Source organism: Polypterus senegalus, chromosome 16 (genome assembly GCF_016835505.1).
Source record: "Polypterus senegalus isolate Bchr_013 chromosome 16, ASM1683550v1, whole genome shotgun sequence".
In the NCBI taxonomy this organism is placed as follows: domain Eukaryota; kingdom Metazoa; phylum Chordata; class Cladistia; order Polypteriformes; family Polypteridae; genus Polypterus; species Polypterus senegalus.
The window spans coordinates 16,241,826-16,313,914 of NC_053169.1; the positions used below are offsets into that span (position 1 = coordinate 16,241,826).

The 72,089-nt window shown below is 38.4% G+C and overlaps 2 protein-coding genes across 5 annotated transcripts in view; one reads left to right on the forward strand and one right to left on the reverse strand.

Moving 5' to 3' along the window:
* The window catches only part of edaradd (EDAR-associated death domain), a 96,911-nt gene extending 93,721 nt beyond the window's left edge, over positions 1-3,190 (forward strand). For all 3 annotated transcript variants that reach the window (XM_039738522.1, XM_039738521.1, XM_039738523.1), the window contains 2 exons: positions 2,327-2,372; positions 2,779-3,190. In XM_039738522.1, coding sequence (XP_039594456.1) covers positions 2,327-2,372; positions 2,779-3,134 — 402 coding nt within the window. In that variant the 3' untranslated portion in view covers positions 3,135-3,190. The remainder of the gene's footprint in view (positions 1-2,326; positions 2,373-2,778) is intronic.
* Positions 3,191-8,526: 5,336 nt separating this feature from the next.
* Positions 8,527-39,517, reverse strand: si:ch211-125o16.4 (neuroblast differentiation-associated protein AHNAK). Of its 2 annotated transcripts, none has more exons than XM_039738004.1 (5): positions 39,411-39,517; positions 25,867-25,928; positions 22,972-23,104; positions 20,110-20,288; positions 8,527-16,094 (listed from the first exon to the last, which is right to left on the reverse strand). In XM_039738004.1, the coding sequence occupies exons 2-5, from the start codon at positions 25,867-25,869 to the stop codon at positions 9,015-9,017; spliced, it is 7,395 nt and encodes a 2,464-aa protein (XP_039593938.1). In that variant the 5' UTR covers positions 25,870-25,928; positions 39,411-39,517; the 3' UTR covers positions 8,527-9,014. The 2 variants fall into 2 exon arrangements, with proteins under 2 accessions (XP_039593938.1, XP_039593939.1); XM_039738005.1 differs by lacking the exon at positions 39,411-39,517 and adding an exon at positions 28,541-28,683.
* Positions 39,518-72,089: the final 32,572 nt, after the last annotated feature.

Below are 72,089 nucleotides of genomic sequence, written 5' to 3' on the forward strand. Positions count from 1 at the left end.
TTCCTGGCAGCTCCATCCTTCTCCCATTATATTCAGCATCTTTCTTCTGCACATGTCCAAACCAGCCCAATCTCGCCTCTGTGACTTTGTCTCCCAAACATCCAGCTTGAGCTGATTCTCTAATGTACTCATTTCTAATCCTATCCATCCTTGTCATACCAAATGTAAATCTTAGCATCTTTAACTCTGCTACCTCCAGTTCTGTCTTCTCCTTTCTGGTTAGTGCCACCGTCTCCAACCCATATAACATAGCTGGTCCCACTACCGTCCTGTAGACCTTCTCTTTCACTCTTGCTGATTTCCGTCTGTCACAAATCACTCTTGACTCTGTTTTTCACCTCTCTTCCACAATCCCCATTACTCTGTACTGTTGACCCCAAGTATTTAAACTCATCCACCTTCGCCAACTCTACCCCTTGCATCCTCAACATTCCACTGACCTCCTTCTCATTTACACACATGTATTCTGTCTTGTTCCTACTGACCTTCATTCCTCTCCTCTCTAAAGTATATCTCCAGGGTCTCCTCAACCAGCTCCCTATTATCGCTACAGATCACAATGTCATCAGCAAGCATCATAGTCCACGGGGACTTCTGTTTAATCTTCTCTGTCAACCTGTCCATCACCATTGCAAATAAGAAAGGGCTTAGAGTCGATCCCTGATGTAATCCCAAGTCCACCCTGAATGCATGCGTCACTCCTACCGCAGACCTCACCACAGTCACACTTCCCTCGTACATATTCTGCTCATCTCTTACATACTTCTCTTACCGACGTCCTCATACACTACCACAACTCCTCTCGAGGCACCTTTTCAATATGCTTTCTCCAGGTCCACAAAGACGCAATGCAGCTCCTTTTGGCCTTCTCTATACTTCTCCATTAACACCCTCAGAGCAAACATTGCATCTGTGGTGTTCTCTTTTTTGAGTACTCCAGGGAAAATTAATAATTTGGAAATGTGAAAAAAAACCACACTAAGCACACAATTTAAGTCAGAACAACTCACTTAGATTTTTGTTGTGAGCTTTCAAATCATGATTTTATAGTGTGATTTTTATTAATGTGATTCAATTTGCTAATTAGGTCAAAAAAGTTATTGGACTTTTGACTCGTATGTGGTACATTTACTTTAGTAACTAAAACGTGGGCTGCACGGTGGTGCAGTGGTAGCACTGCTGCCTCGCAGTAAGGAGACCCGGGTTCACTTCCGAAGTCCTCCCTGTGTGGAGTTTGCATGTTCTCCCAGTGTCTGCATGGGTTTCCTCCGGGTGCTCCGGCTTCCTCCCACAGTCCAAAGACATGCAGGTTAGGTGCATTGGCAATCCTAAATTGTCCCTAGTGTGTGCTTGGTGTGTGTGTGAGCCCTGTGGTGGGCTGGCACCCTGCCTTGGTTTGTTCCTGCCTTGCACCCTGTGTTGGCTGGGATTGACTCCAGCAGACCCCCGTGACCCTGTGTTAGGATGTAGCAGGTTGGATAATGACTAACTGACTGTGTTTAAAATTGAATTCAGTTTACAAGAAATCTTATGTTGATTTATGATGGCTAATCATCCCATATGCAAAATCAGTTCTAGGTATCAGTTGTATTATGAATACAGTGCAATATGGAACTTTACTAATCATCTACTTTTATTTACTGGCCAATTAAGAAGTCACAGCTCTCTTTAAAAAATTAAGGACTGCAATATTCAAAGCTATGATTTTAACTTGAATGAAATAGTTTCCATTATTAAGGAAAGGCTTTGTTTATTTTGTTTCACATCAAGTTCATTTTAATGCTACTGTGTAATGGTGTAAATTTAAATTGTGTAATTTTAAACGATATAGTACAACAAAATTCTGCCTCTGAGAGTCCAGTAGTAGTAATTGTTTGAGCATTATAAACCAAATCAAGCCTTACAGAAAGATTCTACACACTTAGTGGATATGACAGTGATGATGGAAAAAATTAGACTTCTCTATTAACCACCCACACTACTGGATAATCTAAGTTTTAAAAATGAAATGAATAAAGGGCTGTAAAAGAACTCAGTAAAAATTAACTGTAGTAGTTTTTTCAACATTTATTGTATAAATTTGTATTTTAACTGTTTTACACATTAACTAAATTATATACTGTATTTTTAACTGAATAATTGATTCTGATTATGTATTAATACAAACAGTATAGCTTTAGATTTTCATTACGTATGTGTTTTTAATTTAGTCATTTCGTGAAAAATAAGTAAAAAAATGATAAATTACACTGGAAATATTAAATGTTCAATATTTACTTTGTTATATTCAAGAAACCTTTGCTTATTATGTTTTTTATCATTGCAGCCTGAAGATAACAGTGATATCTATAAATCCCCTTTATCAACAGACGGTAAATATTTTGTTATCATTTAAAAGCTGCCAGAACTTTAAGTTGTACAACAGCACCTGGTATTTTTCATAATGCTTTTAGTGTGATCCAAACTTATTGAGCAACATTTTTTACATGAAGTTACACAAACATACAAAACAATCCTTACTTAAATACATCTGTTTTTTTCCCTGTGCTTGACAAAACTGCATATGTTAAACTTCTTCAGCAAAAAGTATTCCAATGCATGCCAAAGATATTGATTCCATAAAATTAAGACGGACCTGAGAAAGGTTCCATAATCTATTTAACCCATTATTTATGTAATGTGACATCAGAAAAATGTAAAGCTTTTATAACCAATTAAATGTAAATCATTATTCGATTTTTATCTCATAGTTTTAATAAAAGCCTTTTCAATGTTTAGAGAGAACCTGTGAGAACTGCACCTGTTCTATGTCTTCTGTTCCTCCGCCAATGATCAGTGACCTAATGAATGATGAAGATCTTCTGTATAAGCTGCGGCTAAAACTGGATACATACCATCCAACTGTCAAAAACTGGAGGAACTTTGCCAGCAAATGGGGAATGACCTATGATGAACTTTGCTTTTTGGAAAACCGTCCACAAAGTCCAACCGTGGAGTTCTTGTTACGGAACAGTGAAAAGACAGTTGATCAGTTGATTGATCTATGCAAATTGTACAGGAGGATTGATGTGCTAAATGTGCTGCAGCACTGGGTAAACAAGGACTGGCCAAAAAGGTGCCTTCCAACCCATTAACTCAGAATGCAGTGAACATTTTAGTAGTTCTTGTTGACTGTTCATTTTCAATTAGGGGTATTTTTTTCCTTATTAAACCTGCCAAAGTTCCAGCTGAAAGAATACCTTTGACTGGTAAGCTGTATTGTGATATTTGTTATTCATATTTTGTTTAATGAATTATGCAGAAACCTAACTAAAGTGAAAGTTGTTTTGCATTCTGTTGATCTATTCCTTTCAGGATGTCAACAAAAATAGTGCAAGTGTGTTTTTCACAGAAACAAATTCTAGATTATATGATTTTTTAATATTCCTAATTTCCTTTTTTGTGAATCTTTCAAGTTGCATTATATTAAAAACATCAGCTGTTTCTCATATTGTTATATAATGATATATTTTGGAGAGCTGAGTTAACTTTGTGAGGTTTCATGGTTTGTGTAACACAATCAAGGCACTTACATAATTCTAAACTGATGATTTATAAGGAAAATATTTACTTTTGCATGGCTTAGTAACTGTGCACAGAATTCAGATATTGTGAGTATCAGAAATGTGGCTGCTATTTATACACTGGTACATAAAATCAATTTCCAATAGCCAAGGTGTTAAACATGATCTGGCCCAGCAGCCAAAAGCTTAACTGGTTGGCTGCTAAGAAACTTAGAGGGTTAGAAGGAAATATAGGAAAGAGAGATGTGTGTGAAAGGACTTCTCAGTTTAAGTAGAGGTTGGACAAACTAGTAGGTTTCCTGCCAAATCTTTAAATGTTTAAGGCAGGATTTACTAATTTTATTCTAATTAAAATGTAGGTATTTTCTTCAAAAGACAGTTGCCCATGCTAAAAAAGTAAATGTACTAATTTAAACATAAATAATTAAAATGATTTATACAGTGCAAGGTTTTACTTTCTTGTTAAAATAATTATATGGTTAATTTAATAAAGTATAATCAATTATTTTGTGCATTTACAGAATCGACTTAAAACAAATTCTAGGATTACAGGGATCCAACAGTTAATATTTGGGTTCAAGAATTATGAAACCTAATGCAATTTTCATTTTATAGACTGATTGAGGACTTTGCTAATTGTGATTGTCCCCAAGGCATTGATGTTTTTATTATTTGGTTGTTTGTATTATTGTGCATTAAGCATCAAGGTTGCATAAACTTTTATATGTACATTCAATGATATGAATAACTGTTCTCAAACTTTTTCTTACAAATGTATATTTATTCCTTGATTGTACTTCACACTCTCCTTATGTAAGAGAGGTACAGTATATGCTATGATTATCTACTATGTGTAGTATAATATAGTGCCTTAATTACATTTTCAGGGTTATGTTAAAGAAGTAAATTTTGTCATAATATGAAGAAAAGCATTCTTGCAGTTTCATTTAGTAAAGGGTGGTCAACTGAATTCTGCAAACATAAAAGAGGTGAGACTTTTTGTTGTATGCTTGTGATAGCAGCTTTTAGAGCTCTTTTATGTCAGAGGCTGCCTGAACAGTTTCAATCAATAAATTTGTCTATTAAACCTTTAACAATTGCACCTTTATATAATACATATATTTATAAAATGTATTCACTTGTTACAAACGTTTTCTCAGTCAGACACTGAAAATAGAATTGAGGGTTCCTGTCACTCTTCCATTTGATTTGTTTGAACTTTACCCTATGCAAATTTTAATGGACAAAGCACAGCTTTGTTGAGTCGGTTAATGTATACTATTATAACTGATTTTCTTATCTTTTAACGTGTGTGAGAATTTTACAACTGTAAAATGTAGACGTCTGATGGTAAAAGCCAAATTAAAAAAAATAATCAGTCACACTAATAAATTGTAAATCAAATAAAGAATTTTCAGCTTTATTACAAAAACTAAAGTGTCATTTTAAAGTAAGCTTTGTGTGTCTTTTTGCAATTGATGCTATGCTTATTTATGAATTTTTGTGCATTGGTATTCGCTTTGTGCATGTGTCTAGGTATGTCTTTCCATTAAAAATACCTGTCATTAATTTAGAAATTCATGTGGCAGAGGAAGGAAACGATACCAGAATCCTGAATTAGTAAACAGTCATGAATCAAATGATTCTGCAGACTTTAGTAATGGGACAGAATGGCATTTTTTATTGATAGATAGTTGAGATCAGAAACTGAAATTCCTTTGGTAATAATTAGAAATTCTTGAACAGATCTTTCTTTATTTTGATTTACAGCTCAGATGAGAAAGCATTGACAAACCCTTTCCCTTAAATAAGATGGTGACTGCTACATCACAAATTTGTGCAAAAGCAGCGGCCTCATCACAACAGGCAAGTGTGACAGTAACACCGAAGATTTACTTAGGTGTACAACAAAAATAATATAAAACATAAAGGAAAGTTTATTTCAAGGAATCCAAACATATAAAGAAACAGCCATTCATAGTGACAACTTCATCAGTGTTTTATGTATATAGCTATGTACGTGTTGTTTGATGTATGTTTTGCTTGTATTTGCATTCATTTGTGATAGATGATTTTGTGTTATTGGCACTAGTCTGTGGGAGACATGCAAGTAAGAAATACAGTACATTGTAAAAATGTCACCCTAATTCGGAGTGTTCATAAGAAATGTAATGATTTACTTCATGAGGTAGAAGTACATAATAAATAAGAATAGTTTTGTCAAATATTAAAATTTTTAATTCAATTAAAATATTTAAAGTCTAAGTATTCTTCATTGCAAAAGCAATTTGTACTTTTTCACCCTCTCTTAGAAGTCCATAGAGGGCTAGGTCCCAAGTAAAGGACAAAATAATCAAAAATAGCATCATATTAGTAATTACTGACCTTGTAATAATCTAAAACACTAAACCACATGTATATGTTTTAAATGTTTAAATGTATGCCTTCTGGGAGTGGTTTCTGGAAGCCTAGGGCCACCAGTAAAGAATCAAATATCAAAACCACCAACATATTCATCAGCAACCTTAACATTGCATAAAATGAAACTCCATATACCTATATTACAGATTCCCTCTTTTATTATTTTTTTTAAATTATTGTGCATTAACCATCAAGGTTGCATAAACTTTATATGTACATTCATTGACATGAATAACTGTTCTCTAACTTTTTCTTACGAATGTATATTTATTCCTTGATTGTACTGTACTTCACTCCCTTTTTATGTAACTGTGTAATAATTCACTATTAAGTGGGACCTCATAAAGCAGACACTGAGTATAAATGGAATGATGAGGGAGAGATAATTTTGTAATTAAGAAGGTTGACTTTCATTAGTTAAACTTAAAACTTTAATTTTTAGGAAGTGTTTATCATGGTACATAAGAGGAAGCAACTGCAAACAAAGTTATTAAGAAGCCTCCATAGTTATATAGCAGCTGAGGCAGAATGTTAGTAACTGACATCATAGATTGTACATCAGACTAACTCAAGGTACTTGCAAAGAGTTCATTTTAATATTTATTAACATTGACACCATATTTTTGCTTACAGTGCTTTTTTATTTGGTATTTTTGGAATTTGGTACACTGTATTAGTCCCAGAAGGGAAATTGTCTTTTTGTATGATCTTTGGGTGGTTTAGAGCAAGGGCCAGCCATTGAACAGTGTTCCTAGAGCAATTTTCAGGTTAAGGGCATTGCTTAATGGCCCAGAGGAGTAGAATCCCTTCTGGCAGTAATGGGATTTGAACTGGAAACCTTCCAATTACTCCAATAATAATAGCTTTGAGTAGCAGGCTGTTATTATTAATATTAAGGATGGCGGAGCAGTACAGCTAAATGACAACTTTTACAAGACATGGAGACTAACATTGCCTGTAATGCACACAGTCAGTGATGTTGTATTATTTTATTCTTATTTCGTGTTGGCTTTATATTTTCTTATTTTGTATTTCTTTTGTAAGATGTATTTCAATCAACAAACAGAAAAGGAACAGCACCTTCACACTGTGGCTCACATTAGAACTTTGTAAACTTGTTGTGGAAGATGTTTTGTAATATTCTAAGAAACTGTTCTAAGAACAGACGAAGGTCACAGAGGGGAATTGTGCAGCAGCCCATCTCAGCAAAGGACACAAGGCAGGAACAAACACTAGACAGGACGTCAGTCCGTTGCAGGGCAAACACACACACACATACACCAAATGCACACTAGGCCCAATTTGGCATTGCCCATACATCTAACCTGCATGTGTTTCAATAGCTGTAGGAAATCAGAGCACCGGGAGGAAACCCACGCAGACATGGGGAGAACATACAAACTATTTGCAGGGAGAACCTGGGACATGCAACCTGGCCTCTTTACTACGATGCAGCAGTTCTACTTCTGTGCCACCATGCCACTCTGCAGTGAAAGATACCTGTGCAAAATTTTACCTGGTTTGTCAAAAAATAATTAGTAAATTAGCCAGCAGTATTAGACACTGCCATTAAAATCTTTTATATTTTCCAATACTCTTTAATATAAATCCAGGAAGATAACAAAAGAAAAAGATATTTCAGCCATACATGCATCTGGTTCTGATTAAAGTAGTTAAGTTGAGTAAATTTTGCAATGGAGGAGTTTCTTTTAAACTGTGCCTATGTGAAGTTGATACAGCTTTTATTTTTATTTACCAATATGCAGCATTTGTAATTTGCCCAGAAAATATTCATTTAATATATATATACATATATATATACTGTGTATATGTATGTATATATATATATTTATTTTTTTTTTAAATTTACTATCAAGTTTTAATTTATGCTGACACCTCACAATATTAAATTTTCATGTGCATTACTATTTCCACAACACAAACACGACTGCCCTCACCGTAATGTGCAACCTATATGATTTCCTGCTGCTATTACTTATGCTGACTTTGCTAGATGAATGCTTTAAAAACTGTGTATGGTGACTTCAACCTTTCAGAAGATGGCAGGTTATGGACACACACAACCTGCAATCAGTTACTGTATAAACAAAGGATCCGCAATGCACATTGGTTTTCCTACATAATCTTTACCACTTAAACACAAAGTCACATTGGCACGTTGTGGTTTTACAACTACCTTCAGTTAATTTTATACACTTACGTTTTGTTGCCACCACTCAACATTTTCTTAATATTATCATCCTGCTCATGAGTGTTACTAACTGCAGTGGAGAAAATGGATGCCAGCAAATATTGTATATACTTCAATACCAGCTGAATTGTACAGAGATATGTCAGTATAATGGTAGAGAAATGCCTTTTAATTGTGTGTTCCTCTTTCACAAGTTGTTTTCTTGTTCATAAGCTATTCTTACATACTACTTAAAAGATAAAAAAGTATATATAGTATTATATTCTGAAGAATTTTATTATGTAACCTTATAAAGGATACATTATATCTGTAGAGTGCAAAAAAGACAAATCAGAACAGCACACCCTTTATTCTGTTAAATATTTCACAGAAGAATATATACAATGTATTTGCCTTAAAATTGAAGAGAGAATTTTCTTCTTATTGCTCAGTATCCCACACTATCCTTTGCTATGTACATATTAGCATGACAGGTTCCAAATAAATTTTATATTAATAATCTACATTTTAATAAAATAATAAACTTAAACACATGTTAGAATATCTTAATTGCAGAGTACAGTATAGTCCAAAATAACTAAATTGTTTATGTTCATGGTTCCACAACAAACAAAATTTAACACCAGAACCTTGACTTTTCAGATTCATGAAAAAATCACATACTACAATATTGATTTTAAAATAAAATAGAATATTAACCTAAAAAATCAAAATAAATACATAATCTTTATTTTTATACAAAAGGCTTCTGGTGTTTATATCATAGTTGCTTAACCTTCATAAGCCAGATAAAGAAAACCATACAGTGATTAGAGAAGTTATTTTCCAAACTCAACTTCGGGTAATCTGAACTTGAAAGACTGTGGTGGAGTTGATGGGGTTTCTGGCTTATCTGTTGTAATATCTGCTGACCCTTTCTTACCACCTATGTTGAAAATATCAGAAAAGTTAAAGGCTGATTTTGGTTTGTCACCTCCATCATTTTTCTTGTCAGCTTCTGCAGCAGGTTTATTTACTTTAAATGTGCCTCTTGTGGGTTTGGTTGCACTGTCTTGGCTAGCATTAAGATGGATGCCTGGAGTGCTTGCATCCTTAATTGCACCTTCTATGCTTGGACCTGAAAACTGTGACGGTCCTTTAATTTCTGGAAGATCTACATCCACATTAGCCTTTGGAGGTGTAACCTTTCCTTTTGAGTAGAAATCATTTTTTAACTTTTGGAGTTTAGCTTCAATATCAATTTTTGGAGAGGACTTATTTAGATTTTTCTCTGTGTCCTCCAAAGAAGGTGCATCATAACTGGAATCAGCAGCTTTTGATCCATTTATTTTCACACTGGGCATGTTAATATTAACTTTTGGAGCTTCAATACTACTTTCTAGTTTGGGGGTGTTTATATGTATGCCTGGCATATTTAATTTTGGGTCCTGAACATCTGCAATGGGTGCTTTTAGGTCACCTTGTGCCTTTGGTGCAGATATGGCAATTGCACCTTTATGTTTTGATGTACCAACATCTATTTCTGGTATTGAAACTGATGGCATGGTAATTTTTGGAGCTTCAGTGTTGCCTCTAGATAAATCAGCTTTTGGCTGCTTAAGCTCTCCATGAATGGTTGGCTGCAAAGCTTCAAATTCACCTTTAACACTTGGAGCTTTTACATTTATATTAGAATCTACTGTAGGTTTTCTGAAGCCGTCTAAAGTTGGGAATTTAATCTTTGGTTCCTTTAGTTTTGCATCAGGAACATCAAGCTCAATTTCTGGACTGCTGACATCGGGAGTATTCAGATCAACATTAGGAGCATTTCCTTTTACTTGTGGACCTGATGCCTTTAGACTTGGGGATTTGGAGACACCAAAAGATGGAAATGTCAATTTAGGAAATTTAAACTTTCCATCTGCACCTTTTACATCTGGCTGACTGATATCAACATCAGGACCCTTTATATCTGCAGAAAATCCTTTTATTTTTCCATGCATATTTGGAACTGAAACATCCACTTCTCCCTTAGGTTGTGATCCTTTTACATTTAAACTTGTTTCGGGAGTTTTCAGATTTGCATCACTGTCAAAACTTGGTCCTTTGACCTTTGTTCCTGATAGTCCAAAATCTGGCATTTTCAGTGATGGCATTTTAAGTTTTCCTCCAGGTTCGCCTACTTCAACATTTGGTCCTTTCAGGTCCAGATTTGGACCTTTAATATCAGCTTTTGGTAAATTGATATCTACATCAGGTTTATGGATTTTAGGACCAGAGATATTAACATCGGGAACTTTTACATTGCCTTCAATATCTGGACCTTTCACTTTTGGACCTGATATTCCAAAATCTGGCATATTCAGCGATGGCATTTTCAATTTTCCACTAGGTTCCCCTACTTCAACATTTGGTCCTTTCAAATCCAGATTTGGAGCTTTGATTTCTGTTTTTGGCAAGCTGATATCTACATCAGGTTTACTGATTTTGGGACCTGAGATACTTGCATCTGGTGCCTGCATTTTAGCATCAATGTTCACATCAGGACCTTTGATTTTTGGACGAGATAGTCCAAAATCCGGCATCTTCAGTGATGGCATTTTAAATTTTCCAGTAGGTTCACCTACTTCAACATTTGGTCCTTTCAGATCCATATTTGGACCTTTGATATCAGCTTTTGGTAAATTGATATCTACATCAGGTTTATTGATGTTAGGACCAGAGATTTTTACATCAGGAACTTTTACATTGCCATCAATATCTGGACCTTTTACTTTTGGACCTGATATTCCAAAATCTGGCATTTTCAGCGATGGCATTTTAAATTTTCCACTAGGTTCCCCTATGTCAACATTTGGTCCTTTCAGATCCAGATTTGGAGGTTTGATTTCAGCTTTTGGTAAGCCAATATCTACATCAGGTTTACTGATTTTGGGACCTGAGATACTTACATCTGGAGTCTGCATTTTAGCATCAATATTCACATCAGGACCTTTGACCTTTGGACCAGATATTCCAAAATCTGGCATCTTCAGTGATGGCATTTTAAGTTTTCCTCCAGCTTCCCCTACTTCAACATTTGGTGCTTTCAGATCCAGATTTGGGCCTTTAATATCTGTGTTTGGTAAACTGATATCTACATCAGGTTTACTGATGTTAGGACCAGAAATATTTACATCAGGAACTTTTACATTGCCATCAATATCAGGACCTTTCAGTTTTGGACCAGATATTCCAAAATCAGGCATCTTCATGTGAGGCATTTTAAGTTTTCCACTTGGTTCTCCAACTTCAACATTTGGTCCTTTCAGATCCAGATTTGGACCTTTGAATTCAGCTTTTGGTAAATTGATATCTACATCAGGTTTATGGATTTTAGGACCAGAGATATTAACATCAGGAACTTTTACTTTGCCTTCAATATCTGGACCTTTCACTTTTGGACCTGATATTCCAAAATCTGGCATATTCAGCGATGGCATTTTCAATTTTCCACTAGGTTCCCCTACTTCAACATTTGGTCCTTTCAAATCCAGATTTGGAGCTTTGATTTCTGTTTTTGGTAAGCTGATATCTACATCAGGTTTACTGATTTTGGGACCTGAGATACTTGCATCTGGTGCCTGCATTTTAGCATCAATGTTCACATCAGGACCTTTGATTTTTGGACGAGATAGTCCAAAATCCGGCATCTTCAGTGATGGCATTTTAAATTTTCCAGTAGGTTCACCTACTTCAACATTTGGTCCTTTCAGATCCAGATTTGGACCTTTGATATCAGCTTTTGGTAAATTGATATCTACATCAGGTTTATCGATGTTAGGACCAGAGATTTTTACATCAGGAACTTTTACATTGCCATCAATATCTGGACCTTTTACTTTTGGACCTGATATTCCAAAATCTGGCATTTTCAGCGATGGCATTTTAAGTTTTCCACTAGGTTCCCCTACCTCAACATTTGGTCCTTTCAGATCCAGATTTGGAGCTTTGATTTCAGCTTTTGGTAAGTTGATATCTACATCAGGTTTACTGATTTTGGGACCTGAGATACTTACATCTGGAATCTGCATCTTAGCATCAATGTTCACATCAGGATCTTTGACCTTTGGACCCGATATTCCAAAATCTGGCATCTTCAGTGATGGTATTTTAAATTTTCCTCCAGCTTCCCCTACTTCAACATTTGGTGCTTTCAGATCCAGATTTGGGCCTTTAATATCAGCTTTTGGTAAACTGATATCCACATCAGGTTTATTGATGTTAGGACCAGAGATATTTACATCAGGAACTTTTACATTGCCATCAATATCAGGACCTTTCAGTTTTGGACCGGATATTCCAAAATCGGGCATCTTCATCTGAGGCATTTTAAATTTTCCACTTGGTTCTCCAACTTCAACATTTGGGCCTTTCAGATCCAGATTTGGACCTTTGAGTTCAGCATTTGGCAATTTGATATCTACATCAGGTTTATTGATCTTGGGACCAGAGATATTTACATTAGGAGCCTGCATTTTTCTAATGTCAACATTAGGTCCTTTGAGGTTTATGTCAGAATCTGGCAAATGTGTGTCACCCAGCTTTAACTCAGGGCTGTTAGTTTTTATGCCAGGTAGATTAAAAGTAGGAATTTTGAATTTGCTAGACTTCATCTTTGGGTCTGGTACGTCAAGCTCAATGTCAGGAGTCTTCATATCAAGTGATCCTTTTGGAGGTTTCATTTCTATGTCTGCAGCATTAAGATTACTTTTCAGTTGTGAATCTGGAAGATCAATTTTTCCACGTGGAAGTTTTGCATCAATGTTCACCTCAGGGCCATGTAATATTGGTTCTGAAATTCCAAACTTTGGCAAGTTCAGTTTTGGTATTTCCAAACTTTTATTAATTTCTGGACCAGTAAGGTCTACATTTGGTTCTTTGATATCTCCTTGAATGCCTTTTATGCTAATGTCCTTATTTGGTGCTTTCATATCTAGTTCTGGTAATTTAAATCCAAATTTTGGTACTTTGATTCCACCTTCAATTTTGGGACCAGAAATATCAACATCAGGGCCTTTTACTTTTGGTGCACCTATGTTAACTTCAGGTGTTTTGATATTTGGAGTAGAGATATTTGCATCAGGTGTTTCTAAGTGTAAATCTGGTGATTTTGCTTTTCCCCAAGAGGGAAATTTAAATTTCGGACCTTTAATAGTACCTTTGGGGGAACTTACGTTGACTGAAGGTGCATTAAGATCACCTTTGGTTTTTGGAGTGGAGACATTAACATTTGGTGCCTTTATGTTAGCATCTAAGTCAGGACTCTTCCCTCTTGGCAAGGACATACCCCATGATGGAAGAGAAAATTTTGAAGTTTTAGGAGGTTTTATATCAGCTTTAGGTAAATTCATATCTATGTCTGGAGTTTTTATGTCTCCTTCAATGTTGGGAGAGGACACATTTACATCAGGTGTCTTTACCTTTCCATCTATATGTACCTCTGGGCTTTTAACTTTTGTTCCTCCCCAGGAAGGCAGAGAAAACTTTGGCCCTTTGATGTCAGCCTTGGGTGACTTCACATTAATGTCTGGAGCATGGATTCCTCCTTTTACATCTGGACCAGATATGTCTACATCAGGTGTGTTTATTTTCCCATCCACATTTAAATTAGGACCTTTAACCTTTCCTCCTCCAAAGGAAGGCAGAGAAAACTTTGGACCTTTGATATCTGCCTTGGGCATCTTCATATCAATATCTGGAGCATGAATTCCCCCCTTGATATCTGGAGTTGATATGTTTACATCTGGTGTGTTTACTTTCCCATCTACATTTAGCTCAGGACCTTTAACCTTTCCTCCTCCAAAAGAAGGCAGACTAAATTTTGGCCCTTTAATGTCTGCCTTAGGCATCTTCACATCCATATCTGCAGCATGAAATCCACCCTTGATATCTGGAGTTGATATGTCTACATCAGGTGTGTTTACTTTCCCATCTATGTTTAATTCAGGGCCTTTAACCTTTCCTTCTCCAAAAGAAGGCAGACTGAATTTTGGTCCTTTGATGTCTGCCTTGGGCATCTTCACATCAATATCTGGAGCATGAATTCCCCCCTTGATATCTGGAGCTGATATGTCTACATCGGGTGTGTTTATTTTTCCATCGACATTTAATTCAGGTCCTTTAACTTTTCCTCCTCCAAAAGAAGGTAGACTGAATTTTGGCCCTTTGATGTCTGCTTTGGGCATCTTCACGTCCATATCTGGAGCATGAATTCCCCCCTTGATATCTGGAGTAGATATGTTTACATCAGGTGTGTTTACTTTGCCATCTATATTTAATTCAGGGCCTTTAACTTTTCCTCCTCCAAAAGAAGGTAGATTAAATTTTGGACCTTTAATGTCTGCCTTGGGCATGTTCACATCAATATCTGGAGCATGGAATCCTCCCTTGATATCTGGAGCTGATATGTTTACATCAGGTGTGTTCATTTTTCCATCAACATCTAATTCAGGTCCTTTAACTTTTCCTCCTCCAAAAGAAGGCAGACTAAATTTTGGCCCTTTGATGTCTGCTTTGGGCATCTTCAAATCAATATCTGGAGCATGACTTCCCCCCTTGATATCTGGAGTTGATATGTTTACATCAGGTGTGTTTACTTTCCCATCTATATTTAATTCAGGCCCTTTAACCTTTCCTCCTCCAAATGATGGCAAACTAAATTTTGGTCCTTTGATGTCTGCCTTGGGCATCTTCACATCCATATCTGGAGCATGAACTCCCCCCTTGATATCTGGAGCTGATATGTGTACATCAGGTGTGTTCATTTTTCCATCAACATCTAATTCAGGTCCTTTAACTTTTCCTCCTCCAAAAGAAGGTAGATTAAATTTTGGCCCTTTAATGTCTGCCTTGGGCATGTTCACATCCATATCTGGAGCATGAATTCCTCCCTTGATATCTGGAGTTGATATGTTTACATCAGGTGTGTTTACTTTCCCATCTATATTTAATTCAGGCCCTTTAACCTTTCCTCCTCCAAATGATGGCAAACTAAATTTTGGTCCTTTGATGTCTGCCTTGGGCATCTTCACATCCATATCTGGAGCATGAACTCCCCCCTTGATATCTGGAGCTGATATGTGTACATCAGGTGTGTTCATTTTTCCATCAACATCTAATTCAGGTCCTTTAACTTTTCCTCCTCCAAAAGAAGGTAGATTCAATTTTGGACCTTTGATGTCTGCTTTGGGCATCTTCAAATCAATATCTGGAGCATGAATTCCCCCCTTGATATCTGGAGTTGATATGTCTACATCAGGTGTGCTTACTTTCCCATCCAAATTTAGTTCAGGACCTTTAATCTTTCCTCCACCAAAAGAAGGCATACTAAACTTTGGCCCTTTGATGTCTGCCTTGGGCATGTTCATATCAATGACTGGAGTATGAATTCCTCCCTTTAAATCTGGACCAGATATGTCTACATCAGGTGAGTTTAGTTTCCCATCCATATTTAGTTCTGGACCTTTAACCTTTCCTCCTCCAAAAGAAGGCATGGAAATTTGTGGTCCTTTGATGTCAGCTTTGGGCATCTTCAAATCAATATCTGGAGCATTGATTCCTCCCTTGATATTTGGACCACCAAAATGTATATCTGGCGTTTTTAAACTTCCATCGAAAGAGGAGTCAGGTCCTTTCAGTTTTACATTTCCAGCATTATGAATATCAAAAGACGTTGGACCCTCCAGGCTTCCTTCTGGTAAGTTGACATTGACTTTGGGGCCCTTTAGATTCATTTTAGGTTCATTAAAATCAGCATTGAAGTTATCTTTCAGTCCAGATGATGGTTCCGAAAAAATGTTTTCACAAGAAGATGACAGCTTTAGATGTTTCTTAATTTTGTTATTAAATAATTTGTCATATGTTGAATTCCTTAGCATCTGGAAAAAATAAAAGTGTATTTTAATCATAAGAGTTTCAAATAATTTAAATTAATTTTAAAAACTGGGACCCCATTCATAATTATATTCACAGTTGCAAATCCTCAAAAGTCTTGAGATTGTCATTGTTCAACATAATGTATGCTATTTAAAGTCAAAGTGAACATTCTTCTTGAGATACTGTTTATAATGCACTAGTGAGGCTTCATCTTACAAAAGAGACAAGGCAGTGCTAAAGAAAGTCCTAAAGAGAGAAATTAGGCTGATTCGGGGACTGAGAAGAATACATTTTGAAGAAAGATTTAAATGAGTTAATCCTTTTCAGTTTAAGCAAAGTGTTTAAAATTATGGAGGGAATTGATACAATGGATCCCTGCTGTTATTTTAAAATAAATTCTTCATCAAGGCCATAGGGACACAGAAGGAAACTTTTAAGATCGTATTTTGCATAAATGTTACAAAAACATAGAATAAAGTGGCGTGGTAGAGAGTAGGACTTTGGGAACCTTCAAATCTTGACTCAGTATTATTTTGGAGAATCTAGGAGAATAGGAATGGTCAGATAGTTAGAACATTCAAATGAGAACAGGTTATTTAGCCTAACTGTAGTGACTTCAATTTGTCATGATCATTTTTTCCAGTTCCAGTTTTAACATTTGTTATGCTTCTGTCCATATAATTTATTTTATTTTTTGTTACGATTATGTCATTGTACCATTTTCACTTAATTACAATCATCCCCATTTTGTTGCAAAGCAGCTTTGGTGCAACAATTTTGTTTATCAGCAGTGGTGCTGTTGCAGGTCATAGGAGTAACTTCATTGCTTGATATCACAGGAGCGCAGTTATTTTAAGATGATGCCATTATGATGTGTCCTACTTTTGAGATTCTACAATAGCAAACAACATCAAAGCATACATAAAAAATCTCATGTTTCTTGCATTGCATAATTCACATGTGACGTCATCCAATTGTATGCTCACAACATTCCAAACACATTTATTTTTACTGAAATATTGTTAGTGTTAAAGAAATCACTTCGGGGAAAATGCTAAACTACAATGTGTTCAGTCACAAAAAATCAGTTGAATTGTAGATCTGCCTCCCATTGTTTTATTTATATTCATATCCACATATAGTGTACCTTACAATTATTTAACTGCAGGCTGTGGACTGACCTTCTGTTTGTTAAAGCATCTTGTATATGTACAACTATGAGGAGTACTCTGCCCTTGACAATGTTTTTACTCACTTTGCTTTAATTTTTAATGTTTAGTTGTACACACCAATGAACTTGGCACTGTCAGTATTACTTTATACACAATGCTAGCCAATCAATAAGCAGTTACTGAGTGCATTCACAAGAACCTTTTCCAGAAGTGATCTCTTTAACAATATTTTGTTACACATATGGATAATGTGACATGTGTAACGTGAGATTTTTTTCATGGACGTTTTGATATTGTTTGCTGTTGTCTAGTTCTGATGAGCATTGACTTATATTGTGGCAGAAGCTTTTATATCACTGTTCTGAATGAAAACGTGAGATTAAAGTTTTTCCTTGGCCCTCACTACAAACTACGAACTGAAAATAATGTACAAAAAGATTATTTTTGTATACAGTATTACTTTAATGTAAAAAGATAAAACTGTGCCTGACACAACTGGTGGTTATTTTCAGTGTACTTTTGTTTTCTGGATTAGCATCTTTGTTTTTTAAAGCTTTTTGACTAATGTTTTTTAGCTCATTGACGATCTGTATTTCTGACTTTTTTTCCTGCCCCGACTTAGATTTTTGCCTTTTTCTGCATCTTGACTAGGTTTCAAGCTCAGTGATGATACAGAATTTCCTGACTTAAGAGAAAATGAGCAAATAATCAGAAGACGATAGGCCAGAATGGAGCAGTCTAAATATAGTTTATGAACAAGCAAGAGTAGGAAATTCCACGAAAAGCAAGAAAAGACAAATTTAAAAACTAAGAACTCTAACCCATAATCTTGATTGAAGGATATGTAGCAAAAAGGTCCTAATACTGCTTGTTACATTTGTCCCTAGCTACTGCTAATAAAAAATGATTTTATAAATGAGATCCAAAGCAAGGATGCTAGAAGCTGTATGCTGCCATCTGAAATAAGTAGAGCATGATGACACACTATGTCACACACTGTGCATGAACAGCAACAAGCCTAACAACAGTAAATAAGATGGCATCGGCTATGCAACGATCAACACAAAATGTTGGCAATCAAACAAAAAAACCCCCGAAATTCTCAGATATTTATTTAAAAAAATTCAATATAAAAGTGGAGCAAAACATTGCAAATTAGATAAATAACACAGCTCGCTGACAGCTTAATGCACCCAATTCTTGCTTCCAACAAATCTTGCAGTTTTGGATTTTCTCTTTTTCAAACTCTTAGGTTTTCAGATTCAGTGTTTGCATTGCTCTGCGCAGTCCTAATACTATCCAGTAAATCCAAAAGCAGCTAATAAGCAAAAAGGGACATTTTACACAAAACCACAGTCATTTTAGTCAGGACCTAAATATCAAATTTACGATCTTGTATGGCTGTAAACATCAACAATTGACACAATCCTGACAATTGATCCTATGGGAGGCATGGACTGAGGTCATACCCCAAGGCTACTCCCTTGGGGAGCTGCATTTTCTTAGCAGTCCTGTAAATGGTGAGGTTTGACATAGAAGCGCACTACAAAGGCAACAGCTTTTGAACATGAGATAAACAAAAGCATTCTTAGCATAGCAGTCACCTTGGTACTTTTAGATTATTCTATCAGTGCTCTGTCCTTCAGTTTTGAGTAATATATATAAAATTAACTCTTTCAACATTTTTAGCCCATCTTTTTCCTTCATCTATCACTGCAGACACCCTCATTTGAAGATATCCCCATATAAATATTGTGTAGTTAGCAAGACATGATGCAAGACTATATAAATTTTCACATTGTGGAAGTGGTCACACTGAATGAGCAATGCAGCTGAAAAATTGCATCTGCAATTAATGTTGGAGAATGAAACAAGATTCTGTACTTCATTGTGGTAAAATAAAAGTTACTAAATACTGTTTGTCAGAAAGTTTGGGGGAGACTGTTAAACAAAATGCAAAAAGAGTCTTATGTTTGATGAGACCAGATTGTACTTTTATGCTTTCATAACTAAGTGCTATCTTTATTCCTACAGTTTATCCTGAGAACAACATCCTTACAGTGAGGCATTGTGGATTAAATATTGTGTTGTGGAGATGATTTTCTACACTAGGGTCTCAAGGTAGTGGACAAAATAGATGCAGTTAAACACTAAAATATCATGGATGGAAGAATATCAACTCAATTGAGATTGTATGTTAGGAGGTGAAAATTGCAGTGCACCATTGTAAGTGCGCTGGAACAATTTTTCAATAAATACAGCATGATCATGAAGAGGAAAAAAGCTATTGTATTCACAAATTCTAAAAGTTAGAGACTCATCTTAAAAATAATATGGTTGGAATTTCTGCAAAAAGAGCTACAAGCTGTTGACTCAAGAGGGGTAAATACTTTTAAATTAGTTGTTTTCTATTTTTTTTAGAATTAAGTAGCTGAGTTACACTGCCTTGTCTGAAAATTAAATATTTAGCTGCTGCATTTGTAAAACATACAGTTTCATACATCAGATTTCTATTGATAAGTAGATATACGGTATAATAATTTTTATGTTAAGGAAGCTTGTCCTCTCAACATTTTTCATCAAAAGTGACTTTGATTTATATATCCACCTTCCTTATCAGCACAGTAATCACTAACGGCTAAATCCTTGGAGCTGAGGCTCCTTATAACTACTGTTTTTCACACTGAATGGGTACATTCACAAAATACATATTGTATGCTGTAAGCATAGGCCTTCTTGCATGTGAGTGTGTTGAGAACAATTGAAAACCAAAATTGCAAGATTTTGCACAGTAAGCGTGAGCAGTTAATAAAGTCACACAATTCAGGCATTTATTTATACTTACTGCTTCTGGTCTTCTAATGCTGATATTAGGGCTTTCCCAAGCAACATCTGGAGTGACTTTGGGCCGTTTGGTAATCACCTTCATTTGCGCATTGTATTGGTCAGTAAGCTTCATGAGCTTTAGGACATCGTCCTTCTTAAGCGTGTCAAAATAGATGGTGGCACCAACTAGTTCATCCCCTTTAAACAAAGACAAAAGTGAACGACAGACAAGTAAATAAACGCGTTCAATAAAAAAGCAACAGGCATACATGTAGAATTTTATTCCGTGTAGTCTCTTTCTTAATAGGAATGGTTCCAAAGTAATTTAGATAAAATGTAATCATCCGCTATAATCCTCCATTTTCTTTAATGGTTCTTCTGGACAAGGTAAGCAGGGTATCAAACACTTTATTTTCTCTGGGAACAGTTTCCATTTTCCCATGGTGGATTCCCAGGAATTATTAAATCATGGTCATTTATTTTATTCCATCCATGGCTTTCCTTGAAGTCTATTCCTGAAGAGCTATCTTCATTTCACATCCTGGTGGCATGCTCAGCAAATACTCATAGCACCTCCTGCAGATTGTCTCAGCAACTGGTAGAAAAGATTGTTTTACCCAAATGTAATTGTGTGCAGGTGTAGTACAGGGTATGAAAATAGGGTTTGTTATAAGTGAGTCGGGGAATGAATTTGAACCTGCTGTCTAGTGATTTTACTAAGTGCTTGTTAATCGTTGAGTTAGACTGCCTAGTGATTCACAACACATTTTAAGATTTTCAAAAAGTAATGAAAGCCTTAAAGACTCTACTACAGCAAAAGTCATTAATTGTGTAGTCTATCAATTATTACAGAGAAAAGTCAAGCAAAATGACTGCTTTTATTGGGTAACTAAAAAGATTACAATATGCACACTTTTGAGGCAACTCAGGCCACTTCTTCAGTTAAAGATGTAATCAATCAATTATTACAGAGAAACAATTAGTGATATTTGCCCTGCGGTGGGCTGGCACCCTGCCCGGGGTTTGTTCCTGCCTTGCACCCTGTGCTGACTGGGATTGGCTCCAGTAGACCACCGTGACCCTGTGTTATGATGTAGTGGGTTGGACAATGACCGACTGACTGACAATTATTGATATTTTAATAAGCATTAAATTTACATTTTGAATATCTTTCTTTTCATCTTAAAATAACATGTTTCTTATTATTTAAATTATTTCATGTACTTTTTGCAGGTATAAAACAGATTATTTTGGAAAGCCAGGTCACTTTGTGGTTGTAGCCTATTTTAACAGCATCAAGTGTAAAGCAGGAACTCACCCTAGGAAGGCTGGCAGATCATTTGAGGGCCCTCTCATACACACACTCATGCTCGCACTCAATCGGGGCAAGATTAGAATTTAATTTAGTGATACAGAAATGTACCTCCACACAGACATCCACCAGGCACAGGATATGAACCCAAGGAGGTATACGCAGTACTCGCCATGGGTATTAACAGGAACACCTGTACACCTGCTTATCCATTCAGTTACCTAATCAGCCAATCAGGTGGCAGCAACAAAATGCATATAATCATGCAGGTACTGGTCAGGAGCTTCAGTTAATGTTAATATCAAACACCAGAATGGGGAAAAAATGCAATCACAGTGATTGAGACCATGGTATGATTGTTGGTTCCAAATGGGTTTCTTTGAGTATTTTTTGTAACTGCTGATTTATGGGATTTTCATGCATAACAGTCTCTAGTGTTTACTCAGAAGAAAAACTTTCATGGATTGGCAGTTCTGCAGATGGAAACACCTTGTTGATGAGAGAGGTCAGAGGAGAGTGACCAGATGGAAAAACCACGTAACTCAGCTGGCTGCTCTGTACAACTGTGGGAAGCAGAAAAGTATCTGAGAATGTACAACACATCAAACTTTGAGGCGGAATGAGTACAATAGCTGAAGACCACGTGAGGTTCAATTCCTGTCAGCCAAAATTAGAAAGGTGAATCTGTAGTGGGCATACGCACACTAAAACTGGACAGTTGATGACTGGAAAGATGTATCCTTCAGTAGCCTTACCATTCAGCAGGTTCGAATCCAGTAGGTCACATTTAGGATGTGGTAGAATGGGGGATTTATAGCATGAAGGTGCACCTGACAAATCTTCAGAAACTGTATGATTAAATCATGTCAACATGCACCAGCATCTCAATGGAATGTTTCCAACATCTTGAGGAATCCATGCCATGAAGAATTGAGGCTGATTTGAAGGCAAAAGGAGGCCTCCCCCATATCAGTGTAGTGTTCCTAATAATTTGTTCATTGAGTGTATGTATGTATATATAAATTTATATACACATTACTTATGATGTTAATGAAAATTACCATTCAGATATCCCCCTTCAGATAACTGTAAATCAAAAATCTATTGTAATGAGGTTAGCAGAGAAATTGGATAGTTCTACATAAGACCTCCAAAAAGGGTGAAGAATTTCTGGCAATAAGTAAACTTGTCTGTGTGCAGTATGAGAAGAGAGAGTGCGCCAGGTATATTGCACTTTGTCATACGTTGTGCCTGAGAATGGAAAACTGATGTCCTAGGAGGAAACATGCAATTTTCCACCAGAATACTAGTGGCTACATAATTAAGCTAACAAGTATGAGGTATTTCACCATCTAGTAAGAAAGGGAGATGAGGAGGAAGAGAAGTCTTGATGAAACTCTGATAGGCAAAAAGATCTAGCAAACGGGTGGAAGTGGAGGGCTCTTTAGGTGGGAAGGCTACAGTAGAAGCTGTTTGTCTATTTAAAGAGTGAAGCCAAAGAAGGAAGCCTGCATGTTTCTGTTTCTTCTTCTTTTTAAAGAAACAAACTTAATATTGCTTGTATTTTACCTTCCTTAATTCCAGAGGAATCTGCAACTCCAGCATCACTGATATCCTTAACAACAACACCTCCATCCTCAGAATCTTCAAGAATTAGACTGTCTGAGAGGCTCCGGGACCTTTTTGTTCTGAATTGTTCACTCTAAACAAAAAATTAAAAAAAAAATAGGTAAGTAAAGTCCCCCTGATCTTTTGTCTGTCACCAATCAGCCCTTCCCCTGTACTGTGCCCATTTAATACCCCTTGACCCCGTGAATTATTTGTCAGTCAGGCTGCTGGTTATGGTATATATTTGTGTAAATATATGGAGAGTCATTTTGTGTTTTACAGCCACTGTGTGATGCTTTTAGTAAATGTAATTTACTAAATATGTGCAACAATCTTACAATCTCTCACCAGGAAAGGTGCTATATTAGAAGAAATTGAATTGAAGTTCTGACCATAACTTTTAGCCTGGTAGTTCACCAAAAACTTAATGGAAGGCAGAGTTTGGCAGCTTCAGCCACCACAAAATATGTGGAGTGTATCATGCCCCCTGCCATCAGGACTTGCTGTACATTAGGCATGCTGGAAACTTGCTTTTCACAAAAGATGCAATATAGTCAGTTAGTCATTTTCCAACCTGCTATGTTCTGAACAGGGTCTGCTGGAGCCTATCCCAGTTAGCATAGGAAGCAAGTCAGGGAATTAATTCTGGACAGGGCACCAGTCCATTGCAGAAGATGCAATATAAAAAAACATTATTGTTTGTAATTTTTGTGCAATTTATAAACCAGTCATTTTTATACATACTGATTTCTGCCAATATTTACTTGGAATCATCAAATTTCAGTCTACAAAGGAGGACCCAAAAATTCCCGGAATCGCTCAATAGGATGGGAGTAGTGTGTAGCTGTCAACTATACATTAAGGAATCACCTGCCTATAGTCTTGTTAATCAGTCTGCCAAGTGGAGATGCATATTTCTGACATCTATTCTACAATCATGTGCATTTTTTTTTCTATAACCTGAAAAAAGCATGTCGGGTCATATCAAACATCAAGGCAACAATGATCACTTTTTTCGACAATGATGTACTTGTTCACAAAGAGTTTGTTCCTTGTGAAGAGACTGTTAATCAGTAACATTACACCAAATTGCTGAGGCGTCTGTGGGAAAGCATCGGTAAAAAAATATCTAGGTCAGTGGCACATGCAAAACTGCATTTTGCACCATCACAGTGCAATCCTGAGGGTTTGTGGGATCCCCTCGAGGTTGCTGGATATTATGGCCGGCCTGTACACTGGTACTGTGAATGCTATGCAGATTGGAGGCAGAACCTCTGTGTTCTTCCCAGTTGATTCTGGGGTTCATCAGGGGTCTGTTCTGCTCCTACTCTGTTCAATGCTTGTATGGACTGGGTATTGGGCAAGGTCATGGGGTCCAGTGGCTTCTGTGGGGCATCTGTTGGTGAAGAAAGATTCACGGATCTTGACTTTGCTGACGATGCTGTGATCTTCACGGAGTCAATGGAGGCTCTGATCAGGTGCTCAAGAGACTGACGAGGAGTCTGAGTATCTGGGCTTGCGAGTGTCCTGATAAAAACCAAGATCCAGGCCTTTGATGACCTCTTAGGCACGACCATCAGCAGTGTGTCTGTTTGCAAAGAGAGTGTTGACCACGTCGAGAGGTTTACTTACCTCGACAGTGACATTCATGTCTCTGGTGACTCTTCCTATGAAGTCAATAGACGGATTGGGAGAGCATGAGGTCAAAAGGAACGGGCTGTGTGGCACTCCTAAAAAAGGACGAAGGTCCAAGTCTTTAGAGTCCTGGTGCTTCCTGTCTTGCTATATGGTTGCGAGACATGGATGCTATCCAGTGACCTGAGATGAAGACTGGACTCCTTTAATACTGTGTCTCTCTGGAAAATCCTTGGGGACCGTTGGTTTGACTTTGTGTTGCTCACGGAGTCCCGAGTGAGGCACATGACCTGCATTGTGAGGAAGCATCAGTTACAGCACTACGGCCATGTGGCGCGTTTGCTCGAGGGTGATCCGGCTCGTAAGATCCTCATTGTTGGAGACCCGAGTGGCTGGACCAGGCCAAGGGGTCACCCACGTAACACTGGGCTGCGGCAGATAGAGGGTCATTTCCGGAGAGTGGGACTGGACCGCTTGTCTGCCTGGGGGGTTGCCAACTGGGATCCCGAGTTGTTTCGTTATGTAGTGGGTGCGGCAACACATTGTACTAGTGCATGCTACCCTACCTTGACTAGACAGTGCTTCTTCACACATATTGCCAGTCAAAGAATTTTGAACAAAAACAATGTGGCTGTTGCTTCATACCACTTGTATTCACCAGATCTTGCTCCCTGTGATTTTTTTTTGTGTTACTGAAATTAAAATTGAGACTTAAGGGAAGAAGATTTACTACCATATTAGACATCTAGGAAAAAAGTGTAAGGGGCTGTAGACACAGTAACAAAAGACAACTGCAGGAAATGTTAATAGGAATGGGAAAAGTGCTGGAACAAGTAAGTGTATTGCTTCTCAAGGAGAGGAGTTAGAATGTGACTAAAACTGAATTGATGTAAATTGTACAATATAAGTGTATTGTTAACAATTCCATGAATTTTGGGGCACTCCCTCGTATGATATTTTTAAAAGCACTAATTGAATTAGGATTGACTTGCTAGGCTGAGCTGACTGCCCTGTTCTCATCAAAACATTTCTTATGATTTTACGTTTGTGAGGAACAGAACACAGTCACTGTCTGCTGAGTGAGGCAGATTTATCATTGGCCAAGTAATTTAATGTTAAAAAAAATTCTCAGTGTTGGGACACCTAAGCAGTGCATAAGATCCTCTCATTTCAAGATCAGTTATTGCAATATGTCAGCTTATGCAGATATTGACCACCTACCATTTTTACAGCATTTCCTTTTCACACTTGTGCCTGACTGGAAGGAAGAAAGCTGCAAAAATCTGTAAGAATAAAAGACAGCTGCATTAATTAAATATATAATACTAGACATTAAGCCCGTTATAATAACGGGCGCTAGAACAGTATTGCATAAACATTATTAGGAACAGTCTATATTAAATGGCAAGGGACCTTGACCTCATTCTGTTTGTTGTCTTAATTTTCTTGTTAAAAATATTTTTGCAAGAAGCTTAAAGTAAAAAAATATTAAAAATAAAATAGAAACGTATATGACAATACAGTAAGTATAATTAATATTGCCTTAGTGTAAAACTTTATAACAATCTGTAATACACAATATCTGAAGAAGATATTTAGGAAAATGTTTTTATTTTTTTACCTCAGGAAATTTTTCAATAAAATTTCATTATAGACAACATTTTTTGTAAACACTCTTGTTCAGGACCATCTAGAACGTTGACAACAACATCTGTAAAGCTTCTAACTCTTAATAATGCAACATATAACTGACCGTGGCTGAATACTGGCTCTGGCAAGTAAATGGCAACTTTTTCTAAGGTTTGCCCTTGAGCTTTATTAATTGTTATGGCAAAGGCTAATGTAACTGGAAATTGTCGCCTTCTTATGGTTAAGGGTAAATTTGTAGAGGATAGAACCAAATCAATATGGGGAATATTCTGACGCTCATTTTCTTTTTTACAATCGATCTATTTGCTCGTATTTTTTTTTGTCTTTCAGCCTTTCTTTTGTTGATGTTTACTTGCTGAGCTGACCGTTCTTCCAGGAGATGTTGCTTATATAGGATTTGAGTGTCTATGTCTTTTGTCCTACTTGACGTGTCCTTTTTGTTTGGGTGGCATGTTGTTAGTAAACATGCACGGGGCAGTATGTGTGGTGTCTCCCCAGCAATGGATTTTATGTGCGGGGCCGCGACTACCCAATCAGCACTCTCCCCAGCAATGCTGTCCTTTATTTGCTTATCATGTGCGGCCGTGGCTATGCCATTCACTGTGTGCCCAGCTTCCAATATGTGTGCATCCACGGTCTCCCCAGCAAAGATGTCCTTTATTTGCTTATCATGTCCGGCTGCGGCTACGTCATTCACTGTGTGCTCAGCTTCCAATGTGTGTGCGTCCACGATGCCGGTCAAGCGTGTCGCACCGAGCCTCGTGCATGCGCACTTCACCAAAAGACACACACACGGACACCTGGACGCACACAGGGGTTTTATTAAAGAGGATAAGATAAGATAGACTCTATCTGATAGAGACCCTTGTAATCCTTTCACAGCATCTCCATTTTTTTTCTCTTGAAGCATCAGTGAAAGTCAATGAAGACCTACAGGCCAGTCAGATAAGGATGACACATGTAGAAGTGATTACACAATAAATAAGGATTATCTACTAATACCTATTATATCAAAGGTATATTTTTCTTTATTGCATATATATCACCTTCCAAAAATGAACATTTTCTTAAAGGCTTTAAAAGTTAATGGATTAATTCATTTTAATATCTCAACAATGGCAATGCTAAAAGGTAAATGATTTTCTCAGGGTGATACCAAAAGTCAATGTTGGGGAACAGTCCAGCCACCTTGTGGCTCACAGTCCTATTCTGTAGACAATAAGACATACCAATAAAAATAATGCAGCCTTTATTCCAAAGAGCAATTTTCCACAGTCAGTGCTTTATGCTTCTACTTTCATTATTCTACAGCTGGAGCACAGGTAGGCTCTTCAACTTACTGAATTTATTCATCCATCCATTGTTCTGTTCTCTAACTTGACTATTCAGTTTTTGGGTCTATGAGAGCTGGACTCTATCCTACTAGCACTAACTGTAAGGCAAGGACCAGTTCATCTCCAGTCATACTCACACACCAACATTAACTCATAAGTGACTGATGGAGAGTTTGCAATTAATGTAACATATCCATCTGTAGGATTGTGGGAGCTGAACATGTGGATCTGGAGAAAATTTCACCCAGATTCAAGCAGAACATGTTACAGGACATCATCTGCATGTTATAATGATTTAATATTTCTCTGTCACTATAATGTATTGGCTTAGCTCCAAATCCACTCTTTATCAGCAGCCAGTAATTTTACCTCAAGGTCTCAACAGAGACGATAGATAGATAGATAGATAGATAGATAGATAGATAGATAGATAGATAGATAGATAGATAGATAGATAGATAGATAGATAGATAGATACTTTATTAACCCCAAGGGGAAATTCACAATTTCACAAAATTTTAACTCTCTTTCACAATTGTTATATTTAAGAAATGTAAAGTACAATTAATCACAATCTCTCCACCACCATAAACTAAAAATAGCGCATCAATCAATGCCTTTTTCACATTAAGTGTGTTGCAATCTGCTATCTGTGAAAGGTGCTGAGCCCCCACAAGTCTATTGGGGCTACATATTAAACTACATGGCATTGTAAAGTCCTATTAGAAAGTGAGTATCTCATGTAGTCTACAAACACATATAATTGCATTCTATTGTCTGTAATATTTTTGATTATACCTCACTGTTATAAAAACATTTAACAAAATGTGATAAGTGATTCTTTGATGAAGTAACTAAAAAATGTAAAATCCTCCAAATTTAAAATCAGTTAACTAAGCTGCTCGACACACCTTGATGTTATGACATGAGTACTTTTTCTTTTCCTGAAGACATTTTTTGTCTTAAGCAGTGTTGATCAGTGAAATTCACCAAGGTATTTTTGCATTGAATAGTCTGTGTTCTCAAATGACCTTGTTCACTGAAAGTTTTCCTGGAAATTCAATCTGGCCAGCTTGGATGAACTTTTTCCCAGCTCCCCATAATGCCCTGTGAGAACAATGTAACATTACATTAGCGCTGAATGTTGGATGGGCTAGAACCCTCAACCCAAGTATATAACACTGATCCCAGTAGTGGGCTAAAAATTAGAGAAAAACTTGAAAATACATTTAAATACAAAGGACGCAGAAGGAAAATGGAAATGTGCTGGTATATTCATGTCTTAAAGTTAATGTCATTTTGTATGAATATGTATATAACCTGTATAATTTGTGAGCCAGCCATTTTAATAGTTTTACCTAGAGTGCTGTGCAGTGACACAAATAGGAATGAGTGAAGAATCAACATGCTTTAGTGTTACAGTTATTTGGTAGCAGCTGCATTGAATGAGCAAAAGTGTCACCAAACTGTAATGTTAAGTTAGAGGGATGAGTACCTGCTACCAAATCTGTGGGGGGCAAGCCTTAGTGAACTCATGTTTCCTGTCTCCCACTGTCTGCAAAAACTGTTACTGTTTTGATTTTTAATTCTATTAATTTTATCTCATGGAGGCACAGTTGTTAGTTATGGCTCTGGTCATATTTTGACCACAATAACTAGTCCAGTATAATTGGCAGATGCTTCTTAGTTCAGTTTCTCCTTCCGCTTTGACTTCAATGTATTTCACTGAATTTGGTGAAGTTCTTATAGATTTTGTCGATTTTGCTAAACTTAAAGTCAAATGATTTCAGAACGATTTGCTCATAACTAGTTTATCCATTTTTGATACCTTCCTAACTAAAGTTGAAGTGCACAGATTCAAAGTAATTAAGGCCACGTTTAGAGCATTCTTTCTATAAGTGACCACAGGACAGAAACTTCCAAAGGCTACCTTGCTCAGTGACACCCACTGATCTTTAACATGTACCTGCAGGACATGCACTCTCCATTTTGATCTTTTTTCACACCAGAGTTCTGTTATGAATGGCTGACTCTCAAAGCTGAGAAGCGCGAGAACATTGCCCCCAGCAGTGGTGTGATCTACACAAAGAAAACCTCAGAAGAAGAGAACGCAAGAATGCGGCTGCAAATTCCCTAACTTGGGTGTTGCATACCTGTCAGCTAAGCAGGGCAGAAATAATAAATGCCTCCACTTGGATATGCAGATAAATTACCTAAAATACCATATCTGTGATTGTGAGTGACAGGTGGTTGGATTTGCCAAGATGTAAGAAGAGGATAGCCATTATATAAACAAAGAGGAAGTGACCCTGGCTATATAGATTAGCTCTTTGTTGAACTGGCATGCCACTCAGGGTTATTTCCTTCTTCGTACCCAACGTCAAACACACCCTATATTGGACTTAACAAATTTCCAGAAAATAGGTGGATAGGTGGGTAAAACAACAAAAAAATTAAACAAGACATTAAGTAGCCCTGGTGACACAAGTAGATCAGCTTACACCTCCAAAGATTTGTTCTCAGTCTGCAGTTTAAAGCTTTTAACCACATCTTCTGAGATTTCATCTCACATCACAAAACCAATGCAGCTCAGGTTGACCAACATCTTTAAACTGATACAATATGAGGGAGTCTGTGAACCTGCTATCCCATCCTGAGTTGGTCTCTGCTCCATTGTAAACATATACTGGAATAAGAGGATGCAGCAAATTGTTGAGTGGGTAGAGAAAAAAAAATTAAATTACGTTATACAGGCCAGGGTGGCATTTTGGCTCAGTTGCTAGTGGTCTGAGGGTGGCACAGTGGCAGCACAGCTGCCTCATATCCCAGGACTTCCCTGTGTGGAGTTTGCATGCTCTCACCATGTCAGTACAGGTTTCCTTCAGGGTTCCCCAGTCTCCGGCCACTATCCAAAGACTTGCAGATTAGGTGAATTGGCAATGCTAAATTGGCCCTAGTGGGAGTGTGCATTTGCTCTGTGAAGGACTTGCACCCTGTTCAGGGTTTGTTCCTACCTTACACACACTATGTTGGCTGGGATAAACTCCAACTACTTTTGTGATCCTGGTCTGGATTGAGCAGATTAGAAAATGGCATGGTTAGTGCTCCAGCATCTGGGAAATCTGGATATTCCTGTCTTTTTCTCCTTCATCTTAATAGCATGGATCTTTCATTAATCTCTCTTACAAATTGGTTTTGTGTGTATGTGGATGTAATGGCCCTGTGGTGAACATCATCTTGACTATGACTTGCTCCCACTTTGCAGCCCCCATTGACCATAAATTAGATTACCTTGGTAGGACAAAATTATATTTTTAATAAGCCTTTGTGTTCACTTCTCAGCCAAGAGTTTCCTCCCTCTCCTTGTATCTTCATGAGATTTCTCCAGATATGTGTGTGACCAGTATTACCAGGTGTGTTCAACAGTGAGCAGGAGTTCAATATTATTTCCGCCTTCTGCTAGTGCCCAGGTCTCTGTCATCCTGTGCTGAATAGAGCAGTCTGATAGAAGGATTGTTTAATATAAAGTACATATCAACAGGTCACGCACCCAGCTGGCACCTATGGCCTACATGTACTCATGCCTAGCATTCGATCTTTTAGTGAAGTCAGTGTGCTTGGTAACCACATGTCATCCTTTTCTCTGCTTTGCCTTCTAGATTGTGCCACAAACTTCATTGACCCCAGCAGAAAGTTGTTTATTAATACCCCCCTCATCACGGTGGGTTCACAACATCTGTCTGGGCTCCCCCATTAAATACAGGCTTTACTGAGCCATTAGTTGCTTTTGAAATATCTGTGACTATAGTGCCAGTTCTTTCTAAATAAGTTAGACCCCTTTGTCCTGTGAGCCCCCAAGTGGATCTCTAAACTGTAATACACTGTCTCATATACCAGTAAATGGAGGTTACCAATGATGTACTGGGCACACTACCCCCTAATGGCAGTTCGTCTTAGTGATACTGTCCTCCCTATCTCTTCCTTTGTAGTTGTGAATCTTCATTCACATGTTGTGAATATAAGACCTCTGATAATATATAGCACCTTTGGAACTAGCCACACCTAGACTAAAATGGCATAGACTATTCACATGAATGATATCTGTACCTTTCTTGTTCAGTTCAGGGTTTTAGTGAGGTGGGCTCTATCTGAGCACAAACGAACTGTGGCTGGGGCACAATCTATTACCAGCAGCCATACCACCTGCACCTCTGAATAGGTAATCCACCTGAAGCTTCCATGTTTGGGCTCAACCAGCATTTGGATCTGAAACCATCTAGGAAATGCTTGGGTTGCTCATGGAAAAGGTGTTGGTGAGGCCATTAGGTGGCACTTACCTTGTGGTCTGTCTGTGGATGCCAATGCAGTCACTGGGACACTGTTCTGTAAAAATGGTGCCATCCTTCGGATGAGATATAAAACCAAGGTCCTGACTCTCTTTAGTCATAAAAGATTCCTAAGTAAGGTGTTTCCCAAACGTATTGACTAAATTGTTTATCATATCCTGGACATTCTGGCACCCTAATCATCACCTGTCCCTTATGGACTAAATGTCTCTGTCGCCTCTTCACCACCTAATAGCTAATGTGTGGTGATCATACTAGTGTAAGAATGGCAAGGTGGATGCTACATATTGGTGCTGGTTAAAGTGGTTCTCCACTATCTTTGTAAGGTGTTACTAATTGGTTAGAAATGTGCAATATAAAGATAGTGAATTAATCATTGGGAAGACTCACACTAAATCATGCTGGACTAGTTTTAAACTAACAGAAACAGAGACAATACTAAGAGTGAGTTTGGGGAAAAGCACTAGAACTCATTACAGGTCCCTGGAACCTACACACCCATACACACATGGAGTATATGACTATCCAGTCTGACTGTTGGGCATGTTTTACACGCTGGCAGCAAGCCCTGGAAATTAATTTTTGTCAGTGTATAGTAAAAGTAGAACACTCCACTCCCTCTACACAAATCCTAACTGCACCCTTCACTTCTTTTGTCATTCAAAGGGACGGACAGTACTGGTCACCATGGAGACTGGGAGGTGGCAGCCATGGCTGTTCAGCTTGTCTTCCAGATATAATAACAGTTTCTTTTATGAGACATAAAACTGAGGTCCTAACTCTCTGAGGTTATTAAAGATCCCTGGGCATCTTTCACAAAGGGTAGGGTGTACCCCGATGTCCTGGCTGAATTGCCCATCATAGCCTGGTCATTCTGACTCCATAATCATCCCCTGTCCCTTACTGGCTACCTATCTCTCTTACCCCTCCACCATCTTAAAGTGTGGTGAGCGTACTGGCACAAGAATGGCTGTCGTCACATCATCCATGTGTATGCTACACATTGGTGGTGGTTGACATGGCTCTTCACTGTTTATGTAAGGTGCTTTAAATAGGTTAGAAAAGTGCAAGATAAATGTCATGTAATTTTCTAACCCGCTTAATCTGGACCAGGGTCGCTGGGGTCTATCCCAGTCCATCAGAGGGCAAAGGTAAACACACACACAGACATACACCAAATACAAACTGTGGCCAATTTAGTGTTACACGTTCCTCTAATCTGCATGTCTTTGGACAGTGGAAGGAAACCAGAGCACCTGGAGGAAAATCAGGCGAGGGGAGAATATGCAAACTCCACACAAGATTGACCCGGGATGCAAACTCCAGTTTCCTTACTATGAGGCGGCAGTGCTATATACAGTAAATGTAATTAATTCATTCATTCATCATACTCCATGCTCAAGATTATGTCAGGCACTAAGGGCCGACAAGATGCAGAGGACAGAAAGATATGGAAGAAGATGATCCACTGTGGCAACCCCTAACGGGAGCAGCTGAAAGAAGAAGAAGATTAAGGGCCATCTGTTCCAGTCATCCATGACTCTCTAGTGTGGAACTGCTGATGATTTTTATTTAACTATTTATTTTCATCCATCTATTCCTTCATTCTCATATCCCCCTGTTAATTGTACACAATTGCCTGGAGCTGGGGTCAGGACTCAGTCTTAATTCTGGGATGCCACTCTTTTGCACACTATTACATTCATATTCAGCCAATTTTAAAGTATCAGCTCACCTAACACAATGTATTAGGAAACCAGAAACAATCTGAATGTGAGTTCCAACTTGACACTGACAATGCCAAGGTTATGACCAAATCCCAAGTTCCTTGAGCTGTATGACAGGAACACTAACCGCTGTGCCATTCTGTTGTTTTCTTCTTTACAGACCATTCCTGCTGTCTCCAGTGCGACTCCTTGCTGATTTGCTTTTGACTCTCCAAGTTAAATACTAAACAAGAACATCTGCTCTCACGTATTCAAGTAAAGTGCTTTGAGATGGCATAAAAATTAGCATACAGTAATTAATAGAATTCTTATTCATCACATAATCATCACGCTTATGGAGGGATGTGACTTTCATATTCTGTCTCCAAAGTTTTTATAGATGAATTAAATGATTATCATTTCAAAAAAGGAAAACATGGAAACAGCCTTGGTCACACATTTTCTCCACTTTTCTATTTCAACAGCTGCAGACACCAGTAAACAAACATAAGCCAGGATCAGATCCAGAACATTCCACTTGTAAATAAATTCACACAAACAGACAAGCAGCAGAGGTTTGTAATGAGACGAGAGGTTTACTATGAACCAAAACTAATGGTGGAACTCTGATCTGCATTCGGTGGGCTCATACCTAACAGTACAGGTCTATGAATGGCCTCTAAAAGGCCTTGGCATGGTTTTCACTGTGGTAGGCGCTATATAAAATAAGTTTTTTTTGCCTTGTTTAACTCTCATCCCTGACTCTTTGTGAACTTGTACCTCCGTAACTTCTAGCGCTCTTGTCTCACCATTACTGAGATAGAGACAGTATATGAGACTCTATATAAAATAAAATACCACTGGATCAGCACTAAGCATTGTTCCACTGTGTGAATTTAAGTTAGTTGCTTACAGTACCACAGATCCTAAGTATAGACCTACAGTATATAAATGCTGTGTGCATGACGAAAGGCACTGTATATAAATCACAAAGGTGCTGGATTAGTCCCCAGTAATGAGTCAATGAGTTAAGTTATCAATGCAAACAATTGTACTATGCCTGTGAAATTATAGATGACATTCACAAAGGAGAGGTGCTACAGTATATAAAATAAGTTTTGCTTTTTTGATCCCCCTCCCCTGCCTTGCTACATTATTAAAAAATCTCTTGTTTCAGTTCAGATATAGCGTGAAGTGAAAGTGCTTCAGGAAAATATTTGATGTACAAATGTGTAATATTTCAAGTTCCCATTTTAATATAGTTCTGTGCTTATTTTTATGTCCCACAACTAAAAAACATGTTAACAGGCATTTCTAAATTGGCCTACTATGGGTGACCTTCTTTTTATAGACAGGATGATAAGACATTTCACAGAGACTGAGGCAGAATGGGAGAACACTCAAGCTCCACACAGAAGGTGCTAAAGTCAGTTAATAAAAGAGAGTCCTGGCACTTTAAGATGTTGACCCCATCATCTCTAAATAATTATTTAGCTGCAGACACAGTGTTAGTCACCCATCTCTAAAAACATTAAGCCAAAAAAAATGTGCCAGTCACAGTAATGAAACTGAATTACAGGCAAGTCTGTCAGTCAGTCAGTCAGTCATTCTCTAACCCACCATATCCTAACACAGGGTCATGGGGGTCTACTGGAGCCAGTCCCAGCCAGCATAAGGTGTAAGGCAGGAACAAACCCCAGGCACGACACCAGCCCACCACAGGGCACACACACACACCAAGGACAGTTTAGGATCACCAATGCACCTAACCTGCATGTCTTTGGACTGTGGGAGGAAACCCGCACAGACACGAGGAGAACATGCAAACTCCATACACCAGGAATCGAACCCAGGCCTCCTTACTGAGAGGCTGCAGCGCTGCCACTGCATCACCGTGCCACCCCAGACTAAGTCTGCTTATGTTGAAATACATGCTGAACTTTGGGCAATTTGTCACTTAAATAGGAAGCTCACATTTTTCCCGTCATCATAAGATGGCTGTCTTTTTGAGTCGTAAAGCTTTCAAAGGCCACCTCCAGCCCCTCTAAGCTGTGTTGCTGACCAGTTGCTTGTAATTTTTGATAAAAGTGAACACTGAGCACAACCCACTTGACAGGACCACTCCCATTCTCATTAGCATAAGGCCCCACCCATTCCATTCAAAAATCTCACCTTTGCAAACAGAAGGATTGAATATTTTACACAATTGTTTACTTTTTACTGCGGTGGGCTGGCGCCCCGCCCAGGGTTTGTTTCCTGCCTTGCACCCTGTGTTAGCTGGGATTGGCTCCAGCAGGTCACCCCTGTAGTTAAGATGTAGCAGGTTGGATAATGGATGGATGGATGGATTACATCTTAAAGGCAATCGTAATCCCTTAAACATTTCTAATCTATAAAGATTTACACTTCACTCTCCTCACCCTAGAAAACAATTTATTAGATTACTGGTTGACAAATGAGGGTGGCACAATGGCACATTGATAATGTTGCTGCCTTGCAACAAAGAGGCCGGAATTCACATCGCAGGTCCTCCCAGCATGGAGTTTGCATGTTCTCCCCATATCTACATGGCTTTCCTCCAGCTGCTTTGGTTTCCTCCCACAGTTCAAAAAGATGCAGGTTACATGAATTGGCGATGATAAATCAACCCTAGTGTGTGTGTGTGCATTTGCCCTGGGATGGACTGCCACCCTATCTGATGGACTGCTCCTGCCTTGAGTCCTATACTTGGTTGCATAGGCTCCAGCTTCCCTGACCCTTATCAGGACAAAGCAGATATTAAAGGTGGATGGTTTACAGACGGAATAAATTCTAATCCCACTTCTGCATCTCTGTATAACCCTGAGGAAGTCACCAGATCTAAGTGTGCTAATGAAACAAAATAATAAAAGCATTATTTTTATGTTCATAGATCACCACAGTGGTTGGTGCCGTTGAATAACTGCTCCTGGAACCTGGATTCAGTTCTTGACGTGCATTCTCCCAGTGTTCCTGCAGTTTTTTGTTTTTTTCGTTTAGGTCAGGTAACTGCCAACATTAAATTGGTAAGCGTGTTTTGCAGTGTGGAAGTGATCAGTTCATGATTGTGTCCTGTTGTGTTCCTAAGTAGCAAGAATAGGCTCTAACTTGTTGTAACCCTAATCTGAAAGACAGGTTTAGAAAGAGAATTGATGTTCAAGTGCAAATAGCGCAAATGTGGCTATATTCAATAAACATTGAGTAATTGTTGAAAGCAAGAATGAATAAGTTTGTAATACTGTAGTTTGCTGAAAGCCCTTTTTGTAGACTGAAGGTTTCTTACATTAACAAGACAGCCAGAGAACACTGCCACCTATGGTGTGCACCAGTAATTGTAGATTTAAACATTTTGAACCTTCCATTTATGACTTTGCTAGGTTTGACTCATGGAAATATAAACAACTGCTATCATCCATAAAGTCTAATAGTCTCAGTGTTCAATAGAAAAACAATTGTAATCCACATGGGTGTCAACTGTAAAACAGCTTGTTCTGTGAGCGAGTGCGGGGGTACTCTGCATCAAACTGGGGTCTCCTCAATGGTGAGGAGAAAGTGGATTCTGAAAATGGATGATATTATTGTTATTGGGGGTTAATTAGCCATTTCTAAATTTCATCAAGGGAAACAATTTATCCATGAATTCTGCCTCACTTAATATACAAACAAGTGGCCTCAGATTTACTTTCTGCTTACGGCAAATCAATGGCAGGGTGGCTCAGTTAGCGAGCTGTAGTAAAGTGATCATGACCTGATCAGTATCAATGAAGACAGCTTGGCCCATAACATCATGAAGACACTGTCATGTCCTTATTGCTTTGCACAGAAAATGCAAGTTTTGCTGATTATTTTTAGCAATACAAAAAATGTCATGCTTATTATAATGTATGCATAGTGTCATTTTTGCTGATTTAACTGTAATTTACCTTTTGCTATTTACATTATAATGTGCAAATGATGTTTGATTTTCTTGTTACGTTATAATGTATAAATAGAGTACATTTTGCCTATTATATCCATCCATCCATCCATTATCCAACCTGCTATATCCTAACTACAGGGTCACGGGGGTCTGCTGGAGCCAATCCCAGCCAACACAGGGCACAAGGCAGGAAACAAATCCTGGACAGGGTTCCAGCCCACCGCAGCCTATTATATTATTTATATATATTTATTTGCCCAACGTCTTTATCCACGGTAACTTACAAAATTTAAGATAAAATCAGCTACATTTCTTTGTTTTGGTGATTGATGCACAGATAGGTGATGGGACTTACTCTGTGGTCACCCAGTGTTACAAGCGGGATTTGAACCCACAACCTGAAGGTTTCAAGTCCAAAGTCTTAAACACTATGCCACATTAAAGGTGTACAGTTTGCTATTACATTATAATAGAAAAATAGTTGCTTTGATCACAGTGGTTTTTATGTTGTTTTGTACTGGATGGTTCCATCCATTGTCTAACCCACTGAATCCGAACACAGGGTCACGGGGGTCTGCTGGAGCCAATCCCAGCCAACACTGGGCACAAGGCAGGAACCAATCCTGGGCAGGGTGCCAACCCACCGCAGGGATGGTTCCATAGATCTTATAAATTACTAAAGGTTTGTGCTTCTTCTGTTACTTCATTTTATTTTCAGAAAGTGCAGGTCCATCCATTGTCCTCCTTGTTTAATCCAGTTTCTCAGTGTAAAAAAGAATTATGTTGTCCCTGTGACATACAGCAAATAAAACTGAACCTGAACCTGAAACTGATTACACCTAAGCCTAATCTGTTTGAAGTTTCAATAAATAATTTACACAAAGTATCATAGCTTAGGTAACTTTTCACAAAAATGTCTTTGACTTATTGTGTGTCTACTAAAAAAACTCACACATTAGTAGGTACAGAAGGTTTCATCAATATATTTTCCAGTTTCTTTTATCCTTTTGCATATTTGCTTTCTGGGACGTAACTTGGGCAATAGTAAACCCGAATAGCATTCGCCCGCATTAACTTCCTCATTGTCTTCTCCAGACGTGGTAGAGAACACGGGCAATTTTGCAATACCATTCTTCAAATTCAGACAGTTCATGTTTCTTAAGACACCATTGTTTGTTCTCGCATTTGCTTACTTAGTTCTCTTCTAGGTTTTGCTATTTATTTATTTAAAAATTACAATTTATGTGGAAATGATCTTATAACAGAGAAAGATGTTGATTCATCGATGAATTAGATCATTTATCTTAATTTGAACAAAAGGAAAAATGTTCACAGCAAAATATTCTTCACAAAGTCCTTCCTATCGAAATGCATTCACACCCTTCATTGCATCACTTCAAGTCCTGCTCAGAAACTGAGCCATGAAAAGGGTACAGATGATGAAAAAGGTTGCATTTTACTTTCAAGTGACTAGAGTGAAGCCAAATATTCAAATGTCAAAATAATTTTTTTCTGGTGCTTTCAGATGCATGGCTACTACACTCACCTTGTTCAGATAGATCAAGTAAATCTGGATGTTCCTCTGCTGATAGAGATGCCCTGAGTGCTTCCATCTATTTGTCTGCTGCAAATTGATATGTGCCTAAAGGAGAGCTTTTTCGGCCCACTGCATGATACTTTTTTCAGTTACATAAACTTACAGCACATTTTAAAAAATAAAAAAAAAAATAAACAAAACTCTTTACTTTGGTACCTGGACATTTTGCAATCTTTCAGTTCATGTTAGTCTTACCTGTTTGCCAGCTACCTGTCCTCGCGATCAGCTGCAGAGATGTTGCCTGTTCGGTAATCCTGCTTTTCTGCCTCAAAGGGAGCTTCTGTCAGCCTTAATGACATTCCTTCAGAGTGACCAGACTGGTTTTCCTGCTAGAGAACAAGGGCGGGGGCGCATTCTCCTCTATAGGGAGGGACAGGTGACAGGTGAAACCAGTGACATTGTGAAGAAACCTCCCCGATGACAAATCAGTTCAGTCCCAACTGGGAAGAGCAAAAAGAAAAAAATATACTGGTGCTGTTGTTTAAGCACAGGCTCAGCTTTGATTTAGACCGAGATTTTAAATATTTCTTGGACTATAATTCATTTCTATATCTTATGAATTTACTTCCATATTTATTTACTTTTAATTATTAAAGACCCTGCCAATAGGAAAGTTAGAACATCTTTGAGGACTAGGAAGCCAGACAGGAAGCAATAACTCAGAAGAATTCTCATGGTCGGCCTCAGGTGCCATTTTCTAAATTTTTTTCAATATTTTATTAGCTTCATCGAAATAAAAGTAAAAAATAAATTGCAGTCCATTCCCAAATGATTCAATTTGGACATTCAACTCAGTTTATTGTTTACATTCTATTGGACAGGCTGTAATTTAAAATTAAATACAGTTACATTATAACATAAACTAATACTTACACACATCTGTGTATAGTTGAAAGTAAACAAATTGTTAATATTAATCTGTGACCTGTAAGATTAATTATAATATTTAAGTATTGTTCTCAAACTTGCTTATTCTGTCAGCGTCAGGTGCAAAGTAGTAAACATCTCTAGACAATGTGGTATTAACAGTTAAGTTGATCTGCATGTTTTTAGAAGAAAACCCACACCGGCACAGAGAGGAAGTTCAAATGCAACCATGCATGGGATTTGAACTAAGACTGGATCAGTGAGGCAACCACTATGCCACCCTGATGAACATAGTTTCACTTGGCAAATTCTTAGGACCACTCTGCTTATACTGGGTAGGTCACCCTTGTGCTCTCAAAGCAAACTCAGTTCTTCATGGCATTGATTACACAAGATGTTGGAAATATTACTTTAAGATTTTGGTACACGCTGACAAGCACTGACTTTCAGCAGTGACTTCATCTCACCCCCTGGTATAAAACTAATCCAAATAGGGCTTAATGGGTTATTACACACTATTAACTTTAGGCTTCTGGTTTTGGACATTTTACTCTGTTTTTGTTTATTGGTTTTGTATTTTAAAACTGATTTTATTCTCCTTAGTTTTGCTTACTTTTTTAGGCAGCAATTAGTACTTAGCTTTGTTTCTCTTAATAGTTTTTAAAACTTTCTTTTCTATCTTGTATTTTGGTGCTTTCAACAATAGTTTGGAGGTTTGATTTTTTTTAACATTTTCTTTATTAAATTAATGTAATTAAAGAATTAATTGTTTTGTTTCCCGCACCAGGGGTTTTCTACAGTAGGCCTCACATCAGTTTCAAGTTTTAGGCCTAGGCCCCTTTTAAGGATTCAGAATGATTTTTTTAAGTTGTGGGGCCAAATCATAACAGGTGGCCCATTGGATAAAAGCCCTAGTGACAAATTCACACGTGCATGTAGATATTGCATTGCTTTTTTCAAATGTTGTTCAGTTGCTGTGGAGAAGACTGGAGGAATTTAATTTAGTGGGTACTTGCAAAAAACAGCAAAAATTTTTGTCTTGTGCTTTGTGATTGCATGCCCACTGTTTTGGAAGAGCTTGTAGATTCTTGCTGTCCAGAGCTAGAGATGTCCAAATCAGGATAATACACCATCTGCATCATTTAACATCCACATATGGACAGCTGAAACCTTTAGACAGGTTGCAAGGGACCACACATAATGAGATGTTATAAATTGCAGAGTATTAGTTAACCTTTTAGACACATACAGTGGTGTGAAAAACTAAAACTATTTTTTTTCTCCCTAAATAATAAAAACCATCATTTAAAAACTGCATTTTGTGTTTACTTGTGTTATATTTGACTAATGGTTAAATGTGTTTGATGATCAGAAACATTTTGTGTGACAAACATGCAAAAGAATAAGAAATCGGGAAGGGGGCAAATAGTTTTTCACACCGCTGTAAATTTGTATCTTGTCTCCTTTTTAAAACATTGTTTCTCCTTGCGTTATAAGCTTAGTTTTGCCACATATTTTGCAATAAACTAGTCTCAAATCATGTCCCAAAAACACTTCCAAAAATGCACACAGGGTTTGGCAGGGGAATTTTCTGTTAAACCCTGGCTAGATATAAGGACAAGCTCAGGATTTTTCAAAACGTTTATTCACACAAAATGCTCTGTTACACAGTGAACCTCCGAAGAGCATGAAAAGCATAAAGAAGCTGCCAGACAATCCAAGTGAACAAAGTCCCAACACAAAATCTAAACATTGTCAAAAAAAAGTGAGCTCAGGTTCAATATATCCAAACAAATCTCAAACACTTCTAAGCACATTCAAAATGAACAACCAGGAACTGTGGGAGTACCCCTGGATTTATAAGTGATTGACAGTGATTGGCAGGTGGCCCGACTCTTGAGGAACCACCCACAGCACACATGAAACGGGAAGCAAACCCGGGTCTCCTATCTGCGAGGTATCAGCGATACCCACTGGGCCACTGTGCCGCCCCATAATGGAAATGTTATGTATATGTGTACTGTATATGCAATGAAGAAACTGTGACCAAGAGGGATTTACTGTGCCTTAAATTTGTAAATACTCAAGTTTTGCTTAGTGCACCCAGTAGCCATTATAATGCAAACAGTAGCGTGAACAGTGATTGAATAAGAGCAGAAGCACTAGCACTAACATAAATGCACTAACCTCCATGAATAGCTCTTCGATCTGGAGTAAGAGGTGTACCTGTGGAGTGTAGGGTGGGGCTTGGATTGGCCATCAGGACTAATGGGACAGTTACTGGTGGACTGCTTTTTCTGTGGGCTGAAACTGAGGCAGAGCAAGCATGCAAAAGAAAGTACAAAAGGCCAGTAACCTTATTCCTGCTAGCTGTTAACCGAAACAAAGACGGGTGAAATGAAAGATGTAGATGTAAAGAAAATGATGGAGAAAAAGTCTTCAAGAAACAGCGAGGGACAGAGGAGCCGACAAATTAAGGGGGAAAATAATTCAATTTGCAAAGGGGTAGCAACATGCAAGAAAACGTATGATTATGCTCTTATTTCATTTTATTTACTTTTCACCAACATTAGTTTCGTCATATTCATTTTTTTTCTGATGTGGAGAATGTTTGCTCTGAAATATTCTGTTTTATGTGCAATAGTTTAAAATTTAAAACCTATTTTTATATAGTTATATAATATTTGGAATGTTATCACATTTCTTTGTTATAATAGTCAGAGGATTCAGCCCTTCATCACTATTTATGTCACACAACTCCTTGTTCAGGCACTGGTTCTTTCAAAGGTTGACTATTGCAACTCTCTCCCGGTGGGACTTACTTCAGCTACTCCCAGAACTCTCTAGCTCCTCCTGCTGGACTGGTGCTCTCTGTTCTTTGTTTCACTCTGCATCAGTCTCTTCACTGGCTTCATTTCCTGCAACATTTCCTGTTCTTGACTTATGGTCTCTGAATGGATCCGCTCCTCATTATGTCCAGTTTTTGATCTCTCCATATGTCTTTTCAGGAAGTCACTTCCAGGAGGTCTCTTCTGACTGTCCCTCCTCTTGCAAAATGTGCCCAAGACTGGATGATGCTTCACCATTCTTTCTCCAAAGCAGTGAAATGATTCTCCTTTGGCTATTCAAACTGCATCGAGTCCATTTAGGCGTCTTTTAAAAACATACCTCATCAATAAAAATTTTGGAACTACTTAGTGTCTCTTCTACAAGATAGCTCCTGTTATACTGAAAAAGACTTTATGACACTCATTTGTGTCTAGGTCTAGCTGTAGGTATAATTATGTAGTAATAGTAGAACGACTCCCTCCTGCTTGTTTTTATTTTGTCTTGCTCTCTGTTGCTTTTGATGCTTGCTCCTCCTGATCATTCTTGTATGTATTATAACTTGCTTTGTAAATCACCTTGGATAAAGGCAAGCTCAGATTAAGACCTCAGTATGGTGGGGGACTTTGCTTCCTAACAGAAGGCTGATCATACTTTTAACAATGCAGCAAACATTGTAAACCTAGTGGTTTAATGCTGCATGGTATTTCACACTTCTGTGTTCTCCATGCAGGGATGTGGTCATTTTAACACTTAAAGTCTATATCGTTTCATTGAGTGGGTTCTCTTTAGTCATTTTGACATGCGGAGACTTGATCCTTTCATTGAGCCAGTTGGATTTATTTTTGTTTCTTTAAGTCTGTTTAATAATTTCATCGTTCCAGGGGGTGAAAAGGCCCTAGGCTGTGCACTGAGAATGCCCTGATGGTACATCCACCCCTGGATAAATCCATCCATCCATTATCCAATCCGCTATATCCTAACTACAGGGTGTCACGGGGGTCTGCTGGAGCCAATCCCAGCCAACACAGGGTGCAAGGCAGGAAACAAACCCCAGGCAGGGCACCAGCCCACCGCAGGGCGCACGCGCACACACCAAGGACAATTTAGGATTGCCAATGCACCTAATCTGCATGTCTTTGGACTGTAGGAGGAAACCCACACAGACATGGGGAGAACATGCATACTCCATGCAGGGAGGACCCGGGAAGCGAACCTGGGTCTCTTAACTGCGAGGCAGCAGCACTACCCACTGTGCCGCCCCATGGATAAATGCACCTGCTAAATACAGTAAGTAACAATAATAATAATCTTTTGGTACACTACTTTGTTTTTGCTGTGGATCTCTTGATTTAGCTACACTTGTTACCTGGAAGTTAATGGCGAGTGACATCAGACATGCAATGCTTTAAATAGCCTGTTGCTGCACTTCCCTGAAATCATCCTGAATTACAGATATATAAACATATGTCTACTTTAGTGTGTGATTTTGCTTTTTGATTCCTGGCTTTGTATTTTGACTTTGATTTCTTTATTAGAGTTTCAACCTTAGTTGAAAGTTTGACTGATTCTCTGGTATCAACTTTTCCTTTGCTTCCCATCTGTCAAGTGGCAGCTAAAACTATTTTTCCTTCCTTGCAGCCGTAATTTTTTCATGTTTTATTTGAAATGGATGCCAACTTAGTTAATTGTACCAAGTGAAATCTCATTTCATTCAAGGCACCATTTGATTTTAAAGGGATACTCTATCCAAAAATGATATTTTATTTTTATATGTTACTTATATCATGTAACTTGTAGTGGTGGCTGAGTAAATTGTTCAGTGTTTTATTTCATACAGAATGGAGTGAAAAATGTTTATGACATAAGAGTTTGTGATGCACCTGGTGATCACAGCAAAGGAGAGAATTAAAACAAAACTGAGCACCATTATGAACAATGCTGCACATTCTCTCTGTGACACACTTAACACAGGGGACTTTCAGACAATGGATTATTCAGCAGAGGTGTGTCAAGAAACACAACTGGGTCTCCTTTATGCCAATGGCAATATGTTGGCATAATGTTTCACTGGGACTGGGACTGTCAAGTCAGAAGTTTTTCTTTTTTTTAAATATTCTTCCTTTTCAGTAATTCTGATGTGTGTTCAGTTTATAGTATACATATGCACATATAATATACATATATACATTTATCTATCTATTAAGTTCTATCTAGTGACAAATATTGTACAACAGTAAACAGTGTGAAAACCATCCATACTTGCATAACCCACATGTCATTTATCTGGTTGTACACACAAAATATGCAAAACACATGCTTTTTTTGACTAAAATATTGTTAAAATGTTACCTCTAGAACAATCTGCACAAATCATAAATATGAAACTAGAGCCTCCTGAGATTGAGTGTTTGAATTGAAGACCCACCTGTCCCCTTCATTCATTGGTCTGGTGACCTGCCTTCAATTCAGCCTGGCCTGCCACTGTCTGCTGAGATTGTACGTTGTTCCTATGCACCTGTAGGATGTCTCTGCTTTCGTCCCACATCCTAAACATACATAGGACAATTTTTGACTCTAAATTGGATCGATGCAAATAATTGTGGCTGTGTACATCTGCTATGTGATGAACTGGCACCTTATTCAGGGTTTATTTCTGCCTTGCAACTGATTTAACCTAGACAGAAAAACCTGTAACAGGAAAAAGCTGGATAGGAGAGTAGACAGGTGGATGAATTCACATTGCTTTTCATTTCTTGCCTGCCCAGGTCACAGAAAGTTAAAGAAAAGCCGGACACCTCTGGCTACAGATCAGGAAGAGAGATAGGGCTCACCTCCTTTTGTTAGATTTCCGCTGCTGCACCTTGACCTGCCCTTAACCTGAAATGATAGCATCAGGCTGTAAGAACAATGAGTGTGCACCATGGACTTCTTCCGTCATTTAATAGAGCATCCTTTATTGGCCACCTCGTCCTCTCAGTCCACTGCTGCCTTACAGCTTCTGGGACCTGGGTTTGATTTCTGGCTGAGTCAATGTCTCCTTGCGATTGTGTGTATTTTATTATTACATTCCTTAGGTGTTTGTCCTAGAGGTGAGGACATGGCCTGTAATGGACAGCCACCCTGTCCATGGCTGTCTGAAAACAGATGGATGAATGATTTATAGGTGGAATAGCTGGCTCACCAGTCCTTGGTCACTGTTCATATGCAATTTATAGTCTATGTATTTTCCTTGTCCACAGGGCTTTTTAAAGGTTCTGTGTTTTTTTACAGCATTTCAAAGACTGGCAGAACTAAATTGACCTGTTGTGGGTGTGCACTTTCTTTTAGACTGGTACCCAATTTATTGCTATCTTCTGCACTGTCCTAGATTCCTGTAATTCCAGGTGGTCTTATACAGCTTCAAAAAAGGAAAAGTTATTTTTAGCAAACCATACTGGACATTTTTTAGATTAGCCTGACACTGGATTATTTTAAAGATTTTTTATACCAATTAGCATGAATAAACAGCACTGAATGAACAAAAGCGGGCTCTTTGAAATGCTAATACCAATTTAATTACAGTTCTAGTGCACACAGACCACATCTGCACTAGCCACTGTCCCACCTTACCACACACTGTGCAGAAATCGATAGCTGAGCTCCTGTGTCTCCACCGCCAGCCATCTTTCTAGTGTCTGCCTCTATCAGCTAGAGGCCATGCATCTGTGGAATCTGATGAGTGGCTCTTTGTAGACCCGCCCTCCATGATGAACCTGAATAGAATCCCACAGGCATGCAGAAGAGCAACTGATTGCTTTCTGCTGATAAAACCTACAATGAGTTGGTAACAATTAAAAAAACAAAGGTGACCTAAACATGGCATAAATCCGTGGCATTCAATCCACCAAACTAACCGTGACATTCCTGAGATTGTTAAAACGTTGAGGCCTGAGCCGAGTGACAATCCTGTTTTGTTTCCGCCATCCCTTTCTCTTTCCCTGCTGTTGTCTCATTTTGACTGGGCAGCCAACTGTGAGCTGAAACAATATATTCCTTGCTTCAATACCACAATGGATAGATAACGTGTCCTACAGCAACTCAATGAAAGGAGCTATATAAAGCTTATCTTAATGTTGCTATACTTTGCTGTTTTGGATTATGATAGGTGTTCACTTTTTAAAGCTCTAATTTAGTGACTCGTCACTCATTTTTTTAAAACCTGTTTTTTCAGTTTTATACTCTTGAAGAGCATCAGTGTCTATTTAGCAACAATGAGCAAGCAGCAGTAACCAATCCAGAATGGGATGGCAAGCCAATACAGGGCATACACATTAGAGATGCCAATCACGCTTTGGGCTGGTTAGCAAAGTTTATGGAAACCTGACACACACAGAAACTGGACAGAGATTTTAACCCCAATCCCTGCCACTGTGAGACAGTGTTGCTAACAACTGTGCCACTCTTATTTATTTACTCATTTGTATTTATTAGCTGTGTCTGAGTAGGTTTTCTCTGGACACTGCAGTTTTCCTCTCATGTGTGTTGAGATAACTGGTTAAATGTGAGAATGTGAATGAATGTACCCTGTGATGGACTGGCATACTTTCCTGAGTTGATTACTACTTTGTGTCTGTGATGCCAAACAGTATTTAGGTTCAGTCCTTAGCCAGACATGTAAAAATAGTTCAAGGGAATAAGAGACTCAAGAGGCGTCAAGAGGCATAGCAGTTTACTTCAACCCACAATATTTAGGTCAACCTGTCTGGCTGTGTGCCTTAAAGTCAGGAAGAAAAGGACTGTCTGTGGGAGAGACATCTGCTTATACAGTATATATAAATAAATATACTGTATATAAATATATATATATATATATATATATATATATATACACTAGGTATGCTACCCATCTAACATGGTTGACATCGAAGTAATCAACATAAACCTCAACTTTAATGTTTAAGTGCACCATGTAACAAATATATCTCTGTTATATGCCATTTGGTATTATATTCACAATAGTCATGTTACTGCTTGTGATGTGCCAGCTGTTGGAATGACAAATGCAATGCATTTTATTACTACAAATGTTTGTGAAACACGATCTGTTGGAATGACAGTGACATAGCAACCAGATGAACACACAGACAGATAGACTCACAAACACTTATCCTTTTATTAAGGTGGATATACAGTACAGTATATAGAGGGCCACTGTGCAACATAAAATATTTGTGGACTGGTACAACTGAAGGCAAAACAAAATTGTCACCTATATCTGTTGTGAATGTTGTGTTGGATGGATGTTGGTTTCTGGCCAGAAAAGGAGGCCACCAAGGGATGGACAGGGGGTGTCTGCCTCCTAAAGTCATATTCTCTCCCTGTGCACAAGGTGGCAGCATCCCATTGTAGGGACACCCATAGAAATATCCTCAGGGCAGACAGGTACTTGCGGTCCCATGGGACAGCTCTGTTGGGTTTCTTGGATGCCACCAGGGAGAGCTGCAGGGAATTGTTACAACCTCTTTAAAAGACTTCCACCTGACCCAGAAGTGTTTCAGTTGTTCAATGCTGTGGCACCGGAAGTACTACCAGGTCTGGCATAAAATAAGATGAGTGTCCTGCAAGGGCAGTCAGTGTCGGGCGGAGTATGGACGAGGCTTCAAGGAAGGTGTGGAAGGAGGGTATAGATTTATTGTTGTGTTGTTATTACAGAAGATAATCTGGAGAACAGTGGAGGTATTATAAATAAAAAAGATCTTGTGTTTGAACCCAGGACTGTAGTGTAGTTGTATCTGAGGGGTTTGGGGCGCTGCTATGCCCCTGGTGGTCAAACTATATATTATTTTAACTTTTATTATTGAAATTGTTCATAAATATATTTCATTCATTTATTTACTATATGTATGTATATACTACATTTGTTTGAGAAAATATTTAGACTCCTTCACTTTCTGTACCTTTATGATGTAGTAGATATTTTTTAAATGGATAAATCTGCCATTTTTCTCATCAGTTTGCTCTCAGCACCCCATAATGACAAAGTAAAACATGTTTTCACAACGTTTTGCAAATTTATTAACGATCTAAAACCAACATTTCTTATAGTTGGAAGTTTCAGACCATTAATTCAGTACTTTATAGAAGCCCCTTTCACAGGAATTCCAGCTTTAAATGTTCTTGGGTAAGTTTCTACAAGCTTTGCACACTTGGATTTGGTCAACTGAGCCCATTCTTCCTGGCAGAAGAAACCGAACATCTCTCAAATAACCCGAAGACAGTTGTCTTCTGACAGTCTCCATCCAACCTGACAGAGCTTGAGAGAAACTACAGGGGGAAAATGGCAGAAAATCCCCAAACCGAGGTGTACAAAGCTTGTTGCCTCAGACTAAAGAACACCCCAGGGGCTTCAACAAAGTACTGAATAAAGGGTCTCAGTACCTTTGTGGATGTCATAATTCAGTTTTTTATTTTAATAAATACATTAACATTACATTAACAATACATTTAAATGATTTTAGCATAAGGCTGCAACATAACAAAATGTGAAAAAGTGAAGGGGTCTGAGGACTTTCTGACGATGCTATAAAGATCTCTGCATCAGCACTGCAGAACTCTGTGATGGTCCTTTTAGAATGTCAGCAATGCTGGGCTGTGTTTTGCAGTGGATTGGCAAGGATGACGTGTCATGGAGGAATTCTGGTTGGACTCCCTCTTTTGTAGAGATAATCAGATGATGTTGGCCTTCACGAGAAACAAATAACAGTTTTTTTGTGCTTTAGTGATCTCCTATGTAAACGATGATGTGTTTATATGTGAGTGTGCCCAATGAAGGACTGGCACCACAGTCAGGAATGAGTCCAGCCTTACACCCATTTGTGTGAGCCTATCCAGTTATGTCCTGTCTTGGCTCTTTTCCTGCATGTGATGCCCCGAGTATAGACCCTGGCTCCTCATGAGCCTCTTTTCATCTTAAGCGCATCTAGGAAATTGGCACATGGATGGGTAGACAAATTTAGAAAAATTTGAGTTTACGTGACTAAATTATACCAGTATGAGTTGCTGTCAATGTGGGTATGAATGTGCCGTGTGAGACATTGGCATTTTTTCAGGGTTGGTTCCTACTTTCAGCCCAGTGCAAGATGAATGGCTGTTCACACAAATTGTCATAATTCAGAAAATGTGTAAAAGTTGTAAAAAAGCCAAGAAAATGTTAATATTTAAAAATATAAATAGTCACTGCTGAGATTCCATAATAAGTTAACAATGACTTACCCGAGTACCAAGTGCAGCTCTGGAGTGACGTTCATGTCCTACTGGGAGAAGATGTGTGAATGTGAAAAGAAACAGCAGGTCCAGGCCTTTTTAAAGTTCATTCACTCATTTTTTTAAGTCAAGGGCCTTAGGATGCTGGGGGTCTCACAAAGTTCAACTCTGGATGGGACACGAGGGCACACCCATTCACTCAGTCAATTACAGCAGGCCAGTATAGATTTGATAGCCTAACCTGCCAGTCTTTGCACATGGAAAGAAACTGGAGAAACATATACACCCTACAGGGAGAACATGCAGCCTCTACCATGAAGTTGTACTGCTAACAGTTGTACTTATCCATAACACTCTCAGACCCCCTTCATCCAGTTCATGGTCAGTGCACAAGAGCCTATCCTGGCAGTGCCGGGTGTACAGCATGAACAAAATTTGATGATGGTGCCAGAAAAATTAGATCAAAGAAGTCCATCCACCAAATGTATTTCACTAAAATAGCACACATAGTGAGGACTAAAGCGAGTGTCACATTGCACAACTTCTAGTCGGAGGGGATGCCAAACTTGATGATTACAGTTGCTTATCTTGAGGATGTAAGGTTATAGTTCTAGACATTGCAGGGGATGTCAAATTACACGACAGCCAATAACATGGTGCCTGACAGCGCCAGACCTCGTTCAAAGTGTTTACAGGTATGACAAATTAAGCCACAACCTCTGACCTTTATCTCCTTTTTTCCATTCTGTCATGGTATGTAAGCATCAGACAGACGAGCTTCTGTTCTGCTTGTGAGGTCTAAAACATCCATGTTTCTTATTCATTATTCATAGCAGCATTCGTGTAACGAGCCCACTCCTTTGAAGTAAGACACAAATCAAACCTGTTGCAGACCAGTTACACTGAATCACTGAGGATGTCATACTACAAGACTAGTCAGGTTTTTTTAAGAATACTAGGGGGCTCTGCCCCCTGCTCGCTTCACTCGCCAACCCCCATGCGGGCCCTATGCGATAGTCACCTTGTGGAACTGCTGCTTGCCAATGGGGAAGTGTATGTAAAATTTAAACAGATTGTTATTTTCATGGGAATTGTTACATATGCATAATAGAACTAACTATAAATTTAATGTTAAGTGCGATACTTTTGGGCGTATGGATTTGTTTCCATTATTGGCTGTAGAATTTCTAATACGTCCGATCGTTTAACTCTTTTGATTCTATGTTGCACCGCTTCTCCGTGATCATAAATATACACTTGACTGAACTGTGCTTTCTTTGAAATTAAACTTGTAGTAGCTTTAATTGTTGCGGGACCATAGATTCATAGATAGCGTATGGTCCTGAATCGTGTAAATCTACGTTTTGAACATTGAATGATGCGAACGCGAACAGAATATTGTAGATTCAGATATTTTGCCTGTAGCATGTGTGGATTTCGCTTTCACCAAACAACAAATCTTTTAATTCTCGTGGATGCTCCTCTTCATTGGAAAGAAACAGGACTTTTCCCTGATGGCAACACACATTAGACAATCTACAAGTCTCCGACTTAAACTTTAAAAGCGAACAAGATCAACATACTTCTGTCATGTCACCTACATCCATCCATTCAATCTCTTTTCTCTGTTCTGTTATTTCACTGAGTAATAATTTCCGTTTCTTAGCGCTAATGCAATCTTTACTATCAGTTTTTGAGACTTTCGAATTTTAGTACTTTCATTTTCTCTAACCTGCTCTGCATGTGTGCCTCTTTCTGACGTTCTACTTGGTCTTTTACTCTTTGTCTTTTATTTCCGACCCTGCTTGGACCTGCTAGGTTTTCAATTCCACTTGGTCCGGGCTGGGAAATTATCTCTCATGGGACTTGAAATTATCTCAGAGAAAGTCTCTTTTATAATAGAGAGATGTAAATGACATTTGCAAATGAAAATTGCTAGGAAAGTTATATAGTGTGAGAGGGCCTTAAGGGAATTCCTTCTTCACATAAAGGAATGTAGAACTTGTGAGACACTTTTTGTAGTTACAGTGTAGACCTTGATGGCTTGGAACAACTTAGCCTTTAAGTAGCTAAAAAACCTCAATGGGCTGAATGGTCTCCTCTCATATGTAAAATGTATCCATCCATTATCCAACCCGCTATATCCTAAAGTTGAGAAATAAACAAGGGTCCGGGCACTATCCAGTAATGAACTTGTGTGAATATGGAGAAAATATATAGGCTCCACAGTAGAAGGCATTCAGCAGTCTATGGAGCCAACTTTGTGATTGTCAGTAGTTCCTTTCATAGTGAATACCATCCTGAATATAAAACTCTTCTTTCCTGAATGTGCCACAGCAGACTAATTAAGTGACTTGATAAGTGTGTGGTAGTGATCAAGCTGGAAGTGATGTGTATTACAGTCCAATATCTCAGTCACTAGGCCACAATGCCTGCCATTGATATCTAACTTTAACAAGTGAAGTGAGAGTGGATCTTCATCTATTGTAAAGAAATTAAATCAGGAGGCCAACATGTATAACAGGTTCTGTCAAGTGAATTTCCTTAATCTGCCCAGTTTGTGATAATTTACATGAAGCCATCCCAGCACTTGCTACTGCATTACAACGTTACTCATCACTTGAGAGCCCATCCTTGTAAAGCTTCCGGTTAAGGCAACTCTGCAACAACTTGCACAGGTGTGTGCTGGAAAATATCACAAAGAAACCGCAAGGAATGCCACCTACTCAGCCACCATAGCAAGCAGGCAGGAACACCTGATGATGAAGGCGGAGGAGCCAATGGCCAATGACCTAGTATATGATCAGCCAGCTACTCCTTTAATTCCATGTCTGTCTGTCACTGGGCTCACCCACAGCCTCCACCTCCTATATATTTAAAATTGTATGAGAATTAAATAACAATAACAACAGCTTCATAGGGTCATTATTATGTTACTTCTACTACTGCTACTACTACTACTAATAATAATAGTAATAATAACAGGTTTATAGAGTGAATATTCACAATACTTCTACTACTACTAATAATAAAAAACTAATGGGTTTATAGGCTGAATATTCATAATACTACTACTACCCCTCCTACTACTACTTCTTCAACTACTCATAATAATAATAATATTAACAGGTTTATAGGACAATTTTTCGCAATACTACTACTACTATTATTCCTACTACTACTACTACTAATAATAATAACAGGTTTATAGGGTGAATTTTCACAACACTACTACTACTACTAATAGTAATAATAATAACCACAGCTTTATAGGGTGATTATTCACAATACTACTACTACTACTACTAGCCCTACTACTATTACTACTAATAATAATAATAATAACCACAGCTTTATAGGGTAACTAGCATGAACTTGTGGATTTGCCTACGAGTATTTAGCGACAGCGTGTCTGTTAACTTGTGGATTTTTCTGCGAGTATTTGGCGGCAGCGTCACAACGTTGTTTTCGTCTAGCTGCATCAGAAAATGTACCACAACATCTGACACGCCTCCTTTTTACTGTTTTCTCACAGCTTGGATTGCTGCTGTCATAATCGGTTTGAGTTTCATGATTGGTTTCAATTACGTTAGTATTTGCAGGACTTGTGTTGAAGTGACATTCAGCATCTGTCAAGTGTTGTAACCATACAGCCGCCTTCATCGATAACTTTGCATCATAATAAACGAACAATAAAACAGCGGAGAAGCCGTGGATTAAACAAAAAGGCTGCAGCGACGGGCGGCCTTATATGGGCAGGCAGCCAACTACGTGGGAGGCGTGGTGATGGGGGAAGTAACGCCGCCTCACACAGCCATCAAGCTGCAGTCTTTTACAGTATATGGACGAAAATAGGTTCCAGTTATGACCATTACGTGTAGAATTTCGAAATGAAGAGAAAATGGAGAATTAGTGATGAGTGAGTCAGTCAGTCAGTCAGTGAGGGCTTTGCCTTTTATTAGTATACTGGATTATTCACAATACTACTACTACTACTACTACCACTAATATTCCTGCTACTTCTACTACTACTACTACTACTACTAATAATAATAATAATAATATTAATTACAGGTTTATAGGGTGAATTTTCACAACACTACTACTATTACTACTACTACTACTAATAATAATCATAAATAACCACAGCTTTATAGGGTGATTACTCACAATACTACTACTACCATTAATACTCCTCCTACTTCTACTACTACAGCTACTACTAGTAATAACAGGTTTATAGGGTAATTATTATTATTAGTAGTAGTAGTAGTAGTGTGAATAATAATAATCATAATAATAACCACAGCTTTATAGGGTGATTATTCACAATACTACTACTACCACTAATACTCCTACTTCTACTACTACAACTACTACTAGTAATAATAATAACAGGTTTATAGGGTAATTATTCACAGTACTACTACTATTCCTACTACTACTAATTATAAATATAGTTTTGAATAAAAATGGATTAACAGTATAATATAGTACTCCAGAACAGGTCTAGTGTTGCCAGTTAGCACAACACAGATGGGACCTGAGAAGGAAGCCAGAATACCCAGAGGGGAAACTCACTCAGACATGTGGAGCACATGGCAAACTAAATGGTTTGGTCATTTTTTTACAAACTCAGTCACATCCTATAGTGTATTTCAGACATTAATAAGGCACTTTACTTAATTACATGGTGGCACTGGGCAGCAGATTGATAAAAGGCTGGTTAATAAGATTACCACACAAGCTGCTGTCAAGCGATTACCTTGAACTGCCCTGGTGTCCCCAGTCTGTCTGGCCTAACACTGTTGTGATAGCCCACACACCACAAATCAGCATGTTGTCTATTCATCCGACAGAAAGGCATTGCCTTCTCCTGAAAGAAAAAAAAAAGATGAACAAAATGAATGTGGTCATCTTAAAAGTTATCCTTCCAGTTTGCTTGGGTGAGATTCTCACTGACAAGTTTTAAAACCCAGACTTAAAGAAACATCACATGACTGGGCACCTTTTAGCTGGCTCCGGATTTCTTCATTCCACTGGAGGGTGTTTGAGCTGCTAACAGGCTGTGTGCTGGTTATAAATATGTAAGAGCATTTGAAAGAATGCGATAAACTGCTGTTACTACGTGATGGCAAACTAGTAAAACTAGAAAGGTGTGGCTAACACTTGCACCAAGGCGACAAAAACACAGCTCATGGGCTTCACTTTTGTTAATAAACACACATAAAAGAGGAAGCTATGTAACAAGACATTTTTTGTACATTTTTGGGTTTATCTTTTTAGATTAGAAGTAGTTTACAAAATAAGTGTGTGGAAAAACTGATAAAAACGCTTTAATCACAGGGCAGCATGGCAGTGTGGTAGTTTGCACTGTTGTCTCACTGATCCCACAAGTGTTTATATGGCTTTTTTAATATTTGGAGCACTGGTAGGTTAACTGGTTTGCTCAGGATCACAAGAGGCAGGAATTGAACTGACATTGTTTTGGTTAACTCCCGCCACTTATCTGCAATGCTTATTATCATGCTGTTATTACTTCACTGTCTTAATATAAAAATTACATAAATACATTTTTATTACAAACATTTACCCGGTATAGATGAGGGCAGGTGGCACAGTGGTTAAGGTGGTTGCATCAGTGCTTCAGATTCCTTGGTTTGTATCCTACACCTGGTTGTTGTTGGTATGGAGTTTATGTAAAGTCAAAATAACTTTTTGAAATATCTCAAAACAAATTTTAGATATTTTAAATCCGGGGTCGCCAAGTCTGGTGCTGGAGGACCACAGTGGCTGCAGGTTTTCATTCTAACCTTTTTTTTTAATGAGTGCTGTGTTTGTGCTGCTAATTAACTTCTTTTGAATTCATTTTAATCAACTTATTTTTTAAGATTAGTTCCCCTGAGCTTCTTCATCATTCCTCTGAATTGAGTAATTTCATTCCTTAAACAGAAATTAAATGTGAAGTGAGGGAGCCAAAAGAAGACCAACTAAGTCAGGGCCTCAAAAGCCAACCAGGTGCAGAGTCTCGTCATTAATTAAACCCGTTCTTTAATTCCGTGGCTTGTTGCTGCTCTCATGGCGCATTAACAGACATTTCTGAAATTGTTGATTTTCTCTTTTCTGTTAAAATGTTTTGGGGACCTGAGCAGATCGATATTCCTGAGACCTTCATCTTACTTTATTTTCGGATTTTGTATGATCTTGTATCTCATTATTGTTTGGCTGCTAATTAAGGAAAAAGAAACAACTAAGGGGTCTAAGTCTTCAAGAACAAATAAGTTAAAATGAATTCAAAAGAAGTTAATCAGCAGCAAAAACAGATCAGTCATTAAGAAAAGGGTTAGAGTGAAAACCAGCAGCCACGGTGGTCCTCCAGGACTGGAGTTGGCAACCCCTGCTTTAAATTGCCATTCACATTTAAGGTGTCTGAAACTCATATCCAGGTATCTCAAAGCAAGTTTTTTTTATATATTTTTAGATATCAGCAATAAATTTTGAAACATCTCAAATACATTTTCAGATATCTCAAAGTAGCTCCATGACTATTTCAAGATTTCTCAAAAGACCGACCTTGCATGCCTTTTAAGATATCTAAAATGCATTTCAAGAGATTTTAAAATAACTTTCTGTAAAATTTCCTATTCTTTCAGTGAACTTTCTCTTTATTTTTGAAATGCCTTTGAGATATCTGAAAATGGACAGAAACCTGTTTTGAGATTGCTGGAAAGGTATTTGAGATACAGTATCTTAAACTGTATTGTAGACATCTGGAAATAATATTCAGCTCCTTTAGATAGATAGATAGATAGATAGATAGGAAAGGCACTATATAATAAATAGATAGATAGATAGATACTTTATTAATCCCAAGGGTAAATTCACAAAAAGTTAAAGTCTTATCTTAAAATGTGTTGCAGGTATCTCGAATAAGAGGTCTGAAGTGGAGCAGAGACCTATTTTGAGATATAATGAAATGAATTTGAGATATCTATAAATGTATTTTTATCTCTATGAAGATATCTGAAAGATTTTTTTTAAATATCTCATTTGCATTTCCAGATATTTTAAAATACCTTCCTGCCAATTTCCAGATGTCTATAATCCATTTCAAGATATCTCAACACTACCGTACTTACTCATTTTGAGATATCTCAGACTCATCTCAAGACAGTCAACTTAAGTCAGTCAGTCATTGTTCAACCCTATCCATCCTAACACAGCGTCACAGGGGTCTGCTGGGGCCAATCCCAGCCAACACAGGGTGCAAGACAGGAGCAAACTGCGGGGCACACACACACACACACACCAAGCACACACACTAGGGACACTTAAGGATCGCCAATGCACCTAACCTGCATGTCTGTGGGCTGATGGGAGGAAACCGTAGCAGACTCAGGGGGGACAATCCAAACTCCATGCAGGGAGGACCCGGGAAGCAAATCCAGGTCTCCTAACTGCGAAGGCAGCAGCACTACCCACTGTGCCACCGTGCTGCCCTCATTTTGAGAAATCTTATTGCATTTTAGAAAATTAACAAATTACTTCAAGATACCTTGAAAAGCATTTGAGATTTCTCAGAATCAAGTGTGCCCAGTGATGAAGTGATGACCCACCCAGGGTGGATTCTTTTCTTATATCCCACTCTGCTCCTTGTGATCCTAAAGCAGAAAAAATACATTCAGAAAGCGTAATGATGCACTTGATCTTTGATGAAGTTGGCCACTGTTTTGATTTGTGTAGTGCAGAGCTGCATAGTAACGAAGTAGACGTAATCACTGAACTTGTGTAGGTTATGAGAACGTTTAACACTTTACTTTTGCTTTACATACTATATTTTCAAACACAAATGGCTATTTTTACTGTGATCTATTTTGCTAGATATATTTGTTACTTCAGTAATACACGAGAAAGAAAAAATGGGTTATGAAAATACAGACAATGGTTTTCAAATGTGTGCCACTAGCACTAATACCTGGTTATCTATGTAGACATTGCAAGTACACCTCGCTGCAGCCCACAGGGTGGGTCAGGACTGGATATCTGAGGCAGAGATGGATATTTGGGGCGGGGCTTGACACCAGTGATACCCAATCCCAGTGTCAGTTATTTCTATAGCTGATGATGCCGCTTTGTTCACACACTGTCCTCACAGCGGCCTGCTGAACATGCCGGAGCTGATCCACAGGCTTTAATGAGGTGTTCATGTGTTATGGTTCAGACAACTTGTCACATGTGCTGCTCACATCTCCAAAATAAAGCATGAACTGGTTGAAAAGCCCAAGTAAAAACCAAAAGGCCCTTCCTTTGAATCTGAAACTAGAAGTGATAAAGTCTAGATAGTGAGCTTTATTAAACTTTATTAGGGTTTTTATTTACTTATGTCTGTCAATTTTCTTGTAGTTTGGTGTCATCTGAACAAAAATGATCAGGCCAGGAGCACTTAAAAATGTTTTCCATTTTAATTACTTGTCATTAGTTATTTATTTTCTGAAGGAGTTTTCAGGACCAAAGTAGCTCCATCTTAAAGTTCAGGAAGCCTGTAAGTTTCTCCTATTAGCGCCTATCTCACTGAAATTAGACCCAATCACGAAGATGTCTGCTCATGATGTATGTTACTGCTTCAAGACTAATTTTTTAGTGATTGTAGTACAACTCACACTCAAAAAACACGTGAATGTTTGAATGTGAATAATTTTTTTTTTTACTTTATATAATCATGGGTGAGATCTCACTTTTACTTGGACTTTTGATACTAAGGTACAGTCAGTCAGTCATTGTCCAACCCGCTATATCCTAACACAGGGTCACGGTGGTCTGCTGGAGCCAATCCCAGCCAGCACTGGACACTAGGCAGGAATAAATCCCGGTCAGGGCGCCTGCCCACCGCAGGGCACACACACACACACACCAAGCACACACTAGGGACAATTTAGGATTGGCATTGCACCTAACCTGCATGTCTTTAGACTGTAGGAGGAAACCCACGCAGACACGGGGAAAAACATGCAAACTTAATACAGGGAGGACCCAGGAAGTGAACCCAGGTCTCCTAACTGCGAGGCAGCAGCGCTGCCACCGTGCCACCCTACTAAAGTACACTTAATACCAAAAAACGAATACTTGAGTTGTGTTTTTGAGGGCAAATTTTCCCTGTTTTCCACTCCAAAAAACCCTTAAGCCCTTATCAAAAATTCAAAAAAATTATTAGCGTCAGTTTCTTATGTGTGTTTGTGTGTTTCGCTCCTCACTAGTGATGGTCTGTTGTTCTGTACTGCCTTGCTGACATTAATTTTAGCTTATTTGTCTTGAAAATGAACAAATGGATAGATGTTTTATTTCTAGGTGGCTCACTTGTTCTACCCCTCATCACTGCTGCCTTGTTCTAGTATCGTTGTATTTGGCTGCTATCCTTTCATGGATAAGGCAAATACTGCAAAATTACTTGGGGCTTCGGTACTTAATAATTTGAATATCGGTATAATGTGGAAGAAGATGTTCACATCTCTGTTTGCAAAACAGAAAATCATCGAAGGTGTTGTTTCTATAAACAGAAGTGTTGCAAGTCCACATAAACGCTTCACTTCAATCAGCTACAGTTGGAATAAACTGAACTGCAACGTGTATTACTTAAGAATATGTTTAATAAACACAATTCTCAATGTGGTGTACATTAACTGAAATTATGAAAAATATGAGGAATAGGAGAAGAGTTTAGAGAGACTACTGAGGCAAATTCAGATATTAACCTTTAATAACAATTAAAACCAAGTAACACCATATTTATGTGAGGAAAAGCTTCTATGAAATTATAAAAAGTGAGAGGAGAGTGAGAAGGGGACAGGGGGTCCGCTATGGGGTGTCCTTGTTTTATCCACTGGTCATGATTAAAAAAAAAAAACTCCAGGCTTAAATTAACTGTAACGCTTATGAACTTATAAAATATTATTTGAGAGGTGTGAGAAAGGGCCAGGGGGTCTACCAAGGTGCGTTCACATGTTATCTGTCTATACATATAAAAGGCAAAGCCCTCACTGACTCCTCACTAATTCTCCCACTTTCCATACAGGCGTGAAGCTGTAATTTCGCATGCTCATTCCTTGCAGTGTACTTACAAAAGTTAAGCATGATTCATGTCCTATTGCAACAACCAAGGGGGGGAAATGGGTGTACCCCCTAAACTGTATATATAGACTGGGGAAACCCCTCCTTACTATTTCTGCGGCTTCCAATATACAGTACATAGGAAGCCCAAATTTCCCATGCTCATCCTTTACAATGTACTTACAAACGTTAAGTTATGTTTCATTTCGCGCCATGCCCCATAACAAACTTTCAAAAACAACTTCTTCTTTTTGGCGGTTCTCACCATTATGCCACAAGGAACTTTCGGAACTGACCTCTCCTTTTGGCGGTTTCATTCCTTATTTCCGTTAACAGATGATTTATTTCACAGCAGAGAGGCACAAGGGCCCCCGGTCCCCCTTCCTTTTTCCACACGGCTGCTGTCCGCGCACCTACCACATGGTTGGTTCCCTGCCTAAAAATGTGCATTTCTCATACACAACATTTACAATCATAAATTAAACTCTTTACAATCATCAAATTCACTCTCATTGACAATCATGTAACGCTATTTTTAAAATGTTTCCTTTTCTTTTTCATAAATCTCTGCTATAAAGTGTAGGTATTTTGCTAGTTGGTAATAATTCTACTAATATCCCCAGAAAGGCAAACAGGAACTCTTACGAAATTATAGAATATTTTAAGTATGTGAGAAAGGGGCAGAGGGTCTGTTCAGATATTAACCTTTAACAATAATTAAAAACAAATGACACCATGTTTACGTAAATAAAAGCTCTTATGAAGTTATCAAAAGTGTGAGATATGTGAGAAGGAGCCAGAGGGTCTGCTAAGGGCTCTTCGCACATTACCTGCTTGGAATAATACCAATAATAACCCCACTGCTCTCCCAAGATATGGGTGGAATGGCTCCAGATCTCACTATGAAGTGGCCCTACCTGACAAACCGGAGCCTGCGCAGAAATATGCCAAGAAATATTTGAAACCCACTCTGCATGTAGCAGAACACACATACCTGCACTGGGTGGGTCGTGTAGCTCATTCCAAACCTCAGCAATGGTGCTCACTACCCTGGGCTGGGGAGCTGCCTATTTGCAGGAGATGGAAACTAGATGGAGAAATATAAAATGAAAACTAAGCATGAAAAGGCACATTGGGTAAAAGAACAGCATGGCACGTAACATAAGGAGGACAAAGAACAAAACTTTACATATTAGATTGGATGAGAAAGAACTTTGGATTTTTACAAAAGCTTTTTTATATAAATGCCTACTGTACATAATGCAACATGAATACCTCTAAAGCTGTCGCAATAAGAAGGCATGTCTGGAAAAGCAGTTGTGTCTTCAAACATGCTGAATAAGGCTATTAGTGTGCAGAGGTGCGCACTACAGTGGAGCATTCCTCACACTCCGTAGAACGTGGAAAGGTGGTCTGTGAAGTCACATGCGCACAGGGAGCAGCCAACAAGTCCTAAGGTGACTGATATTTCGCAAGATAAGGGGTTGATTATAAGTACTAATCTCACTCTCTCTGTATTCACTAATTTACTAATTCACTAACCGTGTTTCCAGGTTCTCAAAATAGCCACGATCCCATAATCCAATCCATCGACGACATCACTTCTGGCCCCGCCATAAAGATGCCACTTCCAGCCATCCCTGATGACATATTTCCGGCACCATCGCCGAGACGTCACTATCGGTCATCCCCGATGACATTGCTTCCATTTTGTCATTTCTTGCCACCATTTTCTGCTATAAAAATGATTGTACCCAACATGTTTGGTCGAACGCCTCATATTGATTATTTTGACCGCATTTTTTTTATATTGTCCATTGGACATTATACGGGGTAATTCCCCAACTCTTTTTAAGTATTCCACCTTGTCTTTCTCTATTACTATATATACATCCATATGGAAAAAGTTTGGTAACCCCTCTAAGCCTGCATAATAATTTACTCTCCTTTCAACAAAAAAGATAACAGTGGTATGTCTTTCATTTCCTAGGAACATCGGAGTACTGGGGTGTTTTCCAAACAAAGATTTTTAGTGACGCAGTATTTAGTTGTATGAAATTAAATCAAATGTGAAAAAATGGCTGTGCACAAATGTGGGTCCCCTTGTCATTTGGCTGATTTGAATGCCTGTCACTTCTCAATGCTGATTACTTGCAACACCAAATTGGTTGGATGAGCTCATTAAGCCTTAAACTTCATAGACTGGTGTGTCCAATCATGAGTGTTAAAAGGTATTTAAGGTGGTCAATTGGAAGTCGTGCTTCCCTTTGGCTCTCCTCTGAAGAGTGACAGACAGCATGGGATCCTCAAAGCAACTCTCAAAAGATCTGAAAACAAAGATTGTTCAGTCTCGTGGTTTAGGGGAAGGCTACACAAAGCTATCTCAGAGGTTTAAACTGTCAGTTTCAACTGTAAGGAATGGAATCAGGAAATGGAAGGCCACAGGCACAGTTGCTGTTAAACCCAGCAGGTCTGGCAGGCCAAGAAAAATACAGGAGTGGCATATGAGCAGGATTGTGAGAGTGGTTACAGACAACCCTGAATGTTTTGGAAATTCTGGACGACAATGAACTCATAAAAAGATATCACTTTAAAAGAGATAGAATATTAATAATAAATCTTGCACACTCTATGATCACTCCATTTACATGGAGAAGCCAAGCGCTGTCAGCCAAAATGAATGCGTAACGCTACTTGTGAAGTGCAGCAATAGTTATGATTTCTGCATGTCACAACTAAGCATTTCTTAAATTTTGCACTAAAATTTGAATGGCCTTACAACACAAGAGGTAATACACAGAGTAATACATTTCTCCACCACTCCCCGTAAGGAAATATTAAAGAAAGCAGCATTCATATAAATCGGCACACACATCAAGATCATTGTCCCAAGTGTGGATCAGCATGCATATATGAATCACAAGTGATATCGCACTCTCAAGGTATCCAGCTGTATGCTCAAAACATGCAAAATCCATAAAATCACTGTGGACAGATAATAGGTTATACTGTAATATTTTAGCAAAAAATGCATATATTTCAATATTATAAGCATACAACTTAATAAGTGACATACATTTTGTCAAATGAGTAATCAGAGATTTCTTTTTCTTTTTCCATGGACGTTTTTCACATCTTTTGCTGTTGTACAGCATTGGTACACATCAATTCTATCATAAACTTTTTAATCTCCATTGTGTATGAAAACATACAAGTTTTTCCTCTGCCATCATTACAAACTAAATAGGGTAAGTAACATATAAAAATACACTTTTTTGGTGGAGTATGTCCAAGTGGCACACCCGTCCTTAAACCTCAGTATGAACCCCTAGCAGTTCATAACCGAGATGAGCACAGCGAGTGAGACACAACAACTAGGCTCCATTAGTCAAAGTGCATGTTTATTAAAACAAACTCCAAATAAAGTGCAGTGCAGATACTGTAAAATAAAGTCAACAAATAATCAATTTAAAAATCAGTGTTCTTGTAAGGATTAAAAATGAACAATAAATATATTAAAGACACAATGTTCCAAGACTTCAGGTTGAACTCCTTAGCAAGTTAATTTTGGCTTTCTCTCCCCTTTGCCTTCAGAGCTCACCCAAGAAGGTCTACCTTGAAGGTGTAGACACCAACAGCTGCAGTAGCCATCACACAACTCCTGTCCCTCCTGCCCCCTTCAGCTTTAACTGAGACACACCTAGCCGGCCCTCCATCTTACAATATGCTACATCACACTCATACCAAACTTTTCAGCATTGACACCCCTCAGAGCACCATTGGCCGCATTCCCTTACAGGCCCAACCACACTACCTTCTCGCTCCACCACACTTTGCCTTTTCTTTTCAAATACTTCCAACTATTGGCAGCAGTTAGTGTGTAATTAGAAGGCAATCAACCAGATCGTGCGCATCTGCACGTAAACGCACAACCCGCTGACCCCTTTGTGAATACACTGGAACCACTCCACCACACTAAGACAAACCCCCAGCTGCTCGCCACAGTAAGTATATATAAATATATATAGTGAAAAGATTGGACAGACACAGAAGGAGGTTTGGGGGCAGCCACCCATATATTTGAATTAGGCTACCAAAATTGAAAAGTTGGTTTCGGAGAGCAGGACTCAACAGACTTAAGTCCAATAACAGAACAATCATAACAGGAAAAGATGGTGATTTTAATGACTCCTCGAGTCCAGGAGAAATTTCCCGTAGTTGGTCTGCCAATGAAAAAGAGGGAGGATTAGTGCACCCTACCACCCCCTGGTCTGGCATTGGAATTATACCTTTGTGAGTCCTTCAGCTCACACTATATATATATACTAGCAACTTGGCGCTCGCTACGCTGCGTGTTGGATGACCACAGTTGAATGACTCAATCGTAAGGACCTCTCGTCGGGTGTGTCATTGGCACGCTTTTGCCTCTTTCTTTCGCGATCACGCGTAATCTGTCTCTCTCTCTGTAGGGGTTTCAGTTGCCTTTCGTTGTGCGGCAGAGACGCGTCGTTGAGCTAATCTGTGTGAATGCTGAGTGTCAGTTTCTTGCGAGCGACTGTCACGCCTTTGCCTCTTTGCTTCGTGATCACGCTGTAATGTGTCCTCTCGCAGCAACAGGTTTAGTTGCGTTTCGCTTCGCATTGTTCCGTAAGGTCTCCTCTGTACAAGTGCACATGGGTAGCTGAAGACGGAAAGGCATAGTGGGCATAGTGACACACACGAATTGGTGACCAGGGGAACCATCCGACTCAGACGCGGGGCTCAGAATACTCAAGTGCACATGTTATTTATAATAAAATTTTTTTTTTTTGTTATCAACTTCCCCAAAAGAGTTGATCCCTGTAAATAGTGAATAGTATATGAACAATATAATCTGTTGTAGTACGGGCGCTAATTAGCGTGACGCCATATAACCTGCATACGCCACATGTTTGGCTTTAACGCCAGAAGCGCAATTGGACGCTGTAACGGTAGGTTGTGGTTTCTGTTTCTTTTGTGATTTTTTTATTTCATTTTATTGATTATTTAATAGGCAGAGGGGAGAAGACGTTAATGTGACACTCTGTCTATTTCTGTACTTTTGTTTTGAAAAGATTTTCGGGAACAGGAAAAATAAAAGCAAAGGAGAAAGAACGGAGGGGGGTAAGCAGGAATTGTGAGAGGGGACAGGGAGGCTATATAGCCAAAAGGAACGCGGACCCGGACACGAACACCGTGCTGGGCTTTTATTATATAGATATTTATGCAAGTTATGATTGCTGCACTGAAGCACATTTAAAAAAAAAAATAAAAATACAAATAGTATAAATAAATAAAACAATAATTAATAAATAAATAATAATACAAGAATAAACTCAGTGTTTCGAATACTCACAATTGTAAACCTACTTTTCCCCACCACTGTATGTATCTCTCTATTATGTAAAAATACCCTGGGACAAGACAAGACTTTTTCATAGAGACACTTTCACATCCCACGAGACAAGACTTTGTGTCAAGAGATTTAGCCATGCCCAGGGCTGGAAATAAAAGACAAAGAGTAGATGACAAAGTAGAACGTCGTGAAGAATTCAAAAACGTTGGCGCAATACACATGCAGAGCAGTTTAGTGATAATGGAAGTGCAAAAATTCTCAAAAAACTGATAGGAAACAAATGGAAATTATTACTCAGTGAAATAATGGAAAAGCGAAAAGAGATCGAATATATTGTTCAGATTTAAACTTTAAGTCGGAGCCTTGTAGATCGTCTAATTCGTGTTGCCATCAAGGAAAAGTAGTCATTCTTCCCAATTAAGAGGCCTATCCACAAGAATTAAAAGATTTGTTGTTTGGTAAAAGTGAAATCCACATACGTGACTGGCAGAGACGTGAAGTTGCTGGCGTGTAGCGCAGGCCGGAGGGTGGGTGAGCGATGCGAGCAGGGGGCAAAGCCCCCTAGTATATATATATATATATATATATATATATATATATATATATATATATATATTTCAGATGTCAACATAACTTTTTTTGTGTGAAAACTTAAAAATGGCTCAATGTTTTAGGTAAAGCAACACATTGTATTAAAAATGACTACTGAATCAATTAGTAAATTATTTAATTGTACAGTTATATAAGGGGTAAAAATAAACGTTGTATGTTTCTCACCTGAATACAGCAAGGTTCTGGACCTCCTAGCGTCTGAAGTGCTCCAGTCTGTCGAAGGCACAAAACTGTTCTGACTGCAGCTCGATACCTCTCAATATGGCTGCAGTTTTAAAAGCGCACAACTCATAATCAAATTACCGACCCCAGTCCAATTTGGCAATTTTATTAAGATTGTATATGGCTAGAACTCTTTCCAGTTTTTTTTCAAGCCGAAGTTATTTCTTCACAAAAATGGCATACTGTATATGTATTTGCCATGCAAAATTATGTTCTGAGGATAAGCGTTTTCAAAAAAATAAATAAATATCTTGTCTGCACTGCTACTTTACAATGCTGGCTAATGGGACATTGGAAAAGAAATGCTTAAAAATGTACCAAAAAACAGCAAATGTTTCAATAACAGATAAACATGCCTTCCCTTTTTCCGATACATGTCTATGACATACCTGGTACTATTTTTCTTGTGGTAAGGATGCGTTTTCTACTCGCTTGTGTGAGTTCTCACATAAATATGGAAGTAAATCAAAACAAAACCTACCATGTGGCACGAAAAGTATACTGTGATTTGGTCTTTCGAGAAAAAACTGAGCCCCATGATGTGAAAGGTTGTTGCACAGGAATACTAAGTGCTAAGCAATCGTGCATGGCTGGTCTTCTTTTAAAATGGCTGAATCTCATAATACAGCTTTTTTTTTTTTTGGTCCAAAATAAAATATAGGGTGGTCCAGATCTAATTATGCAATTTTCATTACACTATAACTTATTAAGTTTATTACATAGAAAATCACCCGAAAAATCCCGGACCATCGAGAAGTGTGCGAACTGACGACATGAAGAATCGCCTTCGCACCGAACTGGAATCGTCTCCGTATAACCTGGATAACCGATGACCTGGATCTGCATAATTAGATCTGGACCAGCCTGTATATAAACTATTTAACAATGTGTGTGTAGTCCCCAAAATGCAGATTAATACTCAACAGCTGTCTTGGCTTGAAAAATAGATGTATTGGGTAAGTTTTTAAGCTTTTCTTCATAGCCTTCATTGCAAAGCGCCAGTGCAGGCAAGATTTTTTTTTAATTTATAGAAAATGCTTAACTTGAGAGCACAATTCTATGTGGCAAATGCGTATATATAGCATGTCTCTGAAGAAATAACTTTGAACTTGAAAAATACCAAACTCCTTCAAATAAAGCTTGTGGACAATCACAGAGTCTATAGATTTTATTCTAGATATTTTCTGCTGCCATTTTATTTGTAGAGTGGTTAATGGTGCTATATGAGACATTTCAAATGAAGACTATCTGTAATGTTTTTAAAACATTTCTTGAAATTTGCTACTGTTTTTGAGCAATGGAAGAAACAGTAAAATAGCCAACTTGAAGACCCAACATGTCCGCAATGTGATGGGTTATTAATCTGCTTTTTCCTGCATTTAATGAGTTGTTTGTTTGCCACTAAATGTTCATTCTGTTATTTGTAAATTTAGACCATGGAGTACATGTGTGCTGCCAATCAGAGTGTATAGTAAGCAGTTTGACAAAAAAGTCTCACTTGTTAAACATTATTAGGATTTGGTGGCTGCTGACCAGATAACGTCTAAATATCCAGCCACCCGCTTTACCCTGCAACAGTGCAAGGCAGCACCCACCACCAGGCTCACCCAGGCCACTTTCATTCACTGTCATTCAGCCAAACACTATGTAGGTGAAAACCTTTTCTAAATGTAAATCCAGATGTATGCCCTAAGCAATTCCCTTGTATGACATTACATAATATGAATGAAGGCAGCGTCCTGGCAGTGACGAGGTGATGTTTTAATTACATCTGGGCAGGTAAGAAGGTAAATATCCGCTGGAGCTTTCATTCATTTGACATAAAGATGTCCTTAAAAAAGGTACCTGAAGGCATACTTGAGTGAAAAGTAAAGAAAAATATGTAAATTAGTAATGCAAATTTGATTAAGGCCATACGTGGATATGGATGCAAATTTTAATTTGCTTTATAATGCATTACTAGGGCAAAAGAACATTTTTTTCAGTTTTGAAAGCAAACCAGAACTAGGAATTCTGAAACGTAACAAATATTTGTAAAAAGGGGGACAAGAGGGTGTGTACCAGCTATGAGGGGAATCACACTCCTTAGCCACCCTGGAAAAGCTTATGCCAGGGTACTAGAAACCTCAGATCCAGATGGAGCATTGGAGATACAGTCTAGGCTGTGGAGTGGAGGACCAGCCCTCATGTGGATTCTGGAGGGCGTATGACCAATTGGTTTACATGAGTTTTGTGGACTTAGAGAAGGCATATGACTGTGTTCCTTGAGGGATTCAGTTGGGGGTGCTGTGAGGGTATGGGATTCCGGGACCCCTAATAAGAGCTATTGGGTCCCTGTATAATCACAGTTAGTGCTGGGTTCGCATCAGCACCATTTCCAGTGGGTGTGGGATCCCATTCTCTGTAAACTCTAGAGATGTTTGTGCGTGAAAATCTCAGTAAATCAGCAGGTTCTGAAATACTCAGATCTGCACGTCTGGCACCAAAAACCATGCCACATAAAGTCACTGCAGTCCCCTTTCTTCCCAATTCTGGTGCTCAGCTTGAACTTCAGCAGGTCGTCTTGACAGTGTCTACCTGTCTACACGCATTGAGTTGTGTTTTGCTAATCAGATATTTGCATTAACAAGCAGTTCAACAAGTGCTCAGTGAGTGCAGAAGACATCACGGTCCCTCCTCATCTTAGACCCTCTGACAGTGAAACCTATGGCAAGTTAGGCCTTGTCCTGTTTCCGAGACTTTGGTTATGAATGATTACCTTCCTCTGACTTATTTGTCTCAGAAGTATTGTAGTTTATTTCTGATTGTCCCTACCAAAAGTTGTCCATATTTTACTTCAAGTTTGTTTCACTGTCTGAAAAGAAAAATAAAAGCACTACAGTGGTGCCTCGGTTTGTGAGCGTAATTCATTCCGGAAATGTGCTTGTAGTCCAAAGCACTCGTATATCAAAGCGAATTTCCTCGTAAGAAATAATGGAAACTCAGGGGATTTGTTCTACAACCCAAAAATATTCATATAAAAAAGATTAATACAAAATATAAATTAAAAATACATCAAAAAAATTAACCTGCACTTTACCTCTGAAAAGAATCGTGGGTGGAGTGAGGGAGATGAGAGAGAGGAGCAGGAGGAGAAGGAGTTTTATCGTGTAGGACGACTTTCACTCTAACTAACAGAATCCCTGCTATCTGTTGGTTCACTGGAATCGTTTTCTTTTTTTGCAACTTTAACAAGGAAACCCATCCAATGACAGATGCTTTTGCCTGATGAGTCACTACACTTGGACACAAAATAAATAAAATGCCTTACGTACTGTAAGGTTTCTAAACTCTTTTGGGATTCCACCCAACGGGATGACACGTGGAAGAGCGTCCCAAAGCAACCACAGGCTCCCAGTGCTGTAGCAGTTCGCCACAAAAGTGAATCCAAAAAGATTGCGGACCCTCTATAAGTGCCTGCCGTCGATGGGTGAGGCAAGAAACATTATAAATGCAAGGGCACAGTATTACTTGGCCATTAACCTGGCCCGGACCCTGCCTGACTGCTGTGTCTGTGTATAGGAGAGAGGCAGATCTCGCTATAATAAATAACCGTGTTGTTCTTGTTTCAAGCTTAATAAAAGCTGGTTTTGCTAAAGTACTGAGTCTCAGCCTCATGTTTAGGGTGCAAGACAGGGACTCACACGTTACAACACACACACACGTGGTCACAATGCTATCGTAAGCAGTATACGCTTGTACGGATGTTGACTATATGAATGAGGCACGATGGCAGAAACCAAGCATGGGAGACGATTACCCATAATCCCGCAGCAAGAGAGAGAACCACCATCAGTTCAGTTGTGATAACGTGACACTTGGCAGACAAAGAGTATACATACTACTCGTATTGCAAAACCTCGCTCGTTTATCAAGTTAAAATTTATTAAAAAATTTAGCTCATCTTCCAAAACACTTGCAGACCAAGTTACTCGCGATCCAAGGTTTTACTGTATTTATTATTATTGTTCCCACTTGAAACACATAAATTCAACTTTGATTCTGCTACACATTTGCATCCAGGACTTGGGGTGCTTCATGTCCCCGCCACACACGTTGAGAATCACTGACGTAACACAATAGGCGATCCACCGGCAAACAACTCCAAAAAAAGACAAACTGAAGGAGAAGTTCAGCAGCAGAGCAAGAGGTCAAAAATTCAGGGAATCAACAACAAACACAGTAATAATCACAACAGAACTTACAAAAACCACCAAGCGCATTCAATGAACCACAAAGGACTGATTGTTTTCTTAGCCTTTGCAGGGTTGAAGGCCTTCCCTTGACAGAGATGAACAGGTGGCCCCACGTCTTAGGGAACCACCTACAAAACATATGGAAAATCACAGAACAAACATAGACACAGAAATGAATACACAAAACAAATAAAAAATAGAATGCAAAAAATTAACATAAATAACAATATTAAAAGAAATAAACAAATTAAAAATGACATAAACATTAGCCAGGAGAGGAACAATGACTGAAACATAACACCTGGTCCAGATTGCCCAGACAAGTACCTGCTGGCTAGGCCCAAAGTGAGAAAAACTGGCTTAACAATTCAGAATATAAAGAAATGTCCCCAAATATGTTGAAATGTCCTACAATGGAGAGGATAACCACAAACCCCTGGCTTGTAAATAGAAGGGCACAGAGGATTTTTTTTATAACAGACAAATTTATTTAACAAAATAAGAAAAACAGAGCAAAAATGCTTAAAAGAACAAAAAAAAAATTATAATTTGCATAAAAGGCCATCTAAAGCAACTCCAGTAACCAGCAAAACAAGAAATAATAATCTTGAAGCATTTGGGCTTTTTTTTGTTTTTGTCAGCCTCAAATCACAGCAGCATTGCATTCTGGGTGGGTTTATGTTTCACATCCAGTGCTGCTGGCCAACATGCTATAACATAAAAAACTGGGTTTAGCGGATGAATTTATGGTGTGAAGGGTAGCAGGGCAGCAAGGTGCACTAGAAGGGGTTTATGTTTCCTGTTATCCAGGGGTTGGTATGGACCACAGCCCGGATGGGATGTCAAGGGGCTGTCTGGGAGATGGTCTAGAACAGGGGTCTCCAGCCTTTTTTCTCCTGAGAGCTACTTTTACAAAATGAAAATGGCCGAGAGCTCCTCCTGTTTTCTAATGTTTATTCCCATTGCTTATTTCAACCCAAACAAACTGAATAAGCTTGTTTTGCCTGAACATTTACAAAATGTCGGTGTCTACAACTCACATTTTGCATTAAAACATCACAAAAAATATTAAGTTCACCTGCAAGTGCATCTTTAATGTCTGTATGCATTTTCTAGTGTATCTCACACCATTGAATTAAAGCGTCAATGATGTAAAACAATGCAATTCCAAATCCACAGATATTCCTTATTCCTTTGTCATTTTGTCACATATCACTGTGTCACTTTATTCACAGGTCCAGTTGTATGTGTGATGTGTTCTTTAGTTAGTCAGATGACTGGCACTGAGGTGTATGGTGAAGTGGAGCCACTGAGGTTCACTCTTATGGAGTCATTTCAATGTCACATGTCATGTTCGTCTGTCCATCTTGTTCTGAACTTTCATTTCAT

Excerpts from the sequence above, each read along its gene's own strand:
- si:ch211-125o16.4 (XM_039738004.1), bottom strand. Across the intron at positions 20,289-22,971 it reads TTCCTCTGGAATTAAGGAAG|GGGATGAACTAGTTGGTGCC; the intron begins GTAAAATACAAG and ends CTTTGTTTAAAG. Across the intron at positions 16,095-20,109 it reads GCATTAGAAGACCAGAAGCA|ATGCTAAGGAATTCAACATA; the intron begins GTAAGTATAAAT and ends TATTTTTTCCAG.